At 39.7% G+C, this 72089-nt stretch overlaps 1 protein-coding gene and 1 long non-coding RNA gene across 2 annotated transcripts; one reads left to right on the plus strand and one right to left on the minus strand.

Annotated features, from left to right (window-relative positions):
• Nucleotides 1-33633: 33633 nt before the first annotated feature.
• On the plus strand, nucleotides 33634-37327 carry LOC147635961 (uncharacterized). Its single transcript, XM_086801386.1, has 2 exons — nucleotides 33634-33868; nucleotides 34782-37327. Exons 1-2 carry the CDS (start codon nucleotides 33803-33805, stop codon nucleotides 37128-37130), a joined length of 2415 nt encoding a protein of 804 aa, XP_086657512.1. The 5' UTR covers nucleotides 33634-33802; the 3' UTR covers nucleotides 37131-37327.
• LOC147635962 (uncharacterized) lies at nucleotides 33723-34046 on the minus strand. The gene is made up of 2 exons (XR_015266477.1): nucleotides 33947-34046; nucleotides 33723-33903 (listed from the first exon to the last, which is right to left on the minus strand). It is a non-coding gene; the product is annotated as an uncharacterized LOC147635962 (long non-coding RNA).
• Nucleotides 37328-72089: the final 34762 nt, after the last annotated feature.

Below are 72089 nucleotides of genomic sequence, written 5' to 3' on the forward strand. Positions count from 1 at the left end.
TTCTTAAAAATGTGCTATAAATTAGCCCATATACTAGCTAAAAATTAGCTCAAATTTTAGCTCACGGACTAGTCTATTGATGAGGCAAATTTAGATGATGTAGTGGAGGAAAGGGTAGCCATACACGCATCTAAGAGTATGCCAAAATGGCTAGTGCAGACATTGCGGGATAGCAAATTAGCTACTCCTTTACCCAGCAGGAGACGTGCAGGTTCTCATCATGCATCTTATTCTTTTGTGGATCATGATATCATTGCCAATATATGGAACAAAGAGGACCCTGTTTCCTTTTAGGAAACATAGGAGAATGATTATTGGATGTAGGCCATGCAAGATGGAGGCAAGATGAGTACAGCCCAATCCTCAAAAATGACACTTGGTATTTAGCAGATTTTCCTTATGGTAAAATCTTCATTGGAATGAAGTGGGTTTATAATCTAAAGCGTAAAGCTGATGGTAGCATGATCGCTTAGGCAAGGCTTGGTGCAAAGGGTTATGCTTGAAGAGAAGGGCATAGATTATGATGAGAGCTTTACACGCATGTTTCATATAACTATGATCAAGATTATAATTGCATCATTAGTAGTGCATCATGGTTAGAATATACATTAGTTGGATGTCAAGACTACCTTCTTAAATCGTGACTTGTATGAGGAGATTTAAGTATCTCAACCTCATGGTTATGTTAAGAAGGGGCACAAATCTAAAGTATGCAAGTTAAGAAAAGATTTTTATGGCCTTAAGAAGGCTCCCAAATCATAGTATGAGAAGATAAACACATACTTGGTTATAAATGGTTTTTGCAATATTCCAACTGAGAGGACCCTGTATGTAAAGGCCTGTATGTAAAGAGGAGCAAGATTGTTTTTTGGTCATTGTTTTATACATTGATGAAATGCTTCTCATAGGCCCTAATGAGGAGAAGATTTCAGCCTTCAAGAATGAATTATGATGTTACAGTCAAAGTATATACAGAGGCTGCTTACACAATTTGGTCTTAAAGACTATAAGCATGTTGCTACACTAGTAGAGACAAGATCTAGGCTTAATCTCCAAAATACAAGTTAACCATTTGATGCATCATTTTATTAACAACCAACCTGTAGGGTGCCTCATCTATCTATGTAATATGAGGCCAAGCATTGAGTTTGGAGTCTCGCAGGTTGACCAAGTTTATGCATAGTTTCGATTACATTATAGGCACAAGTTGACCTTATAGAGGAAACATAGGCTAGTAAAATCTAATGCAACACTTAGAAGGTCATAATATCAGACCAGACTTCACTAGGAAAACAAACATAAAGCATTAAAAGAGCGTTGCTTCATGGCTGGCTTTGGACTTTACGACATAAAGATGAATCTCCGGGTCCCAAAGAAAAAGCATGCTTATTATCCGCAATGCTACAGATTGATTGTTACTAGTGCTAGGTAAGGAGTTTTAGTTTTGGGTCGTTGAAAGCATCACTTTATGAAATATCTCGAATAATGGGAGTGAGTGCATAAACAATCCAATTACTAGGATGTTTCCATGTTTTGCAGCTTGCTCCCTTGGCTAGCATCTACCTTCCCAACATTTCATCTGTTGAGCACAAAGCCTCAGTAAAGCTATCTTTTCATTATTATATAATAGTCCAAAAAACTCAAAATCGGTCTCAGGTGTATGGAACAGGGGTTATGCAATGTTTCGGCCTTTGGGACCATAAAGGCAAATAGCTGGCAAATCTATAAATTATGGCCAAGATGTTTATCCAAATTGATATTGGGACAGAATGAAGAGCTGAATGGGACTCATATGAAAGGAACTTGTATGTAGAAGGCATGTATATAGGTAGCTAGGTCATGTGACCGATCAATGATCCGGACAAAGTCCATAAGTATATGAAGCTAAGTACATGGTAGTTTTTACAACTATGGAGTGTGTATAGCTCAGATACCTTATGGCACGTCTTGGTGTTAAACAATAGTCTGCCACCTCCATCTTCATTGACAGCCACAATGCATTAATCACTCAAGGATCGTTGTGATTCATGTTTGCACAAAGCACATTAAAGTGCATTATCATTATGTCAAGGAGAAGCTCATTTGTTGCAGGAGAGATTAGCCTAGCCTATGTCTTTACACATGACAATGTGGTAAATATATTCAAGAAGATTCTCTCATGAGAGAAGTTCGAAGCTTTTTGTAAAGCTTTTAGCTTATTGCCATTTGGGGATTAATCAACCACATGATCCATGTACATGTTTACATCATCCATCTATAGGGAGAATTTGTAGCATTTATATAGTAGTGATGTGTGGATGTAGACTAATAATGGGTCATGGCACTTTTTCCCTCTTAAGGAAGCCTTTTTTCCTAAGCATATGTAAGAACTTTTATGAGTGTGTAAGTGACCTTATCATGTCACTTCACTTGTATGTTACTCATTCTCATCAATCTACTTTGAGTGCTGTGCTTCCATCTACCTCCCCTTTCTTTGCTATATCTATGTGTGTATTGCTACATTGATCTCCACTCTAATATGCACGTATTTATCACCCCATGTGAAGGTGAATCTTTGCAGTTGTAAATAAAAGGACCTAGAATTCAAAAAGGATGGCATAAAAAATACTTCTAGTATATAATCTAATTACCCTTTTTGTAACTTCTACTTCTAAATATTTATACATAATTATGAAATATGGTGAGACTTTCTCTTTTTAAACTAGAATTTTATTATGCATACATATTACGTTTAAACCTCTCGTTTATTTTTAAAAAAAATATCCATTTATCATTCCTATATGAAAATACTTACAAAAATGTTAACATAACTCTCTTTCAATTTAAAATGAATTAATATGAATTTTTTTAATCATAAATAAGTTCAAAAGAATTAATTCTCATTTTAATTAGAAAAGAAATCATAAAAATGCTTAATCTCTATCTTGTTAAGCCTAGAGTTTTGACTAAGAAAAATGAGATTAATACTAAGATCCATCTCTCCAAGAAGGATTCATCCATAAAGATGAGTAATCTTTCTAAAAGAGAGATTTACTAATCAAAAATATTATATTTGAGCATAAAAGATTAGCATTAAACCATTTAAACAATATGAATCACTAGAAGCTTGGTTTTAAGAAAAAACCACTGATTAAAATTCTTCCCAAGCATTAGAGAGGTTGGGAAGAAGATTACCATTGAAAAAGATAGAAAAACACCATTGATTTAGGCTTACCCTTGGTTTTTGGCTTGATTCTTTAGAGAGAAGTGAAGCCCCCAAGAGAAAGCTTGGCCACCAAGATGGAGAGGGTAATCTCCAAGAGAGGATGAAGCTTAGTGAAGCTCCAAAGCTTCCCAAAGAAGAGGCAAAATAGAGGGATAATAAAATTACACTAATTTGAAGATTATATTGGCATGTAAATACAAAAAGATGAAAATACAAAGAAATGAGGGTCTATTTAAAGGTGAGGGAGGCCACCAACCAAGTCCAACTGAGATCTAGAGGCTTCCACCTTCAGTTTGATCCATTTTGGACAAGTTTGTTGCCATATATATAGGCAGTGATGTGTGTGAACACACTTAGGACCGCCGGGGCATCTTTTCCCTCTTTAGGAGGTTTTTTCCCCCGGCTTTATACGCCCATCATTCTAGGGCTAACTTATCTTTTGTACATTGACACAATGTATTACATTGTGTGTTGTGTGCATTCTTGCTTCTTCTTCTCCAAGCTTTGTGTGCTTTCCTGCAACCCTAATTCCAACAATTGGTATCAGAGCAGGCATCGGCTCCCAGGGCTACGCCGCTAACACCCTCCGACTCACATTCTCCGATTGAGGTGAGCTTTCACGAGCGCTTGCAGGTCTCCATACTCTGGAGATAAGCACGTAGGGCTTGGTGTTCTCAAAAATTGCATTTGAGGTCGTTTCATGCTCCGTTTTTGCATTACAAGTTCTGCATAGGTGTTCGTCATTTTGTGCAGAAATTTCGACAGTGCAGTTTTTTACAAAACAGACATACGTATTCTATTGTAGACCGTGCTACATAGCATGAGTTGTTTTCTATTCAGTCTTTGCTTCATTACAGGTAGCTCTTGCATCAGTTTCAGTCAGTGGCCATGGCTGATAATAGCAATGATGTATTTCGCATGTCTCTGATGACAAACTGGAAGGAGACAGCAACCTCACAGCAACTACCCACTTTGGGCATACATGATGCAACATGTTTTGGTTGCAAAAGGAGTGTGGAACATTGTGCAGGGTACGGATATACGTCCAGGTTCTGTGGATGTAGGATGTGTTGAGGATGTTCCAGATTCTAGCAGCTCTACTGTTGCTGTTTTGCCCACTGCTGAACAAGCTCGTTTTGGGATGGTAAAGATGCGCAGGCTCATGCCTTGATTGCACTTTCTGTCAAATGTAACATCACTCCACATATTTGTTCAACTAAAACAGCAAAACAGGCTTGGGATATTCTAGCTGGTTTGTATGCAAGTTTTGTATGCAGGTCGTAAACGAGGCAAAAATCTCTTCCCTGCGTAAATAGCTAGAATCGAAGATTATGCAGGAAGATGATGACATGAATATTTTTCTTGATGAGATTAAAGATCTCAATGAGCAGTTGATTTCTACAGGTGAGATTATTCCTGATCATTCTCTTGTGTAGATTGTTCTTGATGCTTTACCTGAGTCATATCAAACTTTTACTTCCACGTGGAGACTTGTTACTGAGGACAGACCTGATGTTGTCAAGTATGATACTTTAGTCAACAAGCTCTTGCAAGAAGTGCAGTCTAGGCAAAACATGGCTAGGCAGCGTGCAGTTGATCAGGCATTTGTTGCTGCGCCCAGTAGAGAGAAGTGGTAAGGCAGCCCCTTTCACTGTTTCTTCTCCTATTAGTAGGTCTGCAAATTCTTCTCCTTCCACCCACATAGGTAGCAACAATAGGTCTAAGAAGGCTCTTGATAAAGGCAAGAAAAAGATCAAGTGAAACTATTGTAAGGCAACTGTCATTAAGAATTGCCCTAAGCTAAAGGCTAAAGAGGCAAAGAAGAAAGAGTCAAATGCAGCCACAATAGCGGATGCTTCTACAAATGCAGATTCTGCAAATGTTGTGCAGGATACAAAATGGACGTTTAGCGTGTATTGCCAATATGACCCATCTGTACATGATGCATGTTTGGTAGTTCCTGCTGACTCTGATGTATGGTATTTTGACAGTGGTGCTACAAAGCACATTACCTCGCATCATGATATGTTTACTTGTCTCTTGAGGCTGGCCCTATTGGGAATATTGTCACATGTGCCAATAATGCTTCTTACCCAATGAAGGGCGTCGGTAAAATTATGCTTATTGTTGCAAATGGCAGTGCTTTCACACTTTCAGATGCTTTGTATGTGCCAGGGGATAAAGAAGAATCTATTGTCTATCTCTGCGCTTGCTAGACTTGGACTTATAGTCAAATTTGTGGATGACAGATGTATTGTTTATGATTTGACTTCTGGAGACAGGATTATTGTATCTGGCACTCGTTTCGTGGGCTGTATAGGCTCAATTCTTATGACAAGTGTGTGGAAGATTCAGCAGCTGCAGTTTCTGATGAAAAGACAGTTTTAGATGCAAAACTATGGCATGCTCATTTTGGTCATCTGAACTTTGCTAGTTTGCTACGTTTGCAGAAATTTGATATGGTTGCTTTATTGCCCCCTCTTGAGGCACCATTGAAACATGTTTGTGAAGGCTGTATTTTGGGCAAAATGCAGCGTTCTGTGTTTCCAAAGGATGGTTCTATGCGGGCCACTCGCAAATTGTAACTTGTATACATAGTGATGTATGTGGCCATGCCTATGCAAACTCCGTCATTTGGTAAACACTTGTACTTCGTGACTTTCATTGATGATTACTCAAGGCATGCATGGGTATATCCACTGAAGGCAAAGTCCGAAGTGTTTTTGTGCTTCAAACAGTTTTTGCTTATGGTTGAAAATGTATCCAAATGTACTGTGGACACCCTCCATTATGATCGAGGGGGGGAGTACATGTCTAAAGAGTTTGATGCATTTCTTGCTAGTCGTGGGATAAAACACCAATGTATAGTGTCGTATATCCCTCAGCAAAATGGTGTTGCTGAGAGGAAAAATAGGTCACTTATGGAGATGGCACGATGTAAGAGCCAAGCTTTGCCACATGCGTTTTGGCTTGAGGCTGTCATGTGTACTGCACATGTACTCAACAAGTGTCCCACTAAGGCCTTGCAGTCTGTTACTCCATACGAAGCTTGGCATGGCAAGAAGCCTTCTATTGGTCACTTGCGTGTCTTTGGTTGCTTGGCCTATGCTTTAGTGCCTGTGCAACAACGTAAAAAATTGGATGATAAGTCTGTCAAATGCATTTTTGTTGGTTATAGTGCTGAGAGCAAGGGTTACAGATTGTATCATCCGCAGTCAAAGCGTATCTTGATTAGTCGAGATGTTGTTTTTGTGGAAGATGTGGTGCAGCCTTTGTTATCATGTACCAAAGAGACAGATGTGAGCTCACGGGATGTATTTGATACGTTGTTGCCTCTATTTACGGGTGGGAATTCAAATGTAAGTCCTAATGAGGCAAATATTCAGTCTATGCATATTTCAAACGACATCATAGATCAGCCTATTTCTGATGCAGATTTACAGGATGTAATTTATGAGGATAGGGCTGAAAATGAGCAGGCTAGAGGTATGCCTAAATGGCTGGTGCAAACCTTCCGTGATAGTAAAATTGATGCACTTATGTCTAGTCGTACTCATTCACGTTTTCAGCATGCCTCTTATGCATCAGATTGTTATGCTTTGGCTATGTCTAGTATGTATGAAGAGGAAGAACCTCTTTCATTTGATGAGGCACAAAAATCAGAAAATTGGTTGGCTGTAATGCAAAGTGAATATGATGCTATAATGAAGAATGGTACATGGTCTTTGTGTGATTTGCCTATTGGTAGAAAGGTCATTGGATGTAAGTAGGTTTTTAAGTTGAAACGAAAGCCAGATGGCAGTGTTGATCGCTATAAGGCTAGACTTGTTGCAAAGGGTTATGCTCAAGAAAAGGACATTGATTTTGATGAGACCTTTGCTCCCACTTGTCGTATGACTACCATTCGTAGCATTTGTGCATTGGCAGCTCATAATGGTTGGAATGTACATCAGTTGGACATAAAGACTGCGTTCTTGAATGGAGATTTGCATGAGGAGGTGTATGTATCTCAGCCTCGTGGTTTTATTCAAAGAGGGCAAGAAAACAAGGTGTGCAGGTTGAAAAAGGCTTTGTATGGTTTAAAGCAAGCTCCACGAGCTTGGTATGAAAAGATACATGCATATTTGACTGCACATGGTTTTTAGAATAGTCCAACAAAAAGCACTTTGTATGTTAAATGTGTGGATGATGTACATCTAATCATTGCTCTCTATGTCGATGACATGCTGCTCATAGGACCAAATGAGAGTCATATCACTGATTTTAAGACTGATTTGAATGCCTCTTTTGAGATGTCAGATTTGGGGCATTTGCATCATTATTTGGGGATACAATTTAAGCAGTGTGATGGAGGTATTGCTTTGTGTCAGACAAAGTATATTGAGACTACGATTGAGTGTGTGTGGTTCAGACGGCTTATGGTGGCTGACTTGGGTCTTGGACAGGAGCCTGCCACCTCTATCTACACTGACAGTCAGAGCGCATTGGCAGCTGCGAGAAACCCAATTTTTCATGCTTGCACAAAGCACATTTGAGGTGCATTATCACTATGTCAGGGAGAGACTCTCAGCAGGAGAGATCAGCTTGGCCTATGTGCCAACATAGAACAACCTCGCCGATCTTTTCACAAAGGCGCTTCCTCATGAGAAGTTCGAAGCTTTCCGCAAAGCTTTGGGCTTGCTCCCCTTTGTGGCCTAATCTACTTCGGGCATGGCACTTCCCTATACATGAGTGCCAGCTCTCGTTCACACTATCACTCCCAGGGGGTATTTATTGCCATATATATAGGCAGTGATGTGTGTGAACACACTTAGGACCGTCGGGGTACTTTTTCTCTCTTTAGGAGGTTTTTTCCCCCGACTTGTATATACGCCCATCATTCTAGGGCTAACTTATCTTTTGTACATTGACACAATCTAATACATTGTGTGTTGTGTGCATTCTTGCTTCTTCTTCTCCAAGCTTTGTGTACTTTCCTGCAACCCTAATTCCAACAAAGTTTTGGATCAGTTTAGCTCACTTTTTTGATCCAATTTGAAGGAGGAGAGAGGAGAGAGGAGAGATAAAATATTTAAAATATCTAATTTTTTTGAATTAAAAATGTGGAATAATGATGTGAAATAGGCGCCTCCTTCACGAGCCCCCTCCCTCCTTACTGAGGTGTCAAAAATTTATTTTTTTACTATAAATCTCATTTTTTAACTAATAAACCCAGTACTTAGTCAACTCTTCGTCTTATGTGAGAATTTACTCATTTTTGGGAGATTTTCTTTTATTCTTTGCATTTTTCTTATTGAAACACTTGGATTAATCCTATTGGCCCTTTAGAACACTCTTTGAACCTTAATCAAAAATTTCTGAAAATGTGGACCCTTAGGCTAAGGTGTCTAATACACATATTCAATTAATTTCTAATGCATATTAAAAAACTCTTTTTGAACTTCTGTTTGAGAAAAATTCACATTAAATATAAGAAAAAACTTTATATCCAAAATATCCCAAAATTGAATTACCTCACTCTAGAATATTTTCTCTCTCTAGACCAAAAACAAGGAAAATAATGTTTTCTTGCATTCTGAATTAGAGGATGATTACAGGGGACTAAGAGGAGAGCTTATACATCTTTTAGGGTTGAGGAGGAACCTTACACTTTTGTAGACTCTCCATTTGCATTGCCCACATCTTCCTTACTAGCCTCCTCTCCTCAACTCTCAGTTTATCAACAGCTCTGATGATACCTTGCATTTCATTGGCAAACAGCCTCCATGATCCATCCGACATACCTCTCCTTCTCATCCTCCCAATGGCTTCCTTGGTGTATTTAGCAAATAGATCATCTCTAAGTATTTAGCAAATAGATCATCTCTAAGTAGAAGGTTATTAACTCTAAATTTTCTAGTAGGAAACTGAGTCAGTTCTAGTTCCTCCCCACCATCAGTTGCAAACCAGCTCCATTTCAAGGGCATATGATCGGAGATGGCCGTGCATTATAAGATTAGGAGTGAGATGTGGAATTGGATTGCCTTACAACCATATTTTCTAAGGGGCCATGGCAGCCCTTTGGATGGTGGAAGGGTTGAAGTCGGGACCGGCGCGTAGAGAGAGAAATGGGATAGAAGGGTAGGTGTGGGCGGGGAAGTTGAGGCGGGCGTTGGGCCCTCGTGTGGAAATTAGCCAGAGGCTACAGCCATGCTGGTGTTGCCATGGCTGCAGCATTCACGAGAGCGAGAGGAAGAAGGATACGCGCTCACAGTTATGAATCGTTGTTGATTAATCGATTGACGTTGGGCCCTCGTGTGGAAATGAGCCAGAGGCTACAGCCATGCTGGTGTTGCCATGGCTCACAGCATTCACGAGAGCGAGAGGAAGAAGGATACGTGCTTACAGGTAGAGGAAGGCCACGTCGTAGGCTCGCGCGGCGGCCTGAGCTGTGAAGTAGGAGCCGAGCCAGATGCGAGTGTTACGAGAAGCAGAGGCGCCGGAGGAGGACGTAGGGTTATTGCCGACCCTAATTTCCGACACCCACGCGCGCTTCCGCACACCTCTGTAAGGCTTGCTGGATCTGCTACGTGATGATTGATCGGACTCCTCCATGCAGCTGAGAGAGAATTATTCAATCACGCTACCGACGGGGCGGCGATTTATGGATAAATATTGGCGCCGCCACCATCCTCCCAACGATTCCGTGCGCAGTCAGATCATGTGGTTGGCACGACTACCACGTGCCACACGTGCTCCCTCATAGGCGTTGAAGTCCAACTTGTACTTTAAGGATAACTTGTACAAAAGAAACGGTTCTTTCAAAGCCTCACCCAATCAAAATTAAGATTAACATTGGGAACAAGTCAAAATTCCTCAAAAATGGCTCCAAATTTTCAATGTGGAATAGAAAATAGTCCATATAGCTTTTACAAATCGTACGCTTCTCGTCGGTATGGGCATTGCTCGCTTCCTACTGTATTTTTCTCGTCTAAAATTTAAAAAATCCCAGTTGCAATCCGACATTGTCTTTAATTTTAAGGGATGAAATTTACATGTTGTAGTTATAAATCTCGGAATTAGTATGGTTTTAGAGATTTTTGGGTCTAGATCCCGTTAGGTTTTAGCATTGCCTTTAATTTTAAGGGTTGAAAAAGAAACATTTTTTTCGAGCATTGGGTATGGTACTTTAAGTCTTACCAATAAATGCCCTCTCCTTGAAATTTCTAGCATGAAATTACGTTCTTGGAGGTGTGAAGAAGACTCCAAATTTTTAATGTGGAACAAAAAATAGTCCATATAATTTTTACAAATCATTTATAAGGCCACAATTCTCCGTATGTGTATTTTAAGTCTACCAATAAATGCCCTCTTCTTGAAATTTCTAGCATGAACTTGTATCTTTTATGTTCTTGGTGGTGTTGTTCCTCTTAGATATTCAACATTTTAAGGCATTTTAAGTCAATATAGTAATTTTCGTTTTCTCGAAAGTGAGTAGAATATGTGAGAAAAAAGGGAGGTAAATGAAAAGTAGTAAAGGTTTGATTTTTTCTTCTAGTCAATAAGTAGGTTTATTTATGCAAGTGGAGCTTTAACGAAATCGTTCCCATTCGTTTACTACCAATTTCACATATCCACTCCTTTGTATCTTTTCCCCGCTTTACCTTTCTCGTGCAAACCCACAACCCCTACTCTCTTTTTCCCCTTATCCATTGGCATTCCAACATTATATTTTTGTCATTATAATACTCACAAACTTTCAAAAAGGCATGCTAGTTGATTCATTTGTGATCACTATTTTCTTGTGAGGTTTCCCCAAACATGAGGTGGCAAGATGTAGACATAAGACCTAACATTGATTTGGTAAGTCTAATCACAATCCTTTTCCATTCTAGCATTAAAGTTGTTATTTTCCAACGTTGGCCATCACAATTGCCAATATACAAAGACACTATGTGTGATATTAGCTCATGTGTACAAGCCCTAGCAAGAAAGATGCGATTTTGTCACCCGTTGATAATAAGAAAATATATGAGCCAGAAGCGTGTGTTAAATTTCTTATCTTTGTAGTGGGAACTTTATAACTTTTTGTAGTGGAGTTACTTGTAACATTGTAGTGGACTAAGCACCCAATGTTACAATGATTACAAGTTCAACTTTCAAATATAGACTTAGCAAAACTCTCAATTCCCCGTATCCTTTTTGCTCAACAATGTATGGAAAAACACACCTTAGGACTTAGAAGAATTATAAGATTGACCTATCACAATCCATTCAAAAATATAGAAGTTTATGTTTCTCATTATCTTGTGATTTGTGCAAAACCACCAAGGGATTAATGGTCTACTACAAGGAATAAACGCCATCTTATAATTTGTGCAAAACCACCAAGGTTAATGGTCTACTAGATGGCTTTTATTCAAGGAATTTTAAGTGATGTGCATCTTCACTATGAAAAGTTATTATTTAATATTCTTTGACCTTAGAGATGAAAAATATACTGTACACCAAAGGATTAGGGACTTCGTATATTCAAAAAGCTAGATGGGAACTACTCAAACTAAAAATGCATAGTCAACACAGCTCGTAGAGTATTTTGTGTGTGTGTGTGGGTAACCACAATTTCATCTGGGGATGGAGAGTTGGCATGCTACTTCTCCAAAAATTAATAAACCAATAAATGTCCCATTAGAAGAATATACATAGTTTTGTTGGGATCAAGGTATTTCTTGTGTGTGTGTGAACCACCTCCTAGAGGGGTACTAAATAATATCTAGATATTTTGTGTGTGCTTGTAGTGAGATCATTGAGGCAACATTTGTAACCTATAAAGTTGCATGTACTTGCCCACTTGAGTTGATAGAACGGTTGGGTTCAAGTGAGAGGACCCAAGTTCGATGCTACGCGACATGGATATGTGTGTGTGTGTTCGAATATATATCGATTTCCCTCACACAAAGTTGCATGTTATGTTATTGAAGAAACTAATCAACTAACACATCATTAAGTTGTGCACTTTGTACTCTCTCTCTAGTATTATATTCTCTCCCTAAACTCTCGCTGTCTTTGTCTGCTGCGTCATACCCATGGCTATCTTGACCTTCAAGCCCACCATAGCTCACCAAGGTTTTAATGTGATATCAAAGAAAGGTTGTTGAGCTAGAGTCAACCTCGCCAACTACATATGCCACCCTACTGCACAGCCCGACCACCTTGGCACCTACCCACATATTCGCCTGGCTAGTATCGGATAGATGATATAGGGATCGAGCCTGAGCACAATCACCCAACTAATGTAGAAGAAGCAGGCGAATTCAACATTCTACTACATCAGCACAAAGGGGAGAACCTGTCTCGAGTCAATCAACCACTTCTACAAACATCATCTCAGGTTATTTTGGGGTTTTTTCATTTTTTAACAAAATCTTGCTTAGTTAAAGCATTAATTCTAAATCCCTTAATATTATCTTTCAAAATTGAGGGCATGTATCAAGCATTAAAGGGTTGCTACACCTTGGTATATCTTCATTTTTGAAAACCCCCATGTTTGGAAACTCTGATTTTAGAAAAGCCTAATTTTTAAAAACCCAAAAAAGGTCCTTTATCTTCTCTACAACTATGAGCTATCGCATGTTAACAGCCAGGTCTGATGGGGCCAAGGTTTCCACACCTGGCAAAATGAAGATAAAGTTTCATTTGATGAAAGAAAATCCATGGGGTTTGGTGAAATGCACTACCAGTGCAACATCCTCCTTTGATGTTGATGCAACCAATGAAGAAGATCCAAAACACAACAAGATCAATTTAGAGTCGAGACGACATATGTTATCATCGTTGTTAGCTTGGGTGATTATTATTTGTATCACATTTCTAATCTAGAATCACCAACTAAAGCTTGGGCAAAACTTGATTTTCTTTTTAATGGTAGTGCTAAAAGCTAAAAGCTATCTTTGAAAATCACCTTCTTTGATTTGCACTATAACATAATGGAGGGTTAGTCGGGTGCAACAATGACAGGATGATAGCCAGGTGAGACTCGCCCCACGAGCTGCCTAGCTATAGTTGGGACAGTAGCACTACTTAAAATCCTTTGAAGTAAGGGTGCTCATGATGTTAGTTTTTTTTTATGTGCAACACTATTGCAACACCTCTCTTTGCATTATCTCAAAAAACCCTCTAGCAGGGATTTCATTCACGTGATCACGTTAACCGCGAAGTGGTAATAACACTAGTTAATAACACTCTCACACACTTGTTAATATCATAGATATTCACACAACCGGGAGAAACTTGCTATCCCGGTTTTCCCGGCGGGCTACTAGCTTGGCCCGGCGGGCCACTGTTTAGCCCGGCGGGTTACTTATCTAGCCCGGCGGGCCCTGGGGCCTTTTTTTTTGCGCCAAAAACTTGGCTGTTTTGGAGGGACCTATATAAAGGGTTTCCCCTCACTTCCAAATGTGCTTTACCAAAGCACTTGGGTGGCTCACCTCAGGCTAAAAGACACAAGAGGTGAGTATAAATATTCTGGATTTTTGTTTGAAGCTTGTTAATAATATTTTGTATTTTATAAGATTTTGATTGTAAATGGTTTATCGTATTTGTTACGTGGACTAGCAATGCCTCCTCTTGGGTGGTCTACTCGAGTGCCAATTGGTCTGGGTAGGAGCTTCCCTAGAGGAGGGTATAGGTGGTGAGATGTTCGGGACATCATCTCTATCTAGGGATGGATTGCCTCAAATGCATCTCACCAAACGTTTGGTTTCTTTAGGTCGACTAGTAATACCTCCTCTTGGGTGGTCTACTCGAGTGCCATTTGGTCTGGGTAGAAGCTTCTCTAGGCATGTTGCCCACAATGCTAGTAACAAAATGCTTGATGGCTGCTCCATCAGCACCCACATGGATATTTTTCACTGCGCGGACAACCTCACCTAATATTTGCTCAAATCGATTCCTATCAGACACAATACCCTCGATGTGATTAGGTGACAAGCAACTAATGAAGGTAACGAGTTTGATACGAATTGATTTCTTGATTTCAGGAGTAAGTGCAAGCGTCGCCATCAATCTGCACAATATAATTGATAAATAGTTGCAACATTTATAACCACAAAAAATGCTATTTGTAAGCTAACTAAGAGATTTCTACATCCAACACACTTATGACTCATGTCATGCAAACTAAATAATCACATTCATCGTCAAAAACAAACACAAAACACAAGTTTACGACTTAACTTGACGTCAGCAGACCTAGTCAGTATACCGACCATCTGCAGATATCGCATTAAGATGAAAACTATGGCACAAGTTAAATGCTTTGACACATCGTCAGCAGACCTAGTCAGTATACCGACCATCTGCAGATGACTATCAAACCAAATAACAAAAACAAACTTCACCACATAGCTTGGTGTCAGCAGACCTAGTCAGTAAACCGACCATCTGCAGATACCGTACTAAGTAGCAAAGCATCACACATGTCAAATGCTACGAGCGCACATCAGCAGACCTAGCCAGTAAACCGGCCATCTGCAGCGGGCTCTCAAAGCATTTAACAAAAACAAAGCCGCATTGTAACTTGGTAACTACAAACCTAGTCAGTAAACCGACCATTTGCAGATACCGTGCCACAACGAAAACTTCTACATAAGTTAAATATTAAGAGTGCACATCAGCAGACCTAGCCAATCGCTCGGCCATCTGCAGCGGGCCTCTTAACATTTAACGACACATGCACATGCATCACAAACAACGTTAAACTTAAGCGTATGCAAAAAATTAAATGACACCAACACTTTCAACTTAAAAATTACCTCAAATTGATCACACTAGCACCACTGACACCAAGTACAAGGAAGATTCTGTGAACAGTGACCCCCTGGACCACCCTTTTATACTACAATATAGCCCGCCGGGCCGGGAGGCGGGCCCGGCGGGCTTCTGCGCGCCCGGCGGGCCCGGCGGTCCAGACTTGTAGCCCGGCGGGCCAATTGTGGGTTACCAGGTCATCCCACCCTCTAGGATTTGAGAACTGTGAATTTTGTGAACATTGAGATTTGTGAACAATAGCTGTGATCACAAGAAAAAAGGCTGTGATCACGTGAATATGAAATCCCTGCCCTCTAGAAGTCTGATTTGGGCAATCCCATAAAGTTAGAATTGGGTAAGTTTGGGAGTCCAATGAAGATTGAGGTAGTAGAGGGTAGCAATTTTGGGGTTGTGGACCTCAACAATCAGGTTATGTTTGATACTAGTAGTTCTTTGTCATTTGAGGACAACGAAGATGCTCAAGAGGCAATTGAAAATGTGATTGATAAGATTACATCAGGGTATAACATGATGATATGGTTGGTGCAAGTGCTAGCTGTAAGGTTCCCCCTTCTAAAATAGGAGAAACACTTAAGATAGTCCAGTAAGTCTTAACTTGGAGAAAATTTCCTATTTATCGACACCTTGACCACATAGAGATTCAAGGATACGATTCATAGGTAAGACCTAGTCCTATCCCATAGGAGAAGCGTGATCTTCTAAAAGTCAAATCACCCATAGAGTAATTTATCATAAATTGGGCAACTACTAGACTTGATTTCTAGAGGCAACGCTTTTTTTCTCATCCATGCAAGGCACAGCCGCTAACCTAGTCTCCTAGAATAGAGTTGCCCAAGAACCTAATTATCTAGCGTAGGGCTGTCACTTAATCTGTTGGAAAGCTACCCGACTAATTGGGTCCACCCGTCCGTAGGATGGTGCCATCGGGACATTCCATCCTCCCACTTTCCACCCTACTCACGCGTCAATTTGTTTTCTAATTAATCCTACCACACTGTCTGACATAAATAAACATATTCCTTAATTACGGCTCTTTTCACAAGGTTTGTTAAAACAGCCTTTTTACACAATACAATCATGCCAAAGACAAGATATATATATATATAAAGTTGATACATGAATCAATTCCATACAAGCCAAACCGGCTCTCTTATTCTTTTCCTTTATTCTGCCGATGATCTAGAATTCGGCCTTCCAGCCACTACATGCTGGGCAAAACCCTACGGGACCATACACCTCAATCGTCGGCCGCTGGCGAGGACTCGAGCCAGCCTGTCGCCCTCTCAGGCTCCATCGCTCGATCCTCCCATCCCTCAGAAGGATGTCTGCACACTAGGGTGGGCTTATTTACCGCACTAGCCTGGGCCCTCAGAACTAGGCAGCATCATAACCTCTCACCTCAATCGGCGAACCTTATTCTCCCAATGGTATGAGGGATACCTTGGGCCATTCTGGGGCTTTTGCTAACGATGTCGCCCGGCTACACAAGCACGGAACGGAGTTAGCGTTGAAGCCAGGAATAACTTGCACTCTTTAAAAATAACACTTTCAATGCAATTTATTGAATACAACATCACACATTTCATAACTTCATACAATTTTATGTCATTATTTTTAAAAGGAAAAGATACACATTTATTAGCACTAATATAGAAAAAAAAAGCTCTTCTTTAAAATATAACCGAGCTAACCTGGCCACCATTTCCTTAAGGAGCTTGAAAAGGGAGGGTTAGAGCCGCATCATGGGCATCTTCCCTAATCTCGTTGTTGCGTGCTCCTCTCGGGGCAATATTATGACATTTTCGGAATGGGGCCATCTTGGACGTCGTCTTGTAGATCTCGCTGCCGCGATCGAAACGCTTCACTCGGATCTCAATTCGGAGATCGTTTGCTCACCGTGTAAGCAAAAGACTATAGCGCACGAACCCTTTCGTAAGGCAAAAACCTCTTATTAAAGTCTACGCAAATGGGGGTGGGAATTGTGAGATGTCCTTAAGACCGTTTGCAAAAGGGGAGAAGGGCTGAGGGCTGCTGTAAGTCTATTCACACGGGGGCGGGGGGGAGGGGGGGGAGGGGGAGAAGAGTTCAGGACACTGCCTCCTAGCAAGAGGGGGATGGAGGAAAATTGGCTTATTTGAAAAGAGGCAAATGAGGGGGTGTGAGAGGGGCGGCTGTACTGCAGCAAGTACACTACACAAGGATGGACGGCGGTACAACAGAGCATACGCTGCGCAGGAAATGCGTATAGCCTGTGGAGCATCCCGGGGGTTTATATAGCTGAGGGGTACAGGTTCGGGCGTTGTGCAAAGCAAGGACGAAAGGACGGTGTACTGTCAAAGGCTATGGATCAGTGGCCTGCATGGGTCTGGGGGAAAGGTACGGTGTCAGTTTGTCAGGGAAAGGAGTGGTACGCATGTACCTTATCTGGTCTGGGGCAACATGGGTGTCCACGTAGGGGTACGTGTGGACCACACAGTGGGCGGCCGTCCTTTGGTTCTTGTGCAGCCATCGTATGGGCGCCCTAGTAAGTGTGTATGGCCCAAATTTTGGGGTGGAGTCTCCAAATTTGGCCTCGATTTGCGTGCCGAACTGCCCGGGGGGTGATTTTTTTTTTATCCGAGAGGTTCTCCTGGTCGTTGGGGTTCAAACCGTTCGTCAACAATCGGACGCCCAGTCGTGCATTTATTAAGGTTTAAAGGTCGTCGCTTTTTAACTAAAATGACTAAAATTTACGTATAAGCTTGATCCGGTGTCTGTTTTGGATACTGTAAAATCCTATATTAGGGTAAAATTACGCGCAAATTCCAAATTTGGGCTCAGAATTTGAAGATTCTAAGTAGAAATGACTCAAATAATAAAATCATTAATTTTTATACCATAAAAACTCATAAATTTATCTATTACATGAACATTTCTTTATTAGTGAAGATGGGTATGTTACACTAGCAGAGTTGAAGAAAAGGGCCCAAAGCCTAATTATGTGAATAAATGATGAAGACTAGGAATAAATGAATGATAGTACCTAATGTGGATGTTGGAAAAAGGACACCAAAGAGAGCCAAAGAGCTAGGCTCACATGTAATGGACAAAGGCTCTAAAGCCACCAAGCTTGGAAAGGAAGTTAAACCTACAACTAACCTAGTTATGCAAAGTATGTCACCACCTAAGCGTGAATGCAAGCCATGAGCAGTGAAAAAGCTTTAAATGATAGAATACAAAATCATTTTAATAGTCTTGTGAGACCATCTATTGTAAGGGGTTGCACAATTCAAAACACAATGAAATCAAAATGGTTTTTAATTTTCTCACAAGAATTTGCAATTGTTAATATTTTTACCGTAAGTTATGTTATATGTGTTTATGAGTTCCTCTGCTATATGTGTTTACGAGTTCTTTTCATCAACTTCCTGTGCACCCTAAATCCCTAGGTGTGATTACTGTTATACAAATAAGTGTAGGGTTCTCTCGTCTTATGTCGGATGAAGGATTCCACCAAGAAGTAGATCAAAGCGGCAGAAATCTCCACCCCCATTTTGAGAGAAGAAGAATGAGGAGCTTTGATAAAAAGTACCTCCTCAAGCTGAAGAGAATTGATGCAAAGTTAAGGCTATGGATAGTGCATCCCTCCTCCAACATTCCTCTTGGTAATTATACTTGCAAACTACCAATGTTACCTCTCCTATAGCCAAGACATATACAGAAGTAAAGGAGGGCCATTTTCCTGGATCTAAATGGTGTGCTTGTTTCAATTATCAAATTCTTCCATAATCAACATATGTCTCCATATGCAAACCAAATGAAGAAGGTCCAAGAGTCACAAAGGGCATAGTGTTCTTATTTGCAAGGATGCACACTATTTTCTTGATTTTTTCTTGGAATGGGTTGATGTGTTTATATGGAGCACTTTTCGATTGAAAAAGGTACAAAGAATATTGCATTGTTGCTTTTCGGATCAATATAATAGGCTTTCAAGTGTCCTTGCCCAAGAGTCACACACGAAGACACTATATTTCTATTTTTTTCAAAAACCTCCCTAATATTTGTTAGTGGTATGAGTGGATGAAAAAAACCAATTGTTTGATATTGGATGACTCATTGTTGTACAAGGTCTAGCTAAATCCACCAGGCACAACATTGATCCTCCACAAGTTTGATGATCAAACACATACACAATTAGAGTCATACCACCTTGAAACTTTGATACCCTTGTTATGGATTTGGCTTTAATGTGTAGATTGACTATAGTACATGAGTCTTCATCAGTTTGAGACTTGCAAATGATAATGCATCCATAGAGGTAATGAAACGCTGGATTATAGAGATTAAGGCTAAGAGTACAAACATAAGACAAAGGTACGAGGGCTACAAAAGAAGACATTGAGAGGGCTAAAGAAGCCGCTAAAAGAAGGTTGAAGAATATGCTTGCTACGCTGAAGAAGAAGCTAGTCAGGCGGCTAAAGAAGACACTCATCAAGTTGAATAAACTAAATAGGAGCATTAGCTTAAAAGGCTTTGACTTGTTCATTTTGTAATAAGATTAAGTAGACATCTTGTACACATTTTATATACTGTGAATGTAATGTCAATGTGATATTCAATTTTGTACATGATATTAAATCTGTGAATGTAATGTCAACAATGTGATATTCAATTTTGTACATGATATTAAATCTTAGTATTTTTTAGTTGAGATAATAAGTGCATTAAATATTGACTTAGGTAATAGAAAAAGGAACCAATTGTTGTAAAATTATGTCTTAGAACTATAAGTTCTTAGTTATAATCTTGTGCTAGTCTATCTACTTTTAGAGCTAGCATTGCTACTAGCATCACTAGTAGAAAAGTAGTCATGGGGGGCCAAAGACATTTGCTTCATAGATTTTCTTCATCAAGCCTAGTGACCATCCTAAGGCAACACTATTACAATGGGGTCATTAGTTACTGGGTATTTTACTAATGAAAAGGTAGATGATTACTACTACAAACTACTAGACAATAAGCATGTGGTGATATTGATTTCCATCTTGTATGATGTATGAAATTTCCTATAGAGCCTATTCTGGGTGAGAGGATAATGTTTACGATTTCACCTGAAGACTATGAGGCTATCTACAATACTATGTCATGGGATTTGTAATATGTATGGTTATTGTCTTTCATTTTCTTTAATACCTTAGTGTATTCTCAAATGTGGACTTTTATATAATGTGTAGACCAACTACAAAGCTAGCACTATTACTACTAAAGCTAGCTTTGCTAGTAGTAATGCTAGAGGAGTAGACAACATATGAGTATTAGTAATAAAGATAGCTCTTCTAGTAGGAGTGCTAGAGGAGGACATCATATGACCTAGGAGAAGGCACTTCATGTCCGAAACCAAAATGTGATAGTCCTAGTTTGGCACGTGTGTTTTATTGATGCATCTTCTCCACAACCCTTGCATACATGCATTACAATAGCATGATAGCCACCTTGATGCTAGCACAAGGCTATCATGTGGTGAATGCCCATGAACACAATGTAAAGAGTGTGACTTGGAGATGGCTTCACAATCCCACTTTCTCTCCCTATGCACATATCCTTCCTTGATCTCCTGGAAGACACGAGAAATACCCTTATGCTTAGCAAGAGCTCCATGGGAAATGTTAGCTCTAAGAAAAGCTACCAAGTTTGTTGCACAGATTGTAATGTAGCTCTGTAGACCTTTAACCACTCATGTGTCGAATCTCTTCACAACTACCCCAACCCCATCATGCTTACCTTTGCCATGTCTAGAGGCAAAAAAAAGTTCCATATCATCCACACAAGCCCATGATCCTAGCATATCTTGCAATAAAATAAAAAAGGTTACTTGGCCTTGAACTGAGAGGCAGGCCCATCTAACAAAACCCAATGCCTCTTGAGAGTGAAGCCTCCATCTCTCAACCAATGGTGATGCAACATGAAACAATGCTACACAAAGGGTGTGTCATGTATTTTATTATCTAATATGAAGAAGTGCATTATCTTCACTTACCATATAATAATATGTAATGTGGACAAATATTGTGACTTGGCTGGAATACGAGTGCATGGATTGAATATTGTTTTTCTCCATGAATGAATAATTTTCAGTGAAGTCCACAAATAGCGCCACCACATCTTGAGGAAACCTCAGAATGCACTCTTTGAATTATTTAGCCTGCCATCTATAGACAAAGTTATGCACGATGAATTTTTGAAGGTCAGTCTTTAACAACTGAAGTAGCTCAATGTATTGCATCTCCTTGAATTTTAGGTCCTTATTTTTTCCTTCTTGCCATTTTTGTAACTACCTATCTCCACATCTTCAAAAATGTTTCATAGAAATACTTTTTGCGTTGTCTCACTAAGCTCATGTGGACATGCTACTATGCTCGTTGAACCAGAAGAATCACATGTACCCATAATACATTGATTAGCTCCATCAATTTTTTTGAGCATAGGAATAATCTCCCAAAGTGTAGTAACACTCTTATATGTATGCTAGAAATATGTGCACCTATACATTGCATCTATACCTGACAGTTGCATTCGTACAATGCTCCATGGAGGCCAAAACTATGAAGGGGAATTAGATCAGATGAATCCTTGAGAAAGGATATGTGCACGTGTGCAATACAACACGTGTACCTTTCCTTTGATTTTTTCCAGACAAAATAGGGCTTAAGAGACTCAAATGCTCGAAGCTAAATTTTAAGGTCCAAATAGCAAGCCTTGAACCATTGGAAGAGTTCAGCCTACAATGGTATCAAACTAAAGAAATGAATCATGATGGGATGAATCCTTAATATAAAGTACATCTTCACATGAATCATGATTGGATGAATCCTTAATATAAAGTACATCTTCACATGAATCATGATTGGATGAATCCTTAATAAAGTACATCTTCACATGTGCAATACAACAACACGTGAAGCTTTCCTTTAGTTTTTAGACAAAATAGGGCTTCAAAGACTCAAATGCTTGGAGCTAAATTTTAAGGTCCGAATAACAAGCTAGGAACCATTAGAAGGGTTTGAAGCCTATAATGATATCAAACTAAAGAAACAAATCATAAAATAATCCATATAATTGGCTTGATTCTAGTAATGCTCGTAAAGCACTACTAACATTAAATAGTGCCAATAATGTTGATTTTCTTAATGCTAATACTGCTAGTAATTCTAGTAGTGCTAGTAATTCTAATTGACTTAATGTTAGTAGTGCTAGTAATTCTAATTGACTTAATGTTAGTAGTGCTAGTAATGTTGATTAACTTAATGCTAGTAATGCTGATTAACTTAATGCTAGTAGTGCTAGTAAAGCACTACTAGCAATGAATCATAAAATAATCTATATGATTGGTTTAATGGTAATAGTGCTGGTAATGCTAATTGACTTATTAATGCCAGCCTTCCCTTTCTTGGGGGCAAGCCAATATTTTTAAAGAACTTGCAGTAGTTTTAGAGGTATCAGCTAGAGTTCAACAAGTCAAATACCCTAATAGTTGACGACTCTTTCTACAAGGTCTTTGGGAATCTAGAGGGCACTTTTGTTGTTGTGCCAGGTATGACTAATTTGGATGAGGAACGCTTCGGCAAGTTCTTAATGCAAGATCTAGGGCAGTTGTACAAGTGGGTGAACTCAATGGGGACTCAATGGAACCTAAAGAGTGGGCAAAGGCGGATCCTTAGGGTATGTAGTAAGATCAGAAACAATTAAGTGCAGTGAAGACTATGAAAGACAACCTAGAAGCAAGTTTAGAAATGAGTTATGAGGAGTGGATTGCTTATAGAGATTCTCAACAAAGGAGAAGCCAAGTGAGGCAAGATCGAAAGTACAAGTGGCCGCAATGCTCAAAGTGAGATTAGGCCATTAGGCTGGGCAATGATATTTTGATTGCAAAGACTATACTTTCATTTTTTGTGTCAACTTTGTTTACCTATGTAATTTCCATATGAATGAAGATTACAAAAGATTTGCTGCACTGATACTACTAATATGTATGGCAATTTGGTCCTTGTAGATTTTGGTGTATTTCAACTCACACTATCATTTTTTTAAAGAAGAGTAGAAATTTATACGAAAAGCAAATCACTGTACAAGAGAGACAAGTGTGGAAATAAAACTTCCCACATCAGATGAAGTAGGAGCTCAAGGTATACACAATAGATAAAACATGAGTAAAGGCACAAAAAAAGAACTGCTAAAATTTCACCCTAACAAAATAAGTCCAAGCACCTAAGTTTCAAGAGGAGAAATATAGGTCAAAAGGCATGGGACAAAGTAGGATCAAACTACAGGTTAAAGGCATGCTGTTATAAATATTTTCTTTGGTTTCTTGATCCAACCTATAAAGGTTTGTACGACCAAGTATAGGCTCCATATGGAACTTGATGGCCCGGACCAAGTGTGAGTACATAAGAACAGGAGGCTTGTCTATAAGAAGCTGCCAAACATCATCATAGAGTTTTTCGTAGTAGTGTCCTACCAATGAACGTGTAGCCAAAACATTACCCCAATTGTATGATCGTACTCTACCAAGTTTTTCCTTTGTAGTAGCAATGCACTTAATGATGTAAAAATCTATACCATTCTGGATGTCCTACACATTTACAGCAAAGTTGTCTCCCACACACAAGGCATCTGGGTGACTTGCATACAATGGGACATCGGTATCATCCTCATCACTTGAGCTACCGTCAGCATATCAGCCAAGGGTTCAATAGTGCAGTACTCCCAGCTTTGTACAACTGGCTTATTCTTGCATCTTCTCCAACGCCCATCCATACATTATTGTCATCCAAACTTACCTACTATAATCATTTTTTATGTTCTATAGGGCTTTTAGTGTCATGGTATAATGGATGTCCATTATGTGGGCCGCAACTTGAGGCTTGATACATCGAGGTTGTTACAATGGCTTTCCAACAAGTATTTTAACCATTCAATTGCACTTTGCTAGTTGATGTGGTTGATGAAGTGGCTGTGGGTGGGGTTGTCCATAGCCGATGGATGTTTTTTTTGGAGAGATTTATGAAGACACTTAAAGGATTTGTTCGTCAAAGAGCTCATCCTAAAGGTATCACAAAAGCATGACAGTGTTCAACATTTTATAGCACATGTAACAATGGAGCTGAATATCCATTCATAGAATGCATAGAGTGGGGACTTGTCTATGCACTTACAACCCACATATTTTCTCTTGACACATCACCTACCTTGATCTCCCAGAAGAACATGTGCACATCATTGTGAGAAAACCATGTCCTCAAGAAAGTAACACCATCGTGTGCACATTTTAGCATGCATCCATTTGGTTTTAGTTATTCATGTGTCAACTCTCGCTTTATGACTGCACCTGCTCCATCGTGTTCTCCCTTTTTGTGCCCTAAACATGGAAAATTCCATGACATCTCCAAGCCAATTGTGGCAAAGTATCTCGCCATAAAATAGAATGGATGCTTCACCTTGAATTGTGTTGCACAACCATCTGACCACACCCAATGGCATTTCAACTGATGCTCTTGATCCTTAAGCCACCTGTCATGTAAAAGCAAACAATGCTGGACGAACAATGTGTCATGTGTTTTATCATCAGAGATATAGAAGTGATAAGTCTTTTCCACATCATCTTTATTGGCGTGAATATAAGTAATGTATACTAATATTGTGACCTGCTCACAGTACCAATGCATAGATTGAATCTCATTTTGTTCCTTAAATGAGTAGTTCTCTATAAATTCAATCACTAAGACCACTATGTCATCAAGAAACCTTGTCAAACAGTCTTTGAACTGTTGAGCTTGCCACCTATAGATGAAGTTATGCACCATGAAGCTCTTGATTTTGTCTTTGAAAAAGTATGAAATCTAGACATCCCATTTGCACCATTGTGAGATCTTTCCTCTTTTTCTTTACACCATCCTCGTTGACTCGTTCTGTCTTGAAACACCTTAACAGGTAGCAAGAATGATATATTACTTGTCTCAATTGGACACAAAGCCAACTTTTTGTGCCACAATGAGAACACGCTCCAAAAATATATTTCCTATCATGAAACGCAAAATCATCACCTTTTGTGCAAAGTAAAGTCTCCCAAATAGATGTGACGCCACTGTAAAGAGAATGAGCTGTTGTTGCAGAGGTAAAATTGTCCACACTCTTGACACAAAGAGAGCAAGTACACATGCATGTTCTATCATGAAACCTTTGATGCATATAATTGAAAGCATCCTTGAGAAACATCACTTGCACGTGAGCTATGCAACAACAAGTATATATGTCTTTCAATAATAGGGCTTCAGCCCCTCAAAGCACATCTCAACAAAGATTTTGGACATGGGGATAGGTTGACTTAAATCTCTTAAATAGCTCTGCCTACATGAAGGAGAAATTTTCAGTCATGAGAGAGCTTAAAGCATGAAACAACTATTTACAATATGTGAAAACAAAACAAATGGCATTTGAGACAATAAATAGCTAATAACAACAACAGAAAACACTTGTTTTAGAGAAGCCTCAAATCTCAAAAAGTGCTTTTGGAGTGCTTCTAGGCACTTTTAGCAGACAACAATAACACAAAACACTTATGGGCTTCTCAAAAGTGCTTGATTTAAGACGAAAAGTGGTTTTAGTAAGATGAAAAGTGCTTGTTTTAAGATGAAAAGTGCTTTTTCTGGTAGATCTACATAATAAAAACCACTTATGTCTTCTGAAAAAGCACTTTGCAAATCTCAGAAAGTTCTTGTGAACTACTAACACTTATGTGCCTCTCAAGAGTGCTTTTCTCTATAAGATAAACATAGTAAAACCCACTTATGACTTTCGATAAGCACTTTTCCAATCTCAAAACCACTTATGACTTTTGATAAGCACTTTTCCAATCTCAAAACCACTAATGACTTTTGAAAACCACTTCTGACTTTTGAAAAGCATGTTTCCAATCTCAAAACGACTTTTGAAAACCGCTTATGATTTTTGAATAGCACTTTTACAATCTCAAAAAAGTGTTTTTGGATTGCTTTTAGTATATAACAATAGCAAAAACCACTTATGATTTTTGAATAGCACTTTTGAAAAGCATGTTTTACAATCTCAAAAAGTGTCTTTGGACTGCTTTTAGCATATAACAATAGCAAAAAACACTTGTGTGCTTCTCAAAAGCACTTTTCAAACTAAAAAGTGCTTGTTGACTTCTTTTCAATCTCAAAAGCTCTTTTGGACTATATAACAATAGCAAAAAACACTTATGTGCTTCTCAAAAGCTATTTATCAAACTCTTAAGTGTTTTTTCACTACTTTAAGCATATAAACACACTAAAAAGACACTGATATGCTTCTCAAAAGTGCTTGTGGACAATCTAGATTGTAAGAACAACTACTATGTAAGTAATTTCAAGGATTCTAGATTGTAATAAGAACAAGAGGTGTAGGGAGCATTGGAGCACTAAGTGTATTGAAAGCAAAAAACATAATGACAGAAAGCACAGTAGAAAATAAAACATGGAGAAGAAACTAGATGAGGTTGAGGAAGGCAACAGTCTAGATTGTAATAAGAACAAGAGGCACAGGGAGCACTGGAGCATTGGAGCACTGAGTGTATTGAAAGCAAAAAACATAACGACACAAAGCATGGCATAAAATAAAACATGGAGAAGAAACTAGATGAGGTTGAGGAAGGCAACAATTGTCATTCAATTGAAGGGTCATTCTATATTCAAAATATGGCAATGCAAGTGTACCCTCTCCTTCTCTGTTAGAGAGGAGGTTGATTAACTTTTTAATTAATCTTTTTTATTAATCATAATTAAAAGTTAATTATGATTAAAAAGTAATCAAATTATGCCAACTAAAAGGCATTCACATGGGCGAGAGGAAAATAGAAGAGAATTTTAGATTTGAGAGGCGAAGAGGGTCCCACGCACACGGGAGAGCATTTCATGCATCAACATGCTGCCCCTATTGCATTTCCACAAAAAATCGATAGAAAATGGATAGAATATCCGTAGAAAACTCGCAAAAATGTATTAAAAATACATTTTAACCATAAAAATGCTCAAAAAATTTCTAAAAATTTCAAAAAAAAATTAGAAATTTAGGGAATCGATTCTACCAAAAATATCCACAATAAAATATGTGGTATTTTTGTAAAAATTTCCATTAATGCTTATTTTAAACCACAAAAAATAGAAAAAAATAGCATTAAACTCACGAAATTTTTCCATAACGTCGATTCGTCCATTGAATAGTTGTAACACGCGTTCCAACCGCCATATCGACGATCCACGTGCAAATCATCAACACAAATCAATAAAATAATATTTTTTATCTAGTAAATATTAAAATTTACTTTAAAAAAATACCCAAAAATTACAATAAGAAAGAGAAAATAACAACAATTAGCCCAAGGGATGCACACATGAAATATAATGAAATACATCATACCTTTACCTTGATGTCCCATACCATCAAGAGGTATAACTTCAATCCAATTGCATGTAGCTATAGTGTGAAATGGTAGGTGAGTAGATATGATCCTCTACACAAGAGACCATAGCCTAAGCCTCCAAGCCTCAAGCCTCAAGCTCCAAGCCTCCCTTGAGTGTGCCCCATGCCCCTATTATATAGGAGGGCCCTCAAGTGACTCTTGACTCCCCATTTGCCATGTGTGACCCTTGGATGCCTGACCCTAACCTTAACCCTTAAGATTAGTCCTAACCCATGCTCCACTACTAGAGCTTGTTCCCATTCTCCCATGCTCACAAGCCTAATGTGGATTAGCCTCCTAGTATATGCACACATAATGTGCATATAACAATTAACTAGAGATTGCTCTGATACCACTGTTAAAATCCTAAGATCTCTCTAGATAATTGTTATGCATAAACATGTATAAATCAGGCATAAACTCATCCACCCGACCACCCAAGCCCAAGGGATGTACACATGAATTATAAATGAAATACATCATACCTCTACCTTGATGTCCCATACCATCAAGAGGTATAACTCCAATCCAATAGCATGTAGCTATAGTGTGAAATGGTAGGTGAGTAGATATGATCCTCTACACAAGAGACCATAGCCTAAGCCTCCAAGCCTCCCTTGAGTGTGCCCCATGCCCCTATTATATATTAGGAGGGCCCTCAAGTGACTCTTGACTCTCCATTTCCCATGTGTGACCCTTGGATGCCTGACCCTAACCTTAACCGTTAAGGTTAGTCCTAACCCATGCTCCACTAGAGCTTGTTCCCATGCTCCCAGCCTAATGTGGGTTAGCCTCCTAGTATATGTACACATAATGTGCATATAACAGAGCACCTCTCTCCAATGTAAACTTTCAAGAAATACACCATTAAGGTCCAAGATCAAAGCCCTTCTATCATTTTAAATGGTGGAGGCTTAGGCACTCTATCAATTTCCAATGGTGGAGACTTAGGCATGGTCCAAGGAATTTCTATGAGCTCCTCATCATCATCTCACTGATAACTATTTTTTCAATAGCCATATGCTCAAGTAGATGTCCTTTCTACCACTCATGTAGTTGTGGGTCCTTGCTTTCTTCATGCCCACTTGGGTGGTCCTCTACCATAATATGTTATAGTTGTGGGTCTTTGCCTTCTTCATGCCCATAGGGGTTTGGTCACCCACCATCATCCACATTTTTTTGGATGCCCACCGGGTCCACTATGTTGTTGCTCTTCACTTTCATCTTGCTATCCAACTATATTCTCCAATGGCTATACGCCAAGCTACTCCATGAGATGGTTGTACATATAGCTTCCCATCATGAGGTATACTCTAGCCATCTTCACTATTCCCCTACCCATCATCCACACTATTTGACTTCCCATTGGGTCCAGTATGTTACAGTTATTCACCTTCATCCTGTCATATAGCCATATTCACCTTCATCCTGTCATATAGCCATATTCACCTTCATCCTGTCATATAGCCATATTCTCTAATAATGGTTGTACGTCAGGCGGCTCATCTAATGGTTGTACATGCAGCTGCCCATCATGAGGTATATTATGGCCATCTTCACTGTTTTGCTACCCATTATCCACACTGTTTGACTGCCCATTGGGTCCACTATGTTGTAATTGTTCACCTTCATCCTACCGTGCAACTATATTCTCGGTCGTACTACGTCAGAGATGGCTCATCTAATGGCTATACATGCAACTACCCATCATGAGGTATACTCTGTCCATCTTCACTATTTGGTTGCCCATCATGAGGTATACTCTGTCCATCTTCACTATTTGGTTGTCCATCTTCACTATTTGGTTGCCTATCATTATGTTGTGCATCCTTCACCATATGAACATACTCTTGCTCACACTATTACAACACCAACCTACAAAGAAAAACATGATACTTAAATTATGTTGCCTTACCAGTAACAACAACACCGTCCATATCCAATTTTCTTGGTTGATTTGGTGTAATTGGCTTGGATTCAACTACATCCAAAATTAAAGAGATGATGAGGTGGGAAGAAAGGCATATAGGTATGCACCAAAAAAGTTGCAATCACAGGCACATACTAGTGGACACACACTCTTCTGTGTAACATGGTAGCCCTAGTATGAACTTTGTCTTTTGCGGAATAGCTTGCTTACAGCTACCCATAGTGCAACTCCCAACAAAAACACACATGTCAACAAAAGCAAAGAAAGTGGTAACAAAGTGGCCACAAGGCAATGAAAAAAGTCTAGTGCATCCATCATGAAGCCAAATCCACATCCCCCACATGCTGATGTAATATTCACATCATTACAAACATCAAGGATGGCTGGTGGGTATAGAGAAACCATATGTGGAGCCTTGACTAACATAGTAGCAATAAAAGATGCACAAAACTCTTACCTTGCACCTTTGTAATCTTCATTAGCCGTTTTCAACACAACCTACACACATATCAATGAAGACAAGAGACTGACATCGTAGTTGTAGGTTGTGCATAAAGCTCTCATGTCAACATTCCCAAATCTACACCGCGACAGCAGTGATGTTGCTATATAGCACAGAAAGCTATATAGCACTTTCAGAGAATGCAGCACGGCTTCATAAACATTATATATAGAAACAAAGTAAACATGAGAAAATTGTAACACCCACAAGGTCACTGCTCCCAATGCTATATACGTGCCAAACTTTAGGAAGCACAACTATATATCAACTTACCTAAGCAGCACTACTAGTATGAAGTATTGTCCTCGAAGAGATGCCAAATGGATGTTGCATAATCATGTACAACACAAAGCTCTACTACTCTCCTAGAAGATGGAACATAGTGCTAAAAGAATGCTACAATTAAATGTGAGTGATGTACCTTTGCATTCTCCAAGGCCTCATGCAACGATTCAGTGTCTTCCTTGTTGCTCAGTTTTTTGGATAGGTCCTCCCTGAGCACAACTGAACTCAGAACATTGGACAAGGATTCCATGGTTGCAAAGATGGTCTGGAACATCTTGCTAAAGGCTAGGAGCTCCTCTCTCTTCTCCATTGCACCCTCTACTTTATGGAGGTTACAAACAACCTCCTCAACAACAACCTACCATTAATCAAGCACGGCCTTCAATTGCATGATGCACTCTACTACCTTTTGCTCCATAACATGCAATGCTTGCTTCCCTTCATCATCATAATGCATTTTTTCCTTGCCCGACCAAATTTTCATTGCAACATTGTCAGACTGGAACATTTTAGAAAAGAAGATGAAGAGAATAGCTGGCAAAACCTCCTCTTCTTCGCATCAAGCTCACCCTTTAACTCACATGCATGCATAATGGCTTCCTCTTCATGAGCCCAATTCACCTTATATTTATCCTTGTCAGTAGAAAGCAACACAGAATTGCAATTTTCCCAAGTAAATCTCTTGGCAAACCACATGGAGAGCTCCTTGTTAGGTGGCATCTCTTGCTACACCTTGACATGAAGCACCATTAGCTTCGTGTATAACTCCTGCTTCACCCAGTAGCACTTTAATTTGTAGCCTGCTTTTGACTTTGGGCATGTGAAACAACAGAAAACTAGTCCTCATAAAAAATGCTCACAAGATTTAAACTCCATGGACTAACTTCCCCCTCTTGCCAACCATGTACCTCCTTGAACTCTTCTACTATCCTGCAAAATTTCCATAATGTACCAAAGTTGACCTCTAGGAGGTCAAGGCTTCTTGAGGGTTGAGTGGAGCTAGAGCTAGGCTTAGAGGTCGATTTATTAATGGGGATAGAGAGGGTTCTCTCTCAAAAGGAGGTCAAAGAGATTCGTCCTTTGAAATTTATTTATTAACCAAACACTAAACAAATGGGTGCAGTGTTATGAAAAGATGCAACCCATGGCCTTTCATGCCTTTATATATTTGTAAGCACAATAGAATCAATATATCAATTTGTTATCTCCTCTCTGTCTGCATATACTCTCCATATCTACATGTGTATATGAGTTTCTATAGGTCTAAGTGTATTACATTTTATCCCGAGGAGCACAAAAGTTAAATGTAGTGAAATGGGTTGTGAAGCTTTAAGTCCATCAATGCTCTAGGCTCAAATGTAAAGCCTTGCTATTGCTTTGTATGGGCTATGAAGCATTAAATCTAATGCTCTTGGCTCAAATGGAAAGCCTCACTACTATTGCTTTGTTTGTGCTTTTTTTTTTGTTGGTGTGACACACACAAAGTAAAGGAGCATGTTAGATACCATGGATGCCTTGGTCAGTCACATCAATTGTGAATACTAAAATTCAACATTGCTATCTTAATCATAAAGTTGTGTGAATGCTTTGTTTGTTATGGGTAGTAACACAATTACGACCTTTCCTATGAGCTCGTGTCCAACTAAGGGGCCGTGGGGAGGTGATCAGAGGCCTTAAGCTAATAGCCTGGTCGGAGCTTGAAGATGCTTATATTAGCTAAGCAAAGGGAGAGCCAAGTGAGCATGGAGCAAGGAGCAAGGATGTCCTAGGGTTAGTGGAGAGGGTTGTGGAGGATGACATCAAGTAAAAGCTAGAATGAGAGACCTAGAAGATGTAGCAAAACAGAAGCCATTACTACACATAATTAACAAGCATAAAAGAACTTGAAGAAGATAATGCCTCTATCTATACTAGGCTTATTGCTATATGATGCAAAAGGAATTGGATGCATAGTAGAAACAACCGATGCAGGAACTAAAGATAATGGTGTGGAAATGGGTCAAAACTCATAAGCAACACAAGTTGTTGAACTGCAAAAAAGAGAACAAGAACAAAGCATAAGGACCATACCTTAGCTTTGCAAAACTCCATCAGCAAGACATGCATAAGTAGGTACAACAAGAAAAGCCACCAACGTGCATGAAAGGATCATGACTACCCACCATGAAGAAACCAACAAACAAGTATACTCTGAAGGAAGATCATGACCATCCCTCTCCCTTATTCAATTTAGTATATAGAAAGGCGTAAACTAGGGAAGTTTATGTAGCTAACATTAAATAGAAAGTCATAAACTAGGGAAGTTAATAACTTTTCAAGGTGGCTATATATTTTGTAGTATAAAACTAGAATGCCCATGGGATGATATAAAGAACTGTTATGTAATAATAAATGTTGATGTGTATCATGTGCTTCACCCATCCATGTCTTCCAAACAACTAAACACTACTTTGAAGCTTTTTAAGCGAAGCAACTATAGAAGGGCATGTCAAGTATACAGGTTTAGCGTATCTTTACTTTCATCAAAGATGGTGGAGTTTTGGAGTATTCTACACCATTATCTTGAATTCAATACTATGGGATGCAAGGGATATGAATATATAGCATTAGATCAACAAAGAGCTATAGGTTTGCATGTGCTATGTATGCATCGTACTGGGTTCTTCCATTTGATATATGTCTAGTCTCTTTAGTTTCTTGCTACTATGTGTCTACATCTATACTACCATCTACATGTATAGTATGTATGTGAACCGAGATATAAACCATGTATGCTACCATCTACATGTAAACCATGTATGCTACCATCTACATGTATAGTATGCATGTAAACCATGTTTGTATATGTTTACTTGTATTGTTTATTCTTTGTATGATCTATATATGTACCATGTTTATATATGCTTACTTATATTGTTTATTCTTTGCATAATCTCTATATGTACCATGTATGTATCTTGCTTGGTTGCTCCTTCTAATGCATCTTCCTATACTACTTTGTACGCATACTTTTGTTGCCTAGTTCGATCTTTGTACATATGCTGTGTATCTACATGTTAACACATCATGTTTCTTTACACGTCTTCCTATACTACGATGTATGCATACTATTATTGACTAGTTTGATCTTTGTATATATGCTTTGTATCTAAATGTCATGTAGAATTTTTATGTTCCTTTGCACATCAACTCTATTTAAATGCATATCGTTCGGCAAAAGAACGGATAGATTTAAGAGTTGTCCTTATTTTGATTGGTTGGAAAAATATGTTTTTTTGAGCAATGGATGGGACACTAGGCCAAGAGGACAAAGGAATTTCGGAAACAAGGTAGGGGAGGAGGGGTCACGGCCCATTGGACGGACTGACAAAGCAAGCCAACGTGGCGTCTGTTTGTTGGGTAATTCACAGAAAGACAAAGGTAGGCTCTCCACGTGTACTCTTTCTTCATTTACTGCAATTTTTCCAAGCGTTCGCGCCCTTGGCATACTACAATAGATACCACAAGGAGAGTCGCTGGACTGTAGCAGGTGCAGAAAATCAAAGGCTTCTACAGAAAGACATGGGCTGTTGAAGAAGCATGGCGTTTGCAGGGTCCTGCCGGGCCATAGTCACCCTGCCTGCACTTCAGACGGATCTCTTCAAGGTACGCTCCTGTCCGTGATTTTGATGTCCCTTGCCCTGCTTCTTCTTCTCCCCCCCCCCCCCCGCCCCCCCCCACAACACACACACACACACACAAAACACACAGGGACGAGTTGGCGCATAAATAGGATGAAGAGTAACTCAAGAATAATGGACATACAAAAGTGTGTGTGTGTGTGAGAGAGAGAGGCACCACCCCCCTCCTCTTTCTATCCAAAGCAGTGAACTTGTCCTTTAGTGATAGCTTTCATCATGTCCGAGTTTTCCCTTCACCTCCGGAAACCTGGCAGAAACTCGGTTTATCAAATGAAGATTTGTTTATGACGGTGACATATCTTTAAGCATAAACCTGCACCTACTCTTGGGCGTCGATGACTTGAGTGGGGATATCATAGTACGTATCCATGATGAAGTTGATGATTTGAAGCTTTGTGAGTAGACTCTCATCGCACTTTGTTTTTTGTTAGTTTGGGAATTAACATATATATGTACACATAATGAATGTGTGTGTGTGTGTGTGTGTGTGTGTGTGTGTGAGAGAGAGAGAGAGAGAGAGAGAGAGAGAGAGAGAGAGAGGACCGTAAAGACGAAATATGACCTTCGAGACCAACTACAATGTGTAGGCAATGAAAGGTCTCAAAGTAGAAGTTCATAAACCTAAAGGCTCATTAAACTGCAGTACACATGAAATGGGTTGGAGCTGGCATTCCACTAGCTTTGGCGCACACAGTCACAGAGAGAGAGAGAGAGAGAGAGAGAGAGAGAGAGAGAGAGAGCATATGGACATAGACTAGGAGAATATTGAAGTGCGAGGCATAAGTGCACACCCCTGTGTGTGTGTGTATGTGCATGTGAGAGAGAGGTATGTTCCTTTGATTTCAAGAAAAACACTAAACCTCTTATGAACCAAGTAGGACAAACGAAGCTTGCTTTGGAACGAGAAACCAAAGCGATGCATCCAATTCAAGGCAGTTCTCAGTAACCAGAATGCTACGTATGATAGCAGCAACGAGAACTCATCATCTGACCGTACCCGAGCAGCTCTTGAGAAGCTGTTCATGCACAGTCAGAAACTTGGGCAGGATTCCAAGGAGAGTAAAGGTCATGACTATGACCTTGCCGCTGTGAAAGCCTTTGTTTATGAAGCAGTTGAGGCATTGCACATGAAAGAGGAAGAACTCAGGGTTGCAGAGAGTGCTGTCCAGGCAGAAGAAGAAAGCTTCAAACATGCCAAGTGTGAGCTTTTGGACCGTGAGAAGGAGATGGAGACTACCCTCAGCACCCACAGCAGGATCATTGAAGAGCTTGTCTCTGCAAAACAGAGAAGTGCTGAGCAAGCAAGAGAGCTTAACAGAATGCAGGAAGAGGTGAGACAGAGAGAGAAGGAAGTTGTGATGCAGCAAAACTCCTTTAACCATAAAGTGAACGAGCTTGGGCTTTTGAGAAAGGATTTGTTACTGAAAGAAGAGACCTTGGCAGATGCCGCTAGGGAGCTGGAGGCCAGGGGTTCAAGGTTAACTCAGGCAAGGGATTTTATTTCGAAGCAAGCCAGTCAGTTAGGGGAGCTGAGGAATGCTTTGGAAGAGCGTGAAAGGAGTTTGACTTTGGCAGAGAGAGAGAAGTGCCTACAGCAGGAGAAGCTTGGCAGGGCTGAAGCAGATCTAGAGAAGCGAGCGGTGATGTGGTTGAAAGCCCAGGACCAGATGAAAACTTTGAAGCAAGAGTTGTCCTTCACAAAGTCCAAAAAGGAGTTTACAGAGAAGGAGCTTAAGAATTGTGAGATTCTGCTAGCTCAGGTGCGGGGCGAGCTAGAACTGTCGCAAAAGGAGATTCAAAACTTTCGCAGCAAGTTGAAGGTGCAGGAGATGCAAAACAGAAACCAACAAGACGAGATTTTGCAATACAATCTCTTGTTGAAGAATTTGGAGATAGAATTGTCACGAATACAGAAAGAGCTTGATGCAGAGAAAGCGCAACACACGTCCATACAGCTATCTTACAGCAATCTAAAGAAGGACTGGGATGAAGGTCAACAACAAGCTGTGGCTATGAAGACAGAGCTTCAGGAGCAGAAAAGAGCTTTGCAGGACTCCATAGCTGAAGTGAATGCTTTTAGGTTAGATCTGCAACGCAAGGATTCTGGGCTTTCAGATACACAGCTTCTATTACAGTTGAAGGAGGCGGAGCTACTGTCTACAAAGTTGGAAGTGCAACAATTGAATTCGGATTATGCTTTTAATCAGCTCCTCCTAAAGGATAAAGGTGTCGAATTGCAAGAAGCACAGAAGAAAGTGCAATTATTACAAAATGAGGTCTTTCAGCTGACCACTGATATGCAGGCAATGGAGGTTCAGCTAGGAAAAGTGACCTCTCAGCTTAATGAGAAAGAAGAGCAGCTAAAAACTATGACAGTGTCTCTGAATTGTAAAAGTATCAGATTGTCAGAGGCAACATCCATCATTGAACAGATTGCCACATTGTCTCAAACCTTGGCAGGTGCAGCTAACCCAGCCAAGGCTGCAATCCTTAACGGTGAGACACAATTAATGCAAGCCAACTACCAACTGTTTGCTTCAAATCGAGAAAACCTCGAGAAGGAGCTTCAAATTCAGCATCTGAAGAAGAAATCTGAAACCGATAGTGGGCATCTGAAGGAAGCAGAGGCGGAGCTGGCAGCCTTGAAATGTTGTCTACGAGCCAGGGAGGTTGAGCTTTTGGAAGCTCAAAGGGAACTTATTGCCAAAGACGAAGAACTAAACAATTTACTTCAAAAAATGGAAGCACGGGAAGGAGAGCTTATGAAATTGAGAGAGGAAATCATGGAGGAAGCGAACGCTCTTACCATGCTTCATGTTCTAGCCCAAACACGGGGTGGACCCAAACATCAAACCATAGCTGAGGCTGCTATAGAAAATCTGGAGCTAGAAGCTGCAAAGCTCAATGCAGAGGCTGCGATGTGTGCTCTCAAAAACCTTGCAGAATTGGGACAGGAGCTTGTTAAAGCCGACAACAAACAGGATGAGACTGTTCTGTATAGCCCTGAGATTGCAGCAGATCTTATAGAAACTCAGAGTTCTCACGACTTTCTTGCTTTTGATGCTCTAAAAGCCAGGTTGATTGAGAGGGAGGCAGCTCTAGAGGCTACGAGAGATGCTGTTGAGAACCTTTCAAAGTTAACCAGGAGCTTGATGGAGAAGGCTTGCCTGGAACCACATGTTAACGGTTTGCAAACAAGCTGCAACTACTTTGTAGGCTCTGCTTGAGCTTGGCTTGTTTAGCTTTGTACACTTCTGACATCCTGTATATTACATAGTAACAGCCTTAATTGTTTTTTACACCCAGTTTGCATATTGCATGCACTGTAATGGTAGGGTTGGGATATGGCTATTGCCATGAAAGCTGTTTTGTTAATTGTTGGGGTTCAATTCTGTTATTATCCTAGAGATTTCCCAATTCCATTGCCGCGTGGCATACCTGTATTTGTTTGGTATTTGTCCCCCACAGGCAATTACTTTCAATTTTGTCGGGAGGGGAGAGAGAGAGGAGAGGGGAAAGGAAGAGGGGGGGAGGTGGGGGGCGGGGGGTATTGAATCCTTCTTTGAGGTACTACCACATAAAACAATTACAAGTATCTGACTTCTGTGACCCTCTACCGAAGTGAGATGCTGTAATTCTTGGAGGCACCACCACCATGTTACGTTAAACAACAACGAGTATCGGCCCTCTGCCTAAGTGAGATACTTTGATGTTCGGTTTTACAAGACCTAAGAAGATCAGAGACTCATACTTGTACACGTTCTCACATCCATTTTTAAGAGCACAGATCAGCACAGTCAGAGAGACCAATGATGAGGATGTACTGCAAAGTCGTCGGGCCAAAATTCAGGCAATAAGGTGTTTTGTCTTTCCAATGATGGGGATGCGGACGAGGATGTGCTGTAGAGGCACAGGAATACATAGGTTTTGCTGTCAATTACTGTTATAAGAAAGAACAGGAGTATATCATATCATCACAAAGGTGTTGAAAAACTGCTCGAAACTGGAAAAACAACGCCCCATGCTGCTATGCTTATTGCCAGCAAAAGATCTTGTACTATATCTTGACAAAAGACTTGAAGATGTACCAAAGATAACCCAAGGTGAGATCATTTCCCGTTTTAGAATATATGTATACTCCCTTTGAAAAACCCATATTTTTGCCACCTCCAAGTCACGTGCATCATCCCCATGCATGGATGATGCGTGACACTACACCATAGTGGAGCTTCTTGAATTAAGAATTGATGGAAGTCACTCGTGCGGGCTTAGGCCCATCTCAACATGGCATGAAAAAACTACTAGAACCGCATGGTGTTATTTGAATGACAAATCTACATGAATTTCCTCTTCCCAGAGTAAACTTCACCCACCCCATTACTTCCTCCAAAGAGCTGTTTCCCCAAAGGCCACACAGGGACCATATTGTCTACCTCTGTAAGATCCCTCTATTAATGAATATTGTTATAAATAATTATAACGATATTGTTCAGACTCAAAAAATGTAATGTATGTGTTTGTTTATGCTCAAAGTCAAAATTGATCAGAAGCCATCCAAAACCTACAAATTTTGTTTCAGGCTTGATGATGACCTTGAAAACTTACCTGAACTTTGAAATGATGTTTGTGCAAGGCATATATTATGTAGAGGCAAACAATTTAAATAAGAAAGCTTTTAAAATTGAATGGTCTTATGGCTTTAGGCTTATGATAAGAAAAATTAACTAAAAAAGAGTTATACATGAGAAGGAAAAGCAAAAGGAGAGAAGCTAGTATAGTGCATGCTCATGCTTCATGTATTCACAACTTTGGACCACCTCTTTTTGCATGGATGAGCCTTCTAATAATCCCTATGTAAGTGAGGAAGGGGACTCTTAAGAGACATCCTCGTCATCTTTAAGCCAAAGCTTTGCTTTCTACCAAGCAAGAAGGGGGGGGTGTCAATTTTGGAGAGGTGGGGGCCGAAATGTTGTTGGATTTGCCCAAGATTTTATCAATCTCAAATTGAAGGGGTAAATGGTTGTTTTGATTCTTCACATGTATTCCACTCCCTTGGGCCACCTCTTTCTGCATGGATGAGCCCTCTAATCCCTATATGAGTGAGGTAGGGGTCACCCTCATCGTCTTTACACTGAAGCTTTGCTTCTACCAAGCAAGGAGGAGGGCTCCAATTTTAAAGAGAGGGTATTCAGTTGGGAGTTGAAAATTTATCAGATTTGCCCAAGATTTTATCAATCTCAATTTGAAGGAGTAAGTAGCCATTTTGATTTTTCACATAGCCCTAATTTCTTCTTAATCTCAATTTAGAAAAAAACACCTATTTTTCTTATTAAAATTATAATAAATTATTATGCTTCCTTCTAGAGTAATTTGTTGATTATAGATTGACCTTTAGATCATTGTTAAGCCCCAAAAAAATCCCCAAGTGAATCTCTTAATTAGTGAGTAATTGGAGTTTTAAAAAGTGTGATTACTGAGCTTATTTTGTAATTAAGGGAAGAAAATCCCCAAGTGAAATCTCCTCTTAATTAGTGAGTAATTGGAGTTTTAAAAAGTGTGATTACTGAGCTTATTTTGTAATTAGCAAAGAATTAAGAGAGTGGTTTGAGAAATTAAAGTTGGGGTCATGAATCAATCCTAAATTAAAGTTGGGGTCATGAATCAATCCTAAATGAAGCCTCAGATTCTTTCAAATCTAAAATTAGGTTAATCTCTTGTTGCTGAATATTTATTAATCTCTTTTTAAGAATAATTAGATATTATTAGTAAGAGATTAAGATCAATTAGAATTTTGATTACACAATTGAGATTTTGAGTATTGAGGCTCTCATATGCTTAATTTTATTAATTATACTTAAAGAGCTTATTTAATATTGAGGCTCTTATATGCTTAATTTTATTAATTATACTTAAAGAGCTTATTTCTCACTAATCTCTCTTAAAATTAGGTAAATTAAGTTGAACTTACATAAAGTGACTATACAACCTTGAGATAAGAGAAATGTACAAAGGCTGAATAGGAGAATCTACACCAACATCTTTTCATCCATTCAAGAAGGAAATTCAGTTATCATTTGGCATATTCATAAAAAATCGATCCAACGAACTCAGGCAAGGATAACCTTTACAAAAGTCAACATTTTCACAAACATAAAATGTTTTTCACGACACAAAAAACTATTAGTTTTTCACGCCTGTGAAAATCATCATAAAAAGGGAGATGAAGCTGATGGTCACATCCGCAATTCATCCTAGCCTCATCATCAACTCAAATCCACCCAAAGTGACCTTCACGAGATTTTCACACCGTGAAAAATCACTAAGTTTTTCACGTCATGAAAAACTTAAACCACATATTGGTTACACATTCCTACGACAACTATGTCCGCATACTTATGTAATGGGCATTCACACTATATTTTTGATGAGGAAAATGCCCTAAAGACGCTCCCAAGTATTGAGCTTTGAAGGAAAAACAAGAAGATCTTGGTCAGTTGGCCAAACTTATAGAAAAAAGCCTTGTAACTATGTTTTAGGTACCTCGGGTCACTTACTCCCGGGCGGCCTAGTAGGAAAAGGCTTGGAACTATAAAAGCCAATTTCTCTTGTTTGTAACTCATTCTCCCATTTGTGCAATAGAAGTGTATTGTTCTCTCTCCCTCTCTCTTGTTGCAACTCTAATCTAGCATGTGGTGTGTGCTTTAGGGTTAGGGTTTGGGAGTGACTAGTGCTAATCACTTGTTCCCTCTTGCTTCTTCTCTCCCTCTTGCTTGAGTGATGAGGCTACCATCGCAATCATCTTCCACAGAGATCCCACACGATCTTCGCGAGAGAGGTTGTACCACCCGTTGGATTAGAGCAACCGCCTCGGTGTGATGAGTATGGGAGGACGACGATAACGAGCGGCTACAGTGGAGCTCTTGAGCCTGGCTCAAGCTCAGCGGATCGGCAACTTCCCATGACATGTTAGGGTGAGCTTAACATCTTTGGCACCATGGCCAGGTAGCGCCAATCCGCTACTTGTCAAAAGCCTTCTTTGATTCGAATGCGACGGAGTCTCCATAGCTCGGTGCTAAGTAAGTAGCTTTGGCATTTGGTTTTTGGTTGTTGGATTTTTTTTGTTGATTTGTTTTGTTATTTTTGTTTTGATTTTGATTTTGTGCATAGCTTATGGTTGGGAGTAGGATTAGGTGTTTAGGTTTAAAAAAACTAGAGATTTGGGTGATTAGAGAGCTCAAAGAAGAGGGTTTTTGCTTAAACATAAAGTGCGGACGTACCGTCCCAAAAAATATATATATTTTAAATTTTTTGGCTTGTAAGCGTGCGGACGTACCTTCCCAAAATTTTTTTTTACCACGATCATACCTTCCTAAGGCCACAGACATACGCTCATAAGCATACGGACGTACCGCCAAAAAAAAGTGGTTTTTTTTTGCCAAGACCATACCTTCTTATAAAGCCACGAACGTATGCTCGTAAGCATTGTACGGACTTACCTTCTCACACAAAAAAAAATTACCATGACTATACCTTTCTAGGCCACGGCCGTACCTTCGCAAAAAAATGCCACGGCCATACCTTCCTAAGACCATGGATGTACCTTCATAAAGCCACGGACGTACCGTCCCAAAACAAAAAATCTTTTTTTTTTAAATTTCCAAATGTTTAGGGGTGCTTATGGTCTACCTCCCCGACTTACTAGGGTCGTTTTTACACACATAAAATCCCTCAAAAGACCATTTTTTACCTTAAGGGTGCATTCACGCACGAGGCAAAAGAGAGCCAAAACTCCTATTCTAGGTGCACGTGCGCACCATTGAAGCTTTCCTAGGGTTCCCCACACACGATGGACACCTTTCAGTCATGGTTGGATGCCCCCAACGCCTCCATTCCATTAAGCGGCGACAACCCGGCCATAATTGCACATTCACATGTGGTCGCGATGCCAAACACGTTTGGCCGCCCGTAAGGGCAAAACGATTTATGAAGAGCCCTCATCTAGTGCCCCACTCTCCATACATGCACCCCCATGTGAATAGATGTCGTGAACACACCCACGTATCTCCCCCTCTAACAACGGATCTATTCCCACCTCTCCCACCCTTACACCACCTCCCCTTGAACCAGAACTTGACATTTCGAGCTTAGCACACGCTCTAGGAAGGGGAGTGTCCCAACAATTGCACCCGCAAACCTCACATACACAACCCATGTGGACAAAAAATTTCACTCTTCTATCGAAATTCCACGGAGTTGGAGACCCTGTATTCCACATAGAGGTCTTTAACCAAATCTGTTGGTGCACCCGCATGGAAACCATCTCTTCAGTGTTTCCTCTGCTCTAGGGACCCTACAGAGTGGTTGAATGCCCTCAAAAGAAACACATGCCCGTGATACCACAATTTCATGCATGTGGAATCGACCATTACTTCAAGGATTGCCCTTTACAATCAATTTCTCACTCCACAATCGAAGGCATGCCATCTCTCAACATGTTGAGCATTCATCAACATGGGAAGATATCCATTGTCCCATTGAATGTCATCACACAATTGCAGGACAAGCTAAAGAAGGCCATATCCCAAAAGAAACAACACATTGGCCAAGGTGACTTTGACAAACAAAGATCTTGCCCCGCATGTGCCTCCTAATCCTCCCGTGCATATTCCACAGGTGGCCACCAAGACCAACTCCCACGTTCACATCATCGAACAGCTCAATAACACAGAGTCCAATAGCGACTCACAAGGTCCCACACAAAATTTGTTGAGGTATTTTACCCTCCTACGGCACCCAAATCTCAACCTCCACCCCCATCAAATAAGGACCACATTGAACTTTCATATACCATTGTTGGTCCACCTTATGATTAAGGCCCCACACCTGAGAAAGCTCCTCATCAACGTGACCTTGACGGCCTCTCAGCCTTCCTTTCCTCCCAAATCCAAATGCCCATTGGAACCTTGTTAAAAGGTAATCCAAATTTATGGAGTGACCTTGGGGATTGGTGGAATTAAAACTCTAGGCTTTTGTAGAGGAGAGAGCTGACTCAGATTCCTTGGATGAATCTAAGTCATCCCATCATCCTGAACTACTCCATCAACACAACCCACAACCCAAAGGCACACCAACAATTCAAGTATATGTGTTGGGTCACTACTTTGAAGGTGATGACACAAACACAAGCCTGCCCATTTCCTATAACGGGCATGTGGCCAAAGGCATCCTAGATGGAGGTGCTGGCATAAGTATCCTCACAAGAACATGCTAGGAAAACTAGGGCCAACCACGTCTTAATCCCACCACATTGGTGATAAAGCTTACAGACGGGAAATCTGTACGATCCCTGGGCCTAACGGGATAATCTCAAGGTAAAATTCTGTGACATGACCTTCAACCTCACATTTATAGTCATGTGACATTTGTAATGCCGCCTATGAGTGATAGCATCCTGAGAGAGCAGACCCTTCATGCGACAAACACAACTGATCCATGACTAGGACACATTTATAGTCATGTGACATTTGTAATGCCGCCTATGAGTGATAGCATCACATTTATAGTCATGTGACGTTTGTAATGCCGCCTATGAGTGATAGCATCCTGAGAGAGCAGACCCTTCATGCGACAAACACAACTGATCCATGACTTTGAAGGTGATGACACAAACACAACCCTGCCCATTTCCTATAACGGGCATGTGGCCAAAGGCATCCTAGATGGAGGTGCTGGCATAAGTATCCTCACAAGAACATGCTAGGAAAACTAGGGCCAACCACGTCTTAATCCCACCACATTGGTGATAAAGCTTACAGACGGGAAATCTGTACGATCCCTGGGCCTAACGGGATAATCTCAAGGTAAAATTCTGTGACATGACCTTCAACCTCACATTTATAGTCATGTGACGTTTTTAATGCCGCCTATGAGTGATAGCATCCTGAGAGAGCAGACCCTTCATGCGACAAACACAACTGATCCATGACTGGGACACACAACATGTCTACCTCCGCAAAGGGTCTCAAACGCTCAAAGTTTATTTATATACCTAGCACTCACATCCCATGGCCAAAGATCTCTTTGCCGAAGACTCTATGACCACCACCAGGAGCAATGATCTCTTTGTTTGCGATGCTTGTCATCAAGCCCTTGATGACGCACGGGTGCCATACATGGTCGACTAGTTGAAAACACTTGATACCCTCCCAAATCGCAAACTCGACACGCAATTCGTGCTCCCCAATGGCCATACCCTTCATCAACCCTACAAGGCTATTGTCTCACTTAACACCTTGAGTGTACGCGTAACTCCAACACGAAACGACCACCCTTAGGGTATGGCTAGATTTCCCCTTTGGGAGAAATATGTAAAGAAAATGTGCCTTGTTGTCTCCCACAACAAGCCACAATCTTTTGCCATGGGAAACATGGGTCTCCCTAGACAAACCATCTCTTAACACTGCCCATGCCAAAATTCAATTGCCTAGTGGAAAATGCATACAAAGCCTTGGGTCTTTTACACAAATTGTACATACTATCTCTAACCCATTGGCTTGTAAGTTTTATGTGGTTCCCATAGGTGAGACAAAAGAAGCAGTCATCCTTGGGTCAAGAATGCTACCAGTACAATCAACTCCGCTGATAACACAACTACCCTCAAGCTACAAGAAAGCTTTGAGTAATTAGATACTTACAAATTCATGCATTGGAAGCAAGAAAGGAGAGAAATCTCGCTCACTTTCCTTGGATCAATCACTGTAAAAAGCACATGCACATGCTTCTCACGTGACGACGATAAAGAAACCTCTTGGCAATGGCCCCCATCCAAGCCACGGTTCGATGATTCCCCTCCCAAACATAAAACATATGATTGGACAAATGTTTCAAGCAAGGACACAAGCTTGAGTCATCTTCAAACTCCATGTTCACATCTAGCCAAATGGGATCCCAAGTAGCCATAATCTCGGTAGTCACCAAACTAACCTCACCCTGGTTAGTGTAAATGGAAACTATGAAAACCCCCTTCTCATGCACATATCACTCCTTATCAAATGCAATCTTTAATCTCGCAACTGGCAACTTATCCAACAAAACCACTTACCCAGGACTGGCTGAGCTACGAGAGGCATGGTGCGACGGTAGAGTTTGACATGCACAGAGGCGGACTGGCAGAATTCGACAAGCAGAGAGGCACGGAGCGACGGTGCGAACGAGCAAAGGTCAATGCATAGAGAGGGAGGGAGAATGGAGAGTAGAAAAGATGCTAGGGTTCCCAGTGAGAAGGGAATAGCAACTGCTATGTACACATTATGAACAGGACACCCACTGTAGCTGTCCATGGTATGACTCTTGAACATTAGGAATTTTTTGGACCCAAAAAGTGCCTCCTAACAATTCCTAATTTTAAGGGATTAAAGCTTAAAAAGTTGGGCTTAAGGGAGACAAAGGCTATGATGACCCTTATTTTTCGCCTTGCCACATCAGCCATACCCTCCTAGTTTCACTTTTTAAAGGGAATATTCTCATACTCTCTTACTTTTTGACTTTTCTCATACTCTTACTTTTTGAATTTTTTATCTTCACTCTCTACAAATTGAATCTTTCTTGTTAGTATGAAATCTCCTTTCTTATTAACTCCCACCATATCTCCCTTCCACATCAGCAAAACATTCTCGTATTTAGGTGGGCCCCAAAAAGTGAAAATTTTTATTTTTTATTTTTTTACATTTTGAGGTGGAAAAAACACCACCCAACCAATATGTATGACGAAAATAATTTTTTTCCTCCAAAAAGCTTGTAATTCAAGGGTCACGTCAGAAGCCTGTCAGGAGCCAGTACAATGATCCTTTGATCCTCTACCCACACCACCTACTTCCACAGAGGGTACTCTCTTACACGCAAAAATAACTGGTAAGTCTTCCAGGCTACCCCCGCACTACTACCAAAACTAAACCCACCAAGAATATGGATTGGCGTCCTGATTGTGAACGGTCTAAAACGGTGGCAAGCCCACATCTACCCTTTGGTCCACACCAATCTCATATTCTTGGAGGTGTGGAAAGCTCTTGGAAAACCCACACTTACACACACGAAAAGACTTACATTCAAATCTCACATGAAAAGTATTTAATGAGTGTTGGGTATTTCATTCCTAAAATTTTCAAAGGAAATAACCAGTTGGAGTGCAGATTTCATGTCCTAGATGCAGGAGCACTCCAAGGCCGGATTATCATTGGAAAAGAGTGGATTGATGCCACTCACTGCCAAATCAATTGGCAAGAAGAAACGGCCACCATGAAAATCAACGGCAACAAAGCCACCCTCCTCTTTTGTCCCCAAAAGGACATCCTCCACACACCCTCATCCCCGACTACCCTTCCCCCTCAAGTCCCATCATCATCACCAGAAGTTTCCCCTGTTACCACATCCCATGCCTCACCAAATATGGTCGAAAGGCCACTGTCCGACATCATCCAACATTGACAATCAAGCCTCGTCATCGACAATCCCCCTCAACTCTAAATCCTCAACCACCCACATCACAAGCACCCCGACCTCTTACCTTTATCATGGCAATAAATGGTGGGTGCCCAAGAATCTTCTTACAGCTCAAGAGTTCTATGATGGCTACACAGAACTCTAGATCTCACAATGGCCATCTTTAAAACCCAACCGCAAGAAGCCAACAAAGCCAACCAAAATCAACCCTAAGCCAAAGTTTCAACATTGGCTAGTCCTTGACTGCCTATTTACGAGCACAAGGCTACTACGAAGGCAACACTCGCCTTTGGCTACCCAAGCACACTGCCTATGCTCATCCACCACAACAACTCCCCAAGAAGCTGCCGAGACAAACGGCCCCAAGGCGAAAGGTTAGGCAACCCCAAGCATAGCAAAGCCACCAACGCTAGGGGTGCCTACCAATGTGCTCAAAGCTCAAGGCTTCCATGAAGGCAGCACACACCTATGGCTCCTAAAACCACAATCAAAAGCCTATCCTCAGCATCAACAACCTACTCCTAGCTCAAAGCCTTGTCGACAAAAACCCAACAAACCTCGTCAACCACGTGCCCTCATCACTCTCGGCAACGATGGGTGCCCAAGTGCCTCTTAGAAGCTCAAGGTTTCCATGATGGCAATTCCATCATTTGCCACGACATACCCCTGATAAGCAGTGCACCCAAACCACACCAACAAAGCCGGTACTTGTCCAATCAATGAAGATGGTTTGGCAACCAACAGGCAAGCAAGTCCTCTCTTCATCAACTAAAGCCTGTGGACTTGCCCACACCCAACCCATGGGCACTCAAAAGCTCAATTCGCCGCCGAGCCCTTTCCCCCCACGAAGCCTCGACCATGATCCTCCACCCCGCCCCTCAACTTCATCACCAAACCAAGGGCCAGTGCTACAAATGTCAGAGCTACAAACCAAGGGCCAGTGCTACAAATGTCAGAGCTTATACAACCACTCAAAGATAAACTCAAGGGTAAGCTCACAAATCTAGCCAAATAGGCTACTCAGCACAAAACCCTCTTTAGGGGTGCTAACCAATAGGTACATGTAAATTCTCACCCACATGACTCAAAAAAAAAAATCTCTAGGTGATTAGGACCACGAGCAAACCTTTTGCCCTCACCCATGCACAACACCTATAATTCATAGGGCTTTGTCCTATGCGCACACACCGCCTAGGGCCTCATCATTGACAGCCATCTAGATAGATCTCTGGTGGGGGGGACCATGGTGGGCACAACCCTGGTCAATGGTATGACCCATCGCCTAGATTTTCTTAATCACCCCCGCTTTACCCGAATAACTATGCTTCATGCCTAATCCATTCTATCCATAACTTCTTTTTCGGCTCAAAACCTATGGATCCTCTCCCTTGACTACAACTCCTATCCACACAGGATCCCAGTTCCATGAGCTACAATGATAGAAGAATCCAACCCATAAAAATAAAAAGAGAGAACAATGCAACCCGATAACTCAACACCCACGGGAGCCAAGACACCCATCACGGTGTCTTGACAAAGATGCTAGAGCTTCATAAACATCGCCATCAACTACAACATCTTGGAGTGTAAATAGTTTCATGTGCATTGCCTCCTTGTCCCTCCAGAATCCCCCCCTCACCACTTGCTTACTAACACCATTTTTTTACTAACCCCTCCTCAATAATACCCCCTACCACTTGGATATTGGTTCTTAAGTATTTCATGCTAGTCTACTCATTCAAGTACTTTGACTCCTCTAAAGAGCATGTCCCACCACAAAGGCAAAAAAAAGGAAAAAAAAGACCCCAAAAATAAAATAAAGAGTACTACTGGGCACCTACAAAAAAAAGACCCCAAAAATAAAATAAAGAGTACTACTGGGCACCTACAAAAAAGCAGATTCCTAAGCGCCCACACGACTAGGCAGATGCTTAATCACCAATACTCCACTAACTTCTTTCCATCTTACTAACTCCCCCACCCCCTCTCATTTTCGGAGCGACAGTAGAACCAACCAAGTGCGACACTTCCCAGTGTGCCTCGACAAAATCTTACCGATCACGAGAAAGCAATCGAGTTTAGGAAGGAGAGTATGTTAACCACATAATGGTTAACACATTTCTACGACAACTATGTCCGCACACTTATGTAATGGGTGCGCGCACTATGTTGTAAATCTCGTCATTTGATGAGGGAAATTCCCTAAAGACACTCCCAAGTATTGAGCTTCTAAGGACAGACAAGAGGATCTTGGTTGTTTGGATAAACCATAGAGAAAAGCCTTGTAATTATGTTTTGGGTGCCTTGGGGCACTTACCCTCGGGGTGTGGGAAAAGGCTTGGAACTATAAAAGCCAATTTCTTTTGTTTGTAACTCATTCTCCCATATTTTCAATAGAAGTGGAGTGTTCTCTCTCCCTCTCTCTTGCAACTCTAATCTAGTATGTGTGGTGTGCTTAGGGTTAGGGTTTGAGAGTGATTAGTGCTAATCACTTGTTCTCTCTTACTTCGCTCTTGCTTCTTCTCTCCCTCTTGCTTGAGTAATGAGACTACCATCGCGATCGTCTTTTGCAGAGATCCCAAACAATCTTTGAAAGAGAGGTTGCACCACCCGTTGGATTAGAGAAACCGCCTCTGTGTGACGAGTACGAGAGGACAGTGGTGGTGATGAGCGGCTACAATGGAACTCTTGAGCTTAGCTCAAGCTCGGTGGATCGGCAACTTTAGCACCATTAAAAACTATGGGATTTCATGTCATGAAAACTTGCCTTACCACTTCTCTACTATGACTTACTTAATGTCAAGGTCAACAATAAAAAATGGAAGAAGTCCTAGCATTGGAAAAACTCAACTATTTTTTCATGCCACCTTTAGCTTGATGTTTCATAATGATCTACCACTTCTATATGACTTACTTTTTATCAAGAACAATCAACAATCCAAAAGGAAAGAAATCTTAGCACCGTGAAAGACTACGGTTTTTCACATCGTGAAAACTCAACTGGTTTTTCACACCACACTTAAGCTTGATGTTTGACATTTTCATACCGATCTACCACTTCTATAAGTGTCAGAATCAATCAACTATCAATGTAACATGCAATCTTCAATAATAATATATGTCCATTTAATAGATGAATTTATGGTCTTTTGTGATGTAAAAAGCAACAATTTTAATAAACGAGATATTTCCACTTCGAATCTTAATTATGAGTCCAAGTTTGGTATATGCGTGCGATTTTACCCTAATATAGGATTTTACAACATCCAAAACGGACACCGGATCAAGCCTCTACATAAATTTTTAGTTATTTTCAATTAAAATACAGTAAACTTTAAAGCTTAATAAATGCACGACCGGGTTCCAATTGACAAACGATCTACATCCCCACGACTAAGGAGACAACCCGCACATTTTTGTGGTCATCACGAAAAACAAATTTGCAACCGTTAGGCACTCCGGCACGCATATTGAGGCCATTGCCCCAAAAACAGGGGTCCCCAGTCCAAAAAGATGTCGTTCACATACCTGAGAGCCCGTACAACGGCCGTGTAAGGAACAAAGGTTAACCACCCCAACGTATGGTCTCCACTGGCCGCCACGTGGACGCCCATACTACCAACTGACCCCCGGAAGGTACATGCGCACCACAGCTTTTGCCCGCGCACAGGTACCATTCCTTTCCCCAAACTCGTGCAACCACAGGCCGGTGTACTTTCACTATACATCATCCTTCCTACAATGCTTTGCTCTTCATTTCCCTACACCCATACCCATACCAGTACATATATCAATCCCCCTAGCTCCCTTAATGGCCGACACCCAACACCCTGTTCTGCCCGACCCGACACTGTTGCAGTGACTGTACCCGAGACTCTGTGCAACACTGTGATCATCGAGAGCCCTCTATAGCACCTTTTTACCCATCTCCAAGTAAACCCTGCAAAAAAAAAATTTCACCCTCTCACCCTTGTGTTGAGTGGAGGGTGTCCTTAGCTGCTCTCTCTCTCTCTCTCTCTCTCTCTCTCTCTCTCTCTCTCTCTCTCTCTCCCCCTTCGTGTGAATAGAATTAAGGGAGGAATCCCTTTCTCTCCCTCTAAGCCCAAGCTCTTGCCCTGAAATTCCAGTTTAAGGACACCTTCTCCCCATTTACAGTCGGTGACTTTAGTAAGAGCTTTTTGGCTTTTAGAGGTGGTTCACACCTAGGAGTTTTTTGCTCATAAAGTGAGCAAACAAGCTCCAATTCGCGATCCGACTAAAACGTTGCATTTGCGGCAATGAGGGCTACGAGAAGGTGATTAGGATGGCCCCACCACGAAGATGCCAAAATATCACCTCAAGGGACATGCAGAACAACGAACCTAGAGAGATTGCTCCAGATGTGGCTCCAACTCTCCCCTTGGAAGTCCCACAAGGAATTAATGGCTAGGGTAGCTTGGTCATCGTTCAAAAAAGAGGTTTTTGATTAATCTTTAATGTTAACATTAATAAATTAAGAAAGAAGATACCACTTTCCTTTGCTTTGAAAATACCAATATCCTATGAAATTGTTGTTTTCTCAAGAAAGGGATGTTGTCTATCATGTTCTATGGTTTAGTTTAGCAATTGTTATCTTGATTAAGTTAAAAAGTATAGGTACATCTTCTCCCCGCCTCAATGCTAACCATGTTTTTGTGCTTGTGTAGCCAGGCAGCAATGTTAGCAAGGCTCGGAGTCAGCCCAAGGTATCCCTTATACCATTGGAAAGATGAGGTTTGCCGATTAAGGCGAGTATTGTGATGCTACCTAGTGTTGCAGGCCCAGGCTAGCGCAGTAAATAAGCCGTCCCTTACGCGTAGACATCCCTCTAAGGGGTGGAATGATCAAGCGATGAAGCCTGAGAGGGAAAAATGTCAGATTGAGTCCTTGCCAGCTGCCAAGACGATGAGGTGTATGGTCCCGTAGCGATTGCCCAATCTATAGAGCATGGAAGGCTGAATTCTAGATCATCGGCAAAATAAAGTAAAGAGCCTGGATTTGGCTATGGATAATTCTGAACATTGTATCTATTTTTTTTAATCCTTTGTTTGTAAGCATTGTTGTATCATTGATTGATACAGATTGTTTAAAAATGAACAATGTGTAAGGCCATTAATTAAGGAACTTATTTATTTATGTCAAATAGTGTGGTAGGTTTGATTAGAAAACAAATTGACGTGTTAGTTGGGTGGAAAGTGGGAGGATAGAATGCCCTGACAGCAACATCCTATGGACGTGTTAGTTGGGTGGAAAGTGGGAGGATAGAATGCCCTGACAGCAACATCCTATGGACGTGTGGACCTGATTAGTCGAGTAACTTTCCAAAAAAATAATTAAAGTTTCTATGTTAGATAAATAGGTCCTTGGGCAACCCTACTCTAGAGGACTAGGTTAGCGGATGTGCCTTTCATAGATGAGGAAAAACGCGTTGTTTCTAGAAGTCGAGAATAGAGGTTGCCCAAGCTAAGGTCGATCACTCTATGAGTGGTTTGATTGTAGGAATCATTTAGAAAGACCACGCTCCCCCTGCAAGATAGAACTAGGTCTTACCTACTAATCGTATCCTTGTATCTTTACCTGGTCAAGGTGTCGACAAGTATGAAATTTTTCCAAGTTAGACTTAGTAGACTATCTCGAGGTTTCCCCTATTTAGGAAGGGGAGACCTTACAATTATCAAAGCCAATCTTAGTTCCTAGGACTTGTTAATTAAGGTTGTTTTGGAATGTATGTTTTACCTAATGGTGATTAATAAAATAAATTACTAAAACAATTTGAATTGGTGATTGAATGATTGTAGGAAGAGAGTGACGCTTACTCGAGACTCCTAGTCTTCCAGTGCATCTTCTAGACGGGTTGTCACTCTTCAAATTTCGAGTTCTGTGATACTATGGTGGAGATACTTGAGAGATTGTCCCTCCCTCATCCCTCTCGTATCCAAAGAGGGTGGGGTAGAGATCACCTTTGGAATCGTGGGCCGAGGTACTTTTTCATCAGAGCGGACCAAATTGGGAACCTCACCACCGATTTAAAGTGTATTTTTTGGATTGAAAAGATGAAGATGTCCGTTTATTTTGGTTTCTGGGTACTCCCAAACCCAACAGCTCTGTGACCATATATGGAAATCGCATACCACAAGACCGCTGGGTATACAGAGTAGCCATTATGGGACACAACCTAATAAAGAGTCTACCACCCTTACCATCACTCTTCTGTATCTTAGAAACTACGGCGAAACCCCTATATTTCACCTATGTGGACCATTCTAGTCTCATGTCTTAGTTGAGCCTAGGATTTTCTTTTATGATGAATAAGACTAATTATATTAGTCTCAAATCTTTGTAATAAAACTTGTCCTTGTAAATATTTGAGAAATAAAATGATTTCAAAGTTTTGATTTTAAAAGCATGAGCATAGTGTAAAATATGAATCTCGTAATCCTAAAATTTAATCTTATGATGATGGCCAGGATGATCAGCCTCCACTCCCCAATGCACTATATACAGATGTCCAGGAGAAGAAGCTCCTACTCAAACAAATGCAACCTACCTCCTTTAAGGGGGAAGGTTCAAAGATTGAGAAGGATGCCAAGGTTTGGATCCAAGCAATGGATGATTGTTCTCAGCTGCTGGCTGCCGGTACTGGAGCGGCAAACTAGTCCATGCTTGCACGATTTCATCTCACCGAGGATGATAAAATCTGGTGGAAGCAATGGTGCCGTGAGATAAGGGAGTCATCACTGAACACTCCCAAACATGGGAGGATATCAAGCAAGCTATGAAGGAATGATATCTCTCCCCATCTCATGAATCCATAAAGATGAATGAGTTTTTTAGTCTCAAGTAGCTCAGTTTAACCCTAGAAGAATACTATTCTAAATTCATCACTCTTCGAAAGTATACCCCAGCCATGACTACTTTCCCATAGCAAGTGGCTCGTTTCTGCCAAGGCTTGACTGAACCCTTGGATTCCTACCTCAAAGCAATGAGGCCGAACACATTACAAGATGCTCTCATACAAGCAAAGCCTCTTGTGTGGAAGAGCTGAAGTCTAGTAAAGCTAAGCCTCAAAAGAGATCTTACCTAAAGCAAACCCTAAAGATAAATCTTACAAAAGCCCCAGAAGAATGAATGCTCCCTACTACAACCGAGGGTGGCAAACCAACTCCTTTGTTCCCCACTCGTATGCTGCTTCTTCTAGAGAGGCCCCTCTATGTTTTGAATGCAATGAGCCGAGACACTTTAGGGCCAACTTCCCCAAGCTAGCATCATCTTTTCCTCAAAGTGGTCGAGAAAATTAAGGCTGTGGAACCCCCCATTCACCAAGATGCAAGAGGTGGTGGACGTGGCAGAGGCCGCGGAGCAGTATCTCGCACTGCCTGTGCTATAAGTGAAGAACCAACTCTGGTGAGGCTGAACAAGAACGTGCCACCATCCATGTGGCGATAGAACATCAAGGTCCAAATCAACAATTTGGTGTTAGTCAAACCCCAGCCACTCATCACAGTAAAAGCCATTCCAGCTTTTGATGGATTTTGCTAGTACCCATTCATTTCTTTCTCCAAGGTGTTTATAAAAATGAAACTTGGGTCAAAAACCAACTAGAAGAATGGTTGTAGAACTAGCTCTTCTTGTAGCCCCTTGAGTTCTTCTATCTCCTTCTTTAGCTAGGCGAGGGTGTGGGAAGGAAGCAATATCTTAACACTCTGTAGGAGACCTTGATTTTAAATTGGGCAATGAGCAAACTCATGGCCATTTTAGAGTCCTACCGTTAGGAATTTATGATGGGATCCTTGGGATGGACTAGGTAATTGCAAACAATGCTAGTATTCACTGTAACCAGAGGAGTATCACTTTTAAAAGTGAGTGTGGCCAAGTAGTATCAGTTCAGGGGAAGACAAGTAAACCTAAGTCTAGGGTAGTCAAGGAAAAGCATCTTCTCAAGGGAGCATGTAAGGGACAACAAGTTTTCCTAGTTAAGCTCAACAAAGCTACTGAACCTAGTAAAGAATGTGTGGGAAGTCTAATATGTGTGATGATTATTCATCCTCACATAGCTTATGTTATGACAATCATATGGCTACTCAATACATTGGAGAGCAGATTGGAGAGAAGTCTAATATGTGTGATGATTATTCATCCTCACATAGCTTATGTTATGATAATCATATGGCTACTCAATACATTGGAGAGCAGATTGGAGAGAAGCATCACATGTATTTAAATATCTTAACTGGAAAATTTGACTTTGGTATTGAGTACACATCATCTTGTGAATTGGATTAGGAAAGAAATAAACTCAATATCCACATTTGTATTTTCTTAGTTTTGGATCTATTTATGGAAAAGAAAGAAGAAAAAAACTTTAGCTTTATTCTCTATTGAAGCAGAGTATAATTTAATCAAGAACAATAGTGTGCATAATGGTTTGGCTAAGGACATTACTTTGCAAAATCATGAAGGATCAAGACCTAACTCAGATACTTTGTGACAATCAGAGTTGTAATAATTAACTTGGAAAGAACCTTGTTTTTCATGCACGGATAAAACACATTAAAGTTCGTTATCATTTTTTTGTGAAGAGATTCAAGCAAAAAAAAAGTGAAACTTGTGTATTGCTCCATAGAAGAAGAAGTAGGTAATATTCTCACAAAACCACTTAAAATACTCAAGTTTGATTACCTTAGAGACATGATGGGTGTAAAGATAAATAAGCTAATTATTAAGGGGGAGATTTGAAGGATATTATGTTATTCACAACACATTGTATGATTATGACTATGGTTCATATATGGGATTATTAAATGAGATAAGCTATATAAAGGGTTGTGGAAGGAATATGAAGACTTATGAAAGGAATATGAAGAGGTGTGTGCATATCTCAAAGGTCCAACGAGGGTCAAATCCTTGGGATATCCACACAATGTGACAAAAGGTCAAGACCCTTCATGTTCTTTTGGGGGCTATTAAAGCAACCCTAACTCCCCAAGCCATTATAGTTTGTGAAGAGGTGTGTGGATATCCCAAGGGTCCAGCCCTTGGGATATCCACACAATGTGACGAAGGGTATGCGGCCAATTGTCGGGCTAATCTCACCCTAATACATTTCAAGGGGTTCACCTAAAAATCTGTAAGTATAGCATGAAAGTTCAAAAGAAGGGGTTTTTTAATTAAAAATTTTAAGGTAAATTTATAGAAATACATTTACAAAAGGGGATTTTTAATTGATTTTGAAAAAAAAAATACATAAGTCCATAGAGAAAGAGGGGTCATTTTATTCATGAAAAGTTCACCAAGTAAGGGGTTTTTTAAATATCCCTGAACGCATGTGATACATAGGGTTTCTTAGTAGTGCACCCCCCGAGAAAACATTATTCATTTTCTTAATTAACAATGAGTTAGCAATGCTAATTTTATATTTTTCATATGAGTTCTTCAATCTAAATATGATCATGTCAATATCGGTCCTCCTCAAAAATGAAGATGCATCATGATTGGTATTTTGGGAACCTATATTACCTCTCAACATAAACCAACACATATTAGCACGATAACTGGTCTCTCTTGGGCAACTTTATTACCAACAGACACATATTAGCACGATAACTGGTCTCTCTTAGGCACCTTTATTACCAACAGACACATATTAGCACGATAACTGGTCTCTCTTAGGCACCTTTATTACCAACAGACACTTGCTCTTTGTTGGTGTCTAATGAAAATTCTACTCTCGGGTGTGCCTCTAGAATTTTATCTCAATACACAACTATCCACTGTACTGGAAGCTCACCATTTAAATCGAACCGAGGCTAGTCAAGACCTCGGTCGACCTTGCTATGCAAGACGTCCTCCATTGACTCTCCGTCCAGCAGTTGCAACTTTATCAGTTAGGTCTCCATGACCTTAATCCACAAGACGGTCAAAATGCTTCCCCAGCATTCTGACATAAAACAGTCATTTACAAACAGGTCACAAAATACAGTTTCTATATCGAACTCTTGTCTTTCCCCTTAGTCCACATTACTTATTCCACATTCCATTCATATGTGTACTCATTCTCATCCATTCACTCATATCGACGACACATTATTTCATATACACATTCACATTCATTATTCTACATACACATCCATATTCGTATATCCACATCATACATCCAATCCCATATCCGCATTCATACATACACATCCATATCCACATCCATACATCCACATCCACATCTACATGTATACATCCATTTTCACATCCTCATTCATACATCCACATCCACATACATACATCCACATCCATATCTACATCCATACATCCACATCCATATCTACATCCATACATCCACATCCATATCCACATTCACATCCATACATCCACATCCACTCCGTATCTACATCCACATCCACATTCACATACATACATCCACATCTACATGCATACATCCATTTTCACATCCTCATTCATACATCCACATCCACATACATACATCCACATCGTATCTACATCCATACATCCACATCCACATCTACATTCACATTCACATTCATACATACACATCCACATCCATACATACACATCCACATTCACATTCCCATCCATACATACACATCCACATCCACATCTACATTCATACATCCACATCCACATCCACATCCACATTCACATTCATACATACACATCCACATCTACATTCATCCATCCACATCCCATCCATTCTCGCCCTATCACAACCCATATACATCTTATCCCATCCGATACACTTCTTACCTCATCCCATACACATATTATCACATCCTAACTCATCTTAGCACATCCTATCACATCTCATACACCTCTTATCACATCCTATCACATCTCATACACATCTTATCACATCCTATCACATCTCATACACCTCTTATCACATCCTATCACTTTCCATACGCATCTTATCACATCCTATCACTTCTCATACACATCTTATCACATCCTAATATCTATTTATAGAATACAAGAGAATTTTTATACTTGATATAAGATTTCTTTACGCATCTATTTATGCATAAATTCCATTTACGGAGACTAACACTTTCGAAATAAAAATCAATCTTTCATGCATCTTCCTATGCATAAATTCATTTTAAATGAGAATGACACTTTTGAATTAAAAATCAATCTTTTATGCATCTTTCTATGCATAAATTCATTTTAAATGAGAATAACACTTTTGAATTAAAATAAATTCTTTATGCATCTTTCCATGCATAAATCCAATTTAGTAGGAATTACACTTTTAGAATAGAAAAATTTCTCTTATGTATCTAATTTATGCATAAAATCCATTTATGATGAAAATCACACTTTTAGTATAAAATCATAATCTTTTATGCATACCTCTATGCGTGAAAATCAAATATGATAAAAGTAACACTTTTATTTTAAAATAATAATCTTTTATGCATACCTCTATGCATGGTAATCAAATATGATAAAAGTAACACTTTTATATTAAAATAATAATCTTTTATACATACCTCTATGCATGAAAATCAATTATGATAAAAGTAACACTTTTATATTAAAATAATAATCTTTTATGCATACCTCTATGCATGAAAATCAAATGTGATAAAAGTAACACTTTTACAATAAAATAATAATCTTTTATGCATACCTCTATGCATGAAAATCAAATGTGATAAAAGTAACACTTTTATATTAAAATAATAATCTTTTATGCATACCTCTATGCATGGTAATCAAATATGATAAAAATAACACTTTTATATTAAAATAATAATCTTTTATGCATACCTCTATGCATGAAAATCAAATGTGATAAAAGTAACACTTTTACAATAAAATAATAATCTTTTATGCATACTTCTATGCATGGTAATCAAATATGATAAAAATAATACTTTTATATTAAAATAATAATCTTTTATGCATACCTCTATGCATGAAAATCAAATGTGATAAAAAGTAACACTTTTACAATAAAATAATAATCTTTTATGCATACCTCTATGCATGAAAATCAATTATGCATAATATAAAAATCAATTTCTCTATGATTACAAGGAAATTCTTTCAATTAATCTAGGATGATAATTCCTAGAATATGGTAGGAAGTCCTCTTTTCATGCTTTGAATGAAATTATTTTATGTGTAATTTTTACAAAAATTTTGCCATAGCTCCGTTGCTATGACTAATAAATCTCAATTATTTTAAAAGATAAAGCTTATCATTAAGGGAATGATTAGAATGATCCCTAATTGGATCATTAACCATTGAATCATCAATATTCATGAAATACATAAACTAAAAAAGCCATTAATTTGGCCTCAAGCATAGATTAATCTTGGATTAAGGAAAAGCTTTATGAAAAGCTTCATTTGGATTGAGAATAGGTCATGAGTATGACCATTTCTTGAGTGAGAGAAAGAAATTACATAAAAACCATTAGAATTAAGCATAAATGAAAATTTATGTAATTCCTTACTATTAACTTCAATAGCATTCATCAATTTATGTAATTCTTTACTACCATTCATCAATTAACTTCAATAGCATTCAAAAACCATTCCAATTAAGCTTCTCAAGCTTGAGAGGGGTTGAGAAGAGAGAAACATTGAGAAATTATAGAAAAGATCAAAATTCACCATTTACCTTACAAATTGCTTGATTCTTTGTTCACGGTAGAGGCCCCCAACCAATCAATTGGTTTAGTATGTTGAGGGAGCCATCAATGGGGATTGAAGAAAGAGGGAAGCTCCAATTTCTTCAATTTGGAGAGAATTTTAGAGAATAGTAAAAATTAGCATTATTTCAGCATAATTCTAATATAGTAAAATTCTCTTATTTTTTTCAAAGAACTCGTGTTCTATTTATAGGAGAGGGAGGCTCTAACCAAGGCTAACTGATTTTTAGAAATTTTTAGATTCAATTTGGTTGAATTTGGACTAGATTTGGACCTAGTTTGGTTACTTTTTTATTCCGTTTGGTTCCATTTTGATTTGGTTTGGTTCAAGAGAGAGGAGAGATAAAAATATCACATTATTTTTTAGTTTAAAACTCATTCAAGCATATGAAGTAGGCGCCTCATTGAAGGGACTCCCCTTCCTTACATATGTGTCAAAATGGAATCATTATACCCAAAATATCTCATATTTTTTATATTACTCATAGTTTCTTACTAATAAACCTTGTACATAGTCAATTCTTCATCTTATGTGAGTATTTACTTCTAAATATCTCCCCTTTTTAACTATTAGCCTTGTCTTTAGTCAATTCTTCATCTTATGTGAGTATTTACTTCTAAATATCTCCCCTTTTTAACTATTAGCCTTGTCCTTAGTCCAACTCTTCATCTTATGTGAGCATTTATACATTTTTGGATAATTTCTTTTACAAATTGAATTTATCTCCTCCCCATACATGGATTGATCCTATTGGCCCACAGGACCATAATCCAAAATTTTTTGAAAATCTAGACCCTTAGGCTAAGGTCCTTTATACCCATTTCCAGTTAATTCCAATTGCACATTGGAAAGTTCTTTTTGAATTTCTGTTTCAGGGGAATTCATTTTAATAAGATGAGATATTTTTCTATCCAAAAATATTAAAAATCTGAATATTCTCTCTCTAGGTTAAAACATTTAGAAACAAGATCTTTTATATTTCTGAAGAGGGATTTAATTACACGGGAAGATGCTAGACATCTTGAGAGGCTGGGGAGGAATCTTATATTCTCTCCCACTTGAAAAACGCGAGATGTCCTCATCTCGCAAACTGGGGGTAATTCCGCAAGATGCACGAACTTATATTCTGGTCAACCCAACAGAATACTGGGATAAATATCCCTTATATAGAAGTCATCATTAAATAACAACTAATTCAGATCATATCATTCATATCTTTAACACGATAATGATCCATTATTAGACCGAAAAATTTCTTTCCGAACATTCCTCCACGGGAATTTCAGTCAAGCAAGTTCTCAATTTGTCATCCCTTAACTTGATCTACCGGGTCAAGTGTTAACAGTAGCAATTTGACAGCACAATCCACTAATCTCATAGTGATTTGCTGAAATCATTATCATCATTCTAGTTATGAATATCATCAGAGGGACTCGTCCCATTTACCCTCATTGTGGTTTCGCTCAACTTATTACATTTCAACCAATTTTCAGGGATCATCGTTTTTCAATCAGAATCCAAATCAATTTATCAATTCTCAAACAGAATTAAAAATCATATTAACCACATTCGAATTCATCATCTGGATAGCATTAATGCTTATAATTTCAAGTCTTAGATTTACTCGTATATACTGCCAATAAAGAGCTGCAGTTATACCCTCGGTATATACGGGTAGTCATGATACTTGGAACTATAAGGTAAATACCATCATGTCCAGGCCTCAAGCAGTTAGGGTTCCATAGAATTGCGGTAATTCCATCTGAAGACCCAATTACTAAATTACGAATATTGAGTTTGAATATCAAATTGTATGAATTATATCACACAATTACAACCTTTTTGTGCTTCTTGATAAATTTTTGACATATTTGGCTTCGCAGTTGATCTTTATTAGCCAACTTGCTCTGATACCAACTGTGAGATCCCTCCCCCTACCACGCAATGGTGGATTCGGGGTGCTAGCAGCGGAAGTAGCACTTCTTGCGCGGGACCGGGTCCCACACTCGGCTCACCCACCACGGATATCCAGACAAGAGACTAATCCGTCGATTTTTCCAAAACCGAACCTGGAAAAACTTCCTTTACCCGGAAAGCACGGGCGATTCCACCAGGATAACTTTTTACTCTAACGTAGTCAAGACCATTACTGATCAAGCTGATCCGACTGCACCTATAAAGATACTCGGTCAGATCAAGGAAGAAACTTGCACTTGGATCATTGGGATCAATGCTTTTTTCTCCATTAAGAGGCACAGCCGTTGATTCCTATCCATAGAACAATTACTATCCGGGATTTACTTTATCTATCGTAATGACAGAAATTGAGTCTCGAATTACGGATCCATCAGTCCAGCCTAACCCCATCCAGTCCCATGGGTTAGCCAACCGCCCAACCACTGTAGTGATGGGATCCAATTAGGAATTTCGTTAGATTTTGTCTCGAGTACTAGGGAAAAGAGTTCCCAGGCCCCCTAACCGGAAGTTCATGCAAACATAAAACTAGTCACACCACTTACACACCCAATATGAAATTGCCTTTTTCTCAGCATCAACTAACTTTAAAATAATCCTTTAATGAAACCATTATGTCACTGATGACAATCTTCAAAATCTCTGGTTGAATCCATATTTCCAATCATTCATTCATCGGTGTACTTATGGCATCATTGGCAACGAGAACGCTCACCACCTGTTCACTCAGGGGCCTTTTCTCAATAGTTCCTAGCTCATAGTACCCGATAATATTTTCACATATAAAAATCAAGATGGAATCCTTGTTGAAGATCAGCAAGATCAATCAACAGATCTATATAAGAGAGCCATGGACTCATCCATTGAGGACCAGTAAGGTCAATCAACTAGATCCATGCCCGGTTTCAGAAAACAACTCTTACTCCTTGTTCCAATATCTTCCACGACGCACGTGTGGGTATCTTTGGCGACCCAGAGCCCGAGCATCGTATGGTCAGCACCCTCTAGGATCCTTCGTCGTCGCAGGTGACCTAGCGCTTCACTCATAGGCCGCTTCCTTGGTCCCTCATCCACTGTACCGAAAGCTCACCATTTAAATCGAACCGAGGCTGGTCAAGACTTCGGTCGACCTTATGCTACGCGAGACGTCCTCCATTGACTCTCCGTCAGCAGCAATTGTAACTTTATCAGTTAGGTCTCCATGACCTTAATCCACAAGATGGTCAAAATGCTTCCCCAGCATTCTGACATAAAATAGTCATTTACAAATAGGTCACAAAATACAGTTTCTATATCGAACTCTCGTCTTTCCACATTCTCTCCTCAGTCCACATTACTTATTCCACATTCCATTCATATGTGTACTCATTCTCATCCATTCACTCATATCGACGACACATTATTTCACATACACATTCACATTCATTATTCTACATACACATCCATGTTCGTACATCCACATCATACATCCAATCCCATATCCGCATTCATACATACACATCCATATCCACATCCATACATCCACATCCACATCTATATGTATACATCCATTTTCACATCCTCATTCATACATCCACATCCACATACATACATCCACATCCGTATCTACATCCATACATCCACATCCATATCCACATTCACATCCATACATCCACATCCACATTCATACATCCACATCCGTATCTACATCCATAAATCCACATCCACATCCACATTCACATCCATACATCCACATCTACATGCATACATCCATTTTCACATCCTCATTCATACATCCACATCCACATACATACATCCACATCGTATCTACATCCATACATCCACATCCACATCTACATTCACATTCACATTCATACATACACATCCACATCCATACATACACATCCACATTCGCATTTCCATCCATACATACACATCCACATTCATACATCCACATTCACATCTACATTCATACATCCACATCCACATCCACATTCACATTCACATTCATACATACACATCCACATCCATATCTACATTCATACATCCATATCCCATCCATTCTCGCCCTATCACAACCCATATACATCATCTTATTCCATCCGATACACTTCTTACCTCATCCCATACACATCTTATCACATCCTAACTCATCTTAGCACATCCTATCACATCTCATACACCTCTTATCACATCCTATCACATCTCATACATCTCATACACATCTTATCACATCCTATCACTTTCCATACGCATCTTATCACATCCTATCACTTCTCATACTCATCTTATCACAGCCTAATATCTATTTATAGAATACAAGAGAATTCTTATATTTAATATAAGATTTCTTTATGCATCTATTTATGCATAAATTCCATTTAAGGAGACTAACACTTTCGAAATAAAAATCAATCTTTCATGCATCTTCCTATGCATAAATTCATTTTAAATGAGAATGACACTTTTAAATTAAAAATCAATCTTTTATGCATCTTCCTATGCATAAATTCATTTTAAATGAGAATGACACTTTTGAATTAAAATAAATTCTTTATGCATCTTTCCATGCATAAATCCAATTTAGTAAGAATTACACTTTTAGAATAGAAAAATTTCTCTTATGCATCTAATTAGTCATTGCTTGAAAATGCCCCTTTTTAAATGAGGAGGGTAACACCTCTTACAAATGTATTCATGTGGGATAATGTCCAAGTGTGATGTGGTTACATTCTCTTGATCCTAGTCCTCTACTTATACCTTGCCCTCAATGGCACCACAAATTTCAACACCCCCCCTTGGTGCCATGATGTATAGGCTACTGCAAGGTAGTTGGATGTGAATTATAAAACATCCATCACTTTCCCTTAGTGCAACATGCTCTCAAGGTGGTCAAGTGTGGTAATAAAAGATGTCATCACCCCCCTTGGGTGCATAAATTACTACTCTTAGGTGGTCAGGTTCGATAAGAAAACATAATACAAAGGACTAGGTCTACTCATCGTCGGTGATCTCTTACAATCATGGGCTAAGGTGGTGAGGCTTGTCAATGTAGCCTTGGTTTAGAACAGATGCTTGTTGGGGATCTTCTCTTTGCTTGATGAACCCTCCACGTAGTTGGCATCTTGATCGTCGATGATCTCTTACAATCATGGGCTAAGGTGGTGAGGCTTGTCAATGTAGCCTTGGTTTAGAACAGATGCTTGTTGGGGATCTTCTCTTTGCTTGATGAACCCTCCACGTAGTTGGCATCTTGATCGTCGATGATCTCTTACAATCATGGGCTAAGGTGGTGAGGCTTGTCAATGTAGCCTTGGTTTAGAACAGATGCTTGTTGGGGATCTTCTCTTTGCTCGATGAACCCTCCACGTAGTTGGCATCCTGGTTCTTCAATCTGCATGCTTCTTCCTTGTGCCTGAGCTTTTTGTAGTGCCCACATTTGGGCTTGTGTTTGAGCCTGTATTCACTTTTGAAGTGCTCTTTCCTTCCATAGTGGTAGCATTCTTTTATGCCCTTGCTGCTGTAGAATGCTTGTTCCCTTGATATACTTTGTATTACATTCTTTAACCTCTTCTCTTCTTCAAGTCGTGATGAAATACAACCCTCAAATGTTGGTTCAAGTAAATTCTTTAGAGTGGTCACTAGTGCACCATATTTCTCTAGAATGCTTTTTATAAGTATGGCAAGTGCATCCTTTTCACCTATCTTTGCATCAATGCCATCTAACTAGGTCATGATACTTTTTATTTTGCTTATGAATTATGTAAGTGACCTATGAAATTCCATCTTTAAGCCATAAAATTCTATTTTCAAATGGATTTCCTTATTTTTGGCCTTGGAACCAAATATTAAATTTAATTTATCCCATGCCTATTTTGTCGTAGTTTTGGAATGAATGTGATGAATAAGGTTAGTGCCCAAGTGCAATACAACTAACGAATGAGCCTATTTATCTTTTTCAGTGTAATTCTTAGTTGGATTAGTGGGTGCATTTTCCTTCATTAATTTCCATAGCTTCTTGTTTGTGGATGCCATTTGCAAAGGTCTTGAGCTTTTGAGCTTCAATATGACAGTGTCTAGTTGCATACAATTTGGCAATCAAAAAGTGGTGAAATGTGATCAATTTCTTCCGGCCTATAATCCAAATGCCAAATGAAAGATTTTGATGCTCATGCAAGGTTAATATGACCCAAAGAATTCAACTTTAGCCTTCAATTAAACCAATTTTTGCTAATGACTCCTTAATGATGGTGTTTAAGGCTGAAAACAAACAATGATTAGCAACCACAAAGCTTGGTGGATTAAATTGAGCATGTGTGAGTAGGCATTGAAGGGGAATTTCACACAAGATTATTACCCTTGATGAGTATAAATATCCCAAGTAGAAGAATCAACTCAAAACCTCCAAAAACTGATAAATTTATGCCGTTTACGTCTTCACTTTTGTGTCTCTAACTCGTGTGGTGCACCAAATGCCTCGAGGCTTGGGCTATGTAATCCTTGTATTAGTTGTTGCTAACTAGTCCTATAAGGGGTTGAGCCAATGTGGACTACACGCGACAAATGGAGCGAAATTACAATCGATAGAAAATCACAAAAATCAAGCGATTTCTATGAAATCGAACAAAACCCACGGAGTTGAGATGTCTCTAAGAGGGATTTGTCAATGGTGCAGAGAATCAAGCTAAGAAAATTTTGGCCACAAGTGGCAGCTATGGATAAGATGCTGAAAATTGAGATTAGGGTTAATAAACATGAGATTAGTGATGAGAATTGATTAATGTGGGCTGAGGCTAAGCTAATGGAGAAGCTCATAGGGGTGACTCTAATACCATGTCAAAAGATTGAACAGGAATCCTCAAGCATGCATAGCTATGGCCTAATTATTATAATTAAGAACACTAATCCTATGGTGGGTGTAGCCTAATTAACAACATAATGATGATCCTAATGACTTAATTAAGCCTGACTCAAGCACAATTAGGTTACAAGATGGAAACTTGTACTCATAGTAGAGAGGCTTAAGAGCTGCTTGTATTCATTGCTTGTTGAAAACATCCCTTTTTAGATGAGGGTACACCTCTTACAAAAATGTGCTCATGTGGGATAACGTCCAAGTTTGATGTGGCTACATTCGCCTGATCTTGGTCCTCTACTCATACCTTGCCCTCAATGGCACCACAAATTTCAACATAATCATGATAGTTGGGTAGTTGTTATTGGGGTCCATGTGCTTTTGTAAATAGAGACTATGGTGGTGTGGCTGGTCCATGAGGGGGGATGAGGCCCTCACCAAGAGCCCTATTAAGAGATGAGCTAGGATACGAGTCAAGGCTCTCCACCCATGTGCTAAGTGCTCTTTGTGTGCATAGGTCCTCAATCATGACCTTTAGCTCTACCTTTGTGAAGCTTTAGTAGGCTTTTGTGATAGTCAATGTGTTGAAAAGGGTGGATGATAAAGGGGGTGGGATATGTGATATGCCAAGTTATGGGTTGTTTAGAGACATCATAAGTTCATTATGTATTCCTATTTAAATAGGATCAATGATAGGTATATCATGATTCTTTTCCTTAAGGGTGCACCAAGCATTAGAGATATTCTCATGCAAAATGAGGTGGTAGAATTCATCCTCGCATTGAGCCAAAAAAGACAGGTATATGAGGCTTCTTTTCCTTAAGGGTGCACCAAAAATTGAAGATATCCTCACTCGAAATGAGGTGGTAGAATTCATCCTTGCATATTGAGCCAAAAATGCATGCTTCTTCCTTTTTGGTGGGTAAGGCATTATAAGGACCTCTACATCTCACATGCAAAGATCCACTCTTTCTTGGAGAAGGTGAAGCTGTGTGGATTTGCACTTAGCATCATACCACCCATTCTAAGGTTGTGAGCCAACTCGTTCTATAGACAAGGAACAAAGTAGATGAATAATAAGCTTGTGTTAACTCATGAGGGAGCTGTGATGTGAGGGTAGGAAGAGGGGCAAAGAGATCAATTTTTATGGAAAGGGATTGGTCTAAATGATCCTCATAGGAGATATGGTCAAGGTCATGGTGGTGAACAGTGCACTCAAGTGAAAGTAGTATTGAGAGATGTGGGGGTGGAAGCATGAATAAACCACTCATAGTGAAAGCCAAGTATGTGGGATCGATGGTGGTGGTAGAGTGAAGTCTTGTATATGGTAGACAAAAGTAGGAGACCAAATAAGATACCTTATCATGCAATATACACTAATCAACCCTCCACTATAAGGGAAACATGCGAGGCCACTAAACCTAGGACCATTGAGAAAAGCCATTAGAGATTGCTAGGCTCATAGCTCTCATCTCTAAAAAATTTATACCATATTTAGTGATGTCTCCTCCATTCTCTAGAGTCCTCTATAAGCCCAAATCCCTTGGATCCATCTCTAAGAGGAGGATGGGGTTTTTCTAGAAGTTAAACTAAGTCTTCTAGGAGGAGGATGTCCCCTATTAGAGAAAATTCCATAATTTATGGAAATAGGGACTGAACATCCTACAATACATCCCAAGTGAAGGCAAAAGTCTTTGGGGTAAAATAATATACTACAATATGGACCATCTTGGACCCTGATCAATCCATGTGAAATAGACCCCTCCTTGTCTTTCTGACTATGGTGAGTATCCAATGTATGTGAGGCCTTAAAAACATTGCCACACCACTTGATCCTCATCTCCCCCCAATACAAGTCAATGTACTCCTATAAATATCTAGTGATCTCAAGTATCCCTCTTAATATTGTGGCATTTGTTTGTGTAGAAGAATACATCTTGACCTATGTATGTATCTGTTGGTTCTCAGGCGCACGGGTGAAAGCAATATAAATTAAGTAAGATAGAAAAGTGAGCAGTCAGCAAGTGTATAAAAAGGTAAACAAAGGTAATGTTAAAACCATTACATAACTTTATAAACTAATTTATAAAGTTATGTTATGGATTTGACATAACTTTATAAACTTATTTATGATCTAAAATTTTTACATTAAACCCATATGAAAGCCTAGATGGTAATGTCAATTTAGCAATGTCGAATCCACAACAAGTTATTTTGGTCTATGGACATAACTTTATAAACTAATTTTCTGATCTCAAACCTTTACATTAAACTCATTTGTTTACATAAATTTATACTTGTTATGGATTTGACAGCAGCTAGGCTTTCAAATGAGTGTTGGCACACCAATGACTACACTTTTTCCAATTGGATTTATTAGAGTAGCATATTAACTCTTCCAAAGTCTATCAAGTATCAAATAACAGGGTGAATGCATGGTATGGTGGCTCATACAGCTGTATCCATGGACACTAGCTATTGTGTTATATTTCAAGGGTTGGTTTATGTTTCAAAAGTCACAAAAAAGAATTAAATTATATCATATGTATAACGGATTTGAAACTCCCACGTAGTGGGGTTACTACATGGGTTTCCCGAGCCTTTGTTGCTTCCCCCTCCCTCTCTATACCTATCTCTCTCTGCCCATCTCGAATTTGAAACTCCCATGTAGTGGGGTTGCTATGTGGGTTTCCTCTTTCTTCAGAAGCCTTTGTTGCTTCCCCCTCCCTCTCTGTACCTATCTCTCTCTGCTCATCTCAGATTTAAAACTCCCACATAGTGGGGTTGCTACGTGGGTTTCCTCTTTCTTCATAAGCCTTTGTTGCTTCCCCCTCCCTCTCTGTACCTATCTCTCTCTGCCCATCTCCTCGTCATCACACACAGAGAGCCGTACAGAGAACCTCTGTCCATCTCTCTCTCTCTCTCTCTCTCTCTCTCTCTCTCTCTCTCTCTCTCTCTCTCTCTCTCTCTCTCTCTCTCTCTCTCTCTCTCTCTCTCTCTCTCTCTCTCTCTCTCGCTCTCTCTCTCTCTCTCTCTCTCTCACACACACACACATTAACAGGGTATTTCCATATGTGCTTCCATATCTGCTTGAGGCTATTTCTATATCTATTCTTGGTTTTATTTAATGGAAGGTAGAGAAGATAGTATAGAGCCTTCAAATCTCTGCCCATCTCCTCGTCATCACACACAGAGAGCCGTATAGAGAACCTCTGTCCCTCTCTCTCTCTCTCTCTCTCTCTCTCTCTCTCTCTCTCTCTCTCTCTCTCTCTCTCTCTCTCTCTCTCTCTCACACACACACACACACACACACATTAACAGGGTATTTCCATATCTGCTTGAGGCTATTTCTATATCTATTCTTGGTTTTATTTAATGGAAGGTAGAGAAGATAGTATAGAGCCTTCAAATCAGGAAGGACGTTCTGTTGCGCATTTGATGGTTGCACAAGCAACTCTTCACAGGCACATTTCATTTCATTTCAAGCATGTTCCCATTATTCAAGAAGAAATCAGCTTCTGACTGAAGGTGAACAGGATGCAGTTAGAAAGTATGAAGCTTTTACGAAGAGGGAGTATCGAAAAAGGCATCGGTTATAGAATCAATCACAGGTCATAGACAATGAGAAAGACATTGAATTAAGGAAACAAAAATGCGCAAAGCACCTAGTTGAGCACATTTTGACAGAGCTAAAACCTTACGGGAAAAATGATAGGGCAGATATCAGTAATGAATAGATTCTACCATATACAGAGAACAAATCAAAAAGTCTCTCTCTTTTGGTCTCTGTAAAAAAATCAGTAGCTCATTACAGGTGTTGAAGACTCTACGATCCTCGGATAAATTGTTTTTGAAGTGTGGCACTCTAACAACATCTTAACATTCACCTAAGAAACCTTTATGCTGCGGGGCGGTAAGTAGAGCTAGTAGTGATGCTCATGCCTCTCCATTGCCACTGGAAGCATGTAAAAGAAAAAGTTCCCATTCTAGGCTGACTGAAGAGGTCAAGGAAACAGTAGTGAAATTTTGGATGGAGCATACAAGGGTGTCTCCAAACAAGAAAGATGTTTGTCGGCTACGAACTGGCTACAAGCAATCAATCGAACATCCGGTACACTTGTTGGATGAATCTCAGGTACATAACTCCACTATGGATAAGAGTGTAGTTTGTTATTCATGTCTTGCATATCATGGTGTAGAGGTCATGGATTACTCATTGAAGAATGCTATATAGCTCACAACACCCTGGTACAGCACATTGACTAATGCACAGGGCTATTTTGCATGATTATGTAGTAAATAGTAGTCTCTACGAGCTATATAGCATAATTATCCAATTACATAGCACATGTTGAATTACCATCCCTAATATAGCATGATCATGTAGTAAATAGCACTCTCTACGAGCTATATAGCATAGTTAACCAATTACATAACACATGTTGAATGACCATCCCTAATATAGCATGATCATGTAGTAAATAGCACTCTCTACGAGCTATATAGCATAGTTAACCAATTACATAACACATGTTGAATAACCATCCCTAATATAGCATGATCATGTAGTAAATAGCACTCTCTATGAGCTACATATCACAGTTAACCAATTACATAGCACATGTTGAGTGGCCATCCCTAATATAGCACACGTCATTAAATCCTAGGGTTCTATTGCATAGCAATGTACTAGTTATATAGCACTGAACCAATTATATAGCATTTGTACAATGATATATAAGTCTAAGATTCACAAATAGCACTGTGCATGGGCTATATAGTTGAAAGAATTACTCATAGAGCACATTGACTAATAGCTCACAACACCTTGGTATAGCACATTGACTACTAACCCCAGGGCTATTTTGCATGACCATGAAGTACATGGCAGTCACTATATAGCATAGTTAACTAGTTACATAGCACATGTTCAATGACCACCCCTAATATAGCACACATCATTAAAGCCTGGGGTTCTATTGCATAACCATGTACCATATAGCACTCTCTACAACACACTCAACCAGTTATATAGCAGTACTGAACCAATTATACAGCAAATGATGCATATTGTTCTACATGTATATATGTAGAGACATTAGAAGATCCCCAAAGAAACTTGAAAGATACAGGTTTTTATTACAAATATATAAAATAAATTTACCAATCGCATGCATTGACATGTTCTCTGGTACTTGCATGGTCTCCTCTGCCACAAAACCAGATGTCGGCTTATCACTACCTGAAAATGCAAATTCAATGTATTCATTACTCCAGAACCATCAATGTGGAGTACTTGCTTTGTATACCAATTCAGCAACTTATCGAAACATGGCTCTGTCTTAACAGTTGCAACAGCTTGACCTACCATGTGCTTTGCCCTCTCAGACACAACTCTGCCTACAGCCAGGGTATGCACATACACCTTGGGATATGCACACGTGTAAAAAGAAGATCATGTGATAAACATGGCAGCAAGGCAAGGAAAAGGCATCAAGGGCCGCTGCATCAAAGGGGGATCCACATCCTGCACAACTATATGAGCCAGTGACACATGCTCCATTGAGAGGATCAGTAACTACAGTAGGGGGGAGTGGACAAAATGCATGCAACCCTGATGTCTCAGCCATCCTCTTTAGGCCAGCACAAAAACTGGTGTGTGCAGTTTCCTTTGTCAGTTCCTCCTCAAAGCTTGCCGATACAATCTACAATACAAATAATAGAAAGAAGACTTCAATCTCATTATTAATCATGGACAATCCTAACACAATCTAGCTATGTGACAGTATTTAGTATCTAGCTATGTGACAGTATTTAGTTTATGCTTCATAATACAACTATATAGCAATCATCATCCTTAGGTGGAGGCTTCACTAACACAATCTAGCTATGTGATAGTATTTAGTTTATGCTTCATAATACAACTATATAGCAATCATCATCCTTAGGTGGAGGCTTCACTATAGCTATATAGCACATATCTCCCCTTGATGAGACCTCTTGAATGCTATGTAGCACAATGTGTGCTATATAGCATAAGGTGGTCCTTAGGTGGTGGAGGCTTCACTATATAGCATAAGGTGGTCCTTAGGTGGTGGAGGCTTCCCTATAGCTATATAGGCGATATCCCCCCCTTGATGAGGCTTCTTGAATGCTATATAGCACAAGGTGTGCTACATAAAAGGAGCCT

This window comes from Cibotium barometz, chromosome 8, assembly GCF_041138505.1.
Source record: "Cibotium barometz isolate CiBa-2024 chromosome 8, ASM4113850v1, whole genome shotgun sequence".
Classification (NCBI taxonomy): domain Eukaryota; kingdom Viridiplantae; phylum Streptophyta; class Polypodiopsida; order Cyatheales; family Cibotiaceae; genus Cibotium; species Cibotium barometz.

Excerpts from the sequence above, each read along its gene's own strand:
- LOC147635961 (XM_086801386.1), top strand. The coding sequence starts at position 33,803 with ATGGCGTTTGCAGGGTCCTGCCGGGCCATAGTCACCCTGCCTGCACTT. Across the intron at positions 33,869-34,781 it reads TTCAGACGGATCTCTTCAAG|GACAAACGAAGCTTGCTTTG; the intron begins GTACGCTCCTGT and ends TGAACCAAGTAG.